This window comes from Copadichromis virginalis, linkage group LG9 (assembly GCF_057382275.1).
Source record: "Copadichromis virginalis isolate Kocher_CV1m ecotype Utaka linkage group LG9, C_Virginalis_male_GT1.1, whole genome shotgun sequence".
Taxonomy (NCBI): domain Eukaryota; kingdom Metazoa; phylum Chordata; class Actinopteri; order Cichliformes; family Cichlidae; genus Copadichromis; species Copadichromis virginalis.
In genome coordinates, this window is record NC_140626.1 from 33,219,140 (window position 1) to 33,270,352 (window position 51,213).

General features: G+C 40.8%; 3 protein-coding genes and 1 long non-coding RNA gene across 4 annotated transcripts in view; 3 read left to right on the forward strand and 1 right to left on the reverse strand.

The window, feature by feature from the left end:
• Positions 1 to 1,820: 1,820 nt before the first annotated feature.
• LOC146702332 (uncharacterized) lies at positions 1,821 to 37,470 on the forward strand. Its single transcript, XM_085468921.1, has 6 exons — positions 1,821 to 1,863; positions 14,041 to 14,945; positions 18,565 to 18,884; positions 23,069 to 23,078; positions 32,264 to 33,193; positions 36,065 to 37,470. The coding sequence occupies exons 1-6, from the start codon at positions 1,821 to 1,823 to the stop codon at positions 36,821 to 36,823; spliced, it is 2,967 nt and encodes a 988-aa protein (XP_085325047.1). The 3' UTR covers positions 36,824 to 37,470.
• Positions 15,873 to 17,801, reverse strand: LOC146702333 (E3 SUMO-protein ligase ZBED1-like). The gene is made up of 2 exons (XM_085469267.1): positions 16,356 to 17,801; positions 15,873 to 16,169 (listed from the first exon to the last, which is right to left on the reverse strand). The coding sequence occupies exons 1-2, from the start codon at positions 17,799 to 17,801 to the stop codon at positions 15,873 to 15,875; spliced, it is 1,743 nt and encodes a 580-aa protein (XP_085325393.1).
• LOC146702334 (uncharacterized) lies at positions 24,630 to 32,237 on the forward strand. The gene is made up of 5 exons (XR_014922296.1): positions 24,630 to 25,293; positions 29,451 to 29,597; positions 29,854 to 29,949; positions 30,643 to 30,812; positions 32,177 to 32,237. It is a non-coding gene; the product is annotated as an uncharacterized LOC146702334 (long non-coding RNA).
• Positions 37,471 to 48,766: 11,296 nt separating the features above from the next.
• LOC146702335 (uncharacterized) overlaps positions 48,767 to 51,213 on the forward strand; it is an 8,456-nt gene continuing 6,009 nt past the window's right edge. The window contains exon 1 of the mRNA XM_085468802.1: positions 48,767 to 49,112. The gene's annotated coding sequence lies outside the window, so the exon portion shown is untranslated. The remainder of the gene's footprint in view (positions 49,113 to 51,213) is intronic.

Below are 51,213 nucleotides of genomic sequence, written 5' to 3' on the forward strand. Positions count from 1 at the left end.
GTCGTTTAATCAACTGCCACTATTTAAAACTTAGCTTAAAGACATAATTGAATAAAAATCACAAAGAATAACATGATATCAATGTTATGTAAGCGCGTGCGGCCCTCTATGCTCGAAGCCTTTTCCCTCAATAAATCAGTCAGACATTCGCGCTGACTGTAGCTTTTAACCCTCATTAACTTGAGCACAACTCTACAATGAGCAACAAGTTGCAATATGTATAAAAATGATCATGGTTACACCTGCAAAGAAAGATTATATCATTATCCTAACACCTGTAAATAGAAGATTAATCAGAGGTTATAACAATCACAGGAACACAGATGTTAGTATAAGGTCAAAAAGCTTCAATAAATGATCATCGATGCAATGCTTGTTGCATGATTCTCATACAATAATAATGCTGATATTAAAATAACAGTAAAACACCCCCTTTTATCCCGTTTCACTTGGTACATAAACGTTTATAATTGTCTCTTTTAAATGTTATTTCCCCCTGTTCTCCCCTTACTGAGCACAGCAGGGGGATCTTAGTTTTGAATCAGCCATGAATCCAGCTCACCTGATTCATCAGTGAGCTCCACCGTCACTGGCGTCTGACAGGGTGGCGCTGCATACTCTTCCTTTAATGTCACTATTTTCAACCTGTTAATTAGAGTGCTTAAACCTGAAGTCGACTACGTCCACAACAAGTCAATACAGCTGTAAATGTGGCCAATTATCAATCTATTACCAATCAATATCAACAGATAGCTTTTATTTTATGAATGCTTTCAGTCAACCACTCACCCAGAGGATCTCCAATCCCAGGAAATTCCTTCTCCTCATTTAATGAGTCTGTCCTCCTTCCATGCCCTGATAACTGGTCCATCCAGAGCCATATGATCTCAAATATACATAAAACAAGCCAAACCACACCTTGGTCACACCAACCCTTTTCCGCCCCGAAGATGTCCAATGCCATCCTAGTATGGACTGAAAGTGGCTTTAACGCTGACTGTCCTGACAATCCATTTTATAACATTCCCTGGTCAGATCTGCCAATCTCCGCCCCAGGGTTTTAACCATTTTGCAATTTTCATTAGTTTCTATGTTTTTTCTAGTTTTGCCTCCAGATTTTCAATTTTTTACCAGTTGCAATCAGTTCTACCAATTCTTTGCTAGTTTAGTCTAGTTTTTATTTTCTGAAAATCCTTAGTTTCAGTTTAGTTTTGATTAGCGCCAGTTATAGTTTTAGTTTTGTTTTGCAAAAATTAAGTGTCACCAAATCCCAGCTCCATTATATCAATCATGCTCTTCTGCTTATCCTTGGGTATTAAGATTATTAACTCTTGCTGCACCAGGTGTTCCTAATTTTGGTTCAAGTGAATTGATAGACCTTTTGAAGGCGATTGTTTCACACATTTATTTAGATGTCCCAGTCCTGTTGTCTCGGGATGCATCACGCTGCCTTATCTGGGGTTAGCAGTTTTCTGGGGATGCGGGTTGAGTGGGGGAGCTCTTCAAGGAGGGGGAGTGTGCTCCCCCTGATGAGCTCTTCAAGATAAGCTAGGTTAGCCTTCTTGTGTGAGCTTTTCAAGTGCACTTTAAGGTTTGTGGGATTTTTAGTTTTATAAATGTCCCTCATAACCCCCTGATGACCCAGTAATTCATTTTTGCGCACTGCAGTACACATTTAGTTTCTGCTTATAGCTCTCATCCTCTACTTGCCACTCCTCTAAGTCCTGATGTTTCTTAGAGAGGACAACAGTACCTTTAACCTTATATCACATGCGTGGGGGTGTGGCCTTGCCAATTGTTTTTTTTCCCACCTTTTCAAAATGGCTGGCGTGCCCACCAGCACATTTTATGAAAGAAAGAAAGGTAAGCATGATATTTACATTTAAAATGTTTTGTTAAACTCAGATTTTTATTTTATTCAAAAATAAACATCTAGTAAATAATTTGAGGAGTCTTTAAGAATTAGGCTTATTGAGTTTCACAGAGAACATGACTAATTTATTAGTGTGTACTCTAGTGCACGTCGGGACTTTGTACTTATATTTATTTCACTTTTTCCTAGTAGACAATTCTTTAACGAAGGCAGAGAGAATTCTTAACAGGATAATTGAGCGAGATTCAAACATAGATTTTTCAGAAGATGAGAGTCATGTGAGCCAGATAGGAGAGGGTGAGAACCCAGGAGGAGCCACACAAAGATTATCAAGATGCAGTGGCAGATGTAATAGAGAAAGTCAAGGTCAAGGTAACTTTATTTATACCCAAAGGCAAGGTAAATTTGCTTTACAAAAAAATGACAGCAGGGCCCCCTGAAAACTGTCGTCCTATCTGGTCCAAAACCAACCTGTAGGAGAATCTGGAATTTTGATTTTGAGTTAAAAATAAAATATGGGTAAAATGCAGAAATGTTTTCCACTAAAGAAAAAAAAAATAAGAGTCACAATTATAGCTGAATCCATGACACCTAATTGTTTCTACAAGATCACGTCGTTGCTAAAAGTCATCAGTGATCTCAATGTGCAAACAGAACTCACAGTATCTGGAGTTCAAGCTCCTCTTGGCTGAGAAACCAGGGACAAACATGTGAACAAGACCTGAATAATACCAGTAATGAAAAGTTCTCTCCGAAAATCAAGAAAAGGAAGCCCCAATCAGATGAGAGTGTAGCAAAATATGGTTCACTCCACTTGCCTGAAATGGTTAACGGTCCAAGGCATTTCAGTTGTAGAATGGTTGGGTGAAACAGTAAAACATATGTGAGATGTGGGAAGTGCCAAATGTTCCTTTGTGTCTCCAAATAAAAATAAAAAATCACAGTACTTCCTCAGATATCATAAATGAATTGACTTTTGTGAAATAGAAAGCCCTGTGCAATCACTTGTTCCTGAACCAATGGCTTACAGCTAGTGAAGTGTCAGTGACTTCTAAGTTGGTCCCTGATCTACATTTTTATGATATTGTTATATAAATAAGTTTTAATATCCTGCTTACAAAAATTTCCGTGGAGCATTTAATTATCTTAAATAGCTCTTGAATGTTGTTAGTTTCACATTCGTGATCAATGAACTCCCCTTGTGCACTGTAGTGCACCTGTTGTAAAATTTAAATAAAATTAGTTAAAAACAATTTTGTTTTTGTAATGTATTTATTTTACCGTCCCAACACTTGATTTATCTTAAAAAGAAAAAGAAAAAAGGAAACTACTCTTCCTTTTTTCTTTTTTCTTCCTCCCTGGGTCTCAAGAGGACATTGTGTCTCTTTCCACTACCAGATTCTTGCTATATCTAAAAAACAGTCATATTCAAAGTGATCCTAAATTGGACTCTGGCGCTTTCTCCCGACTTTCCTGACATGATTCTGCGCGTGGACGGAGCAGCAACACAGATGACTCAACTTACGTACTGCCTTGACTTGACTATTGCAGGGCACGCACACATCAATGAAACTAAACACATTTTGCTATAAATCCAGTTGATTTTAGTTAGTTTTGTGAACCTTCATTACCGTTTTAATCAGTTTTCCTTCTTTGTTTTGATTTTATTTCCGTTAACGCAAATGTTTTTCCACTTCTAGTTTTCGTTATTTCATTTGTTGTCTTTAATAATAATAACCTTGCTCCGCACACTGGAATAAACATAACCAACATGATCAACATTACACTGCGTATCAATTCACCATCTTATCGATTCAAGTGCTCCATCCTTATGTGGTTTGTGACATTATGTTTATCTAAACCTCCACTTTGTCTCTAAATGTTTAAAGAATTTTTTCAAGTTCAGGGTCAAATTTTGAGAATTTGACCATAAGTGAAAGTTATGGCATTATCACCCCCTTTGGGGCTTACCTTTCCCAGTTTTGATGATATTCCTCTATTCTTTGCAAGTACCCCTTTTCGGTGGCGAGAAACTGTTGGTGTGGTCAAGCGGGTGCTGTAAAAACAAAAGCTCAAGACAGAACAGTCACCAGTCATGTACTTCATATTGATCCTCTGAGTGTAATGGTACATTTTAATTTAAACTTCTCAAAACTAAACACAATATTTTACTTATCTTACTCTTGTTCTTGTGCAGCACCACCCCTGTCGGTTCTATCTTACTTTTAAATTGCTGACTATTTCAAGAAAGCACCCAAAAGGCGGGGACCAGTGTTTATCATTACATATCTCTATTTTGCGTGTGACAAGTCTATCATTCCCCTGTTATTCATAGACCTCGGTAGAGGGTTTTTTTTGTTTTTTTTTTTTACCTCTATAAAAGTTAATTGACTCTTTACAGTGACCCACTATGGTTAATAATAACATGTTCAGTCATGAGTGAAATCAAACCTTTTCTTCACTTTAGCATTTAACATTCCCAACCATATAATATGATACATTAATCGAAACACAGCTACTAAAACACAATTTTCTTAATGCAAACATCAGTAACTCAAAATTAGCAACCAAAGGGTTAAGTCTGCAGTTCACACTCCTGTGAAGCTACAGCCTCCCCCTGAAAACTGTCATTCTTCTGTTATTACAAAACAAACCAAAGCAAGACAAAACATCCACCCTTCTTTTAGAGGCTGGGTGAATTGTTTGTGAACATCTACTAATCCTAAAGTCGGTACCGTTTTTCTCTCAGTACCAAGTCAGTTAAAACTTTTAGTCGTCAGTCCATCACAGTCCAGTCACATGCATACATCCACACACATTCATACCAGATATTGCTGATAATGGAGTCTGACACGCAACCTATTCAAGCCTCCATCACCAGCAAGATGACGTCATCATTTTAAAGGAAACAGTTCCTTGTTTGTTTGGGGTTTTTTTGGACTGGATTGACTCGCTGCAATCCTTTTAGGCTCAGGACTTCTCATTCGATCAGTGTCCCATATAAGTGAATTTCTCCCAAGCCCATTATAATCATCGAGAAAAACACTTTGCGACTGTTTTCAGTAAGAACATTTCATAGCGCTTTAAAGTTCAATCTCTCAGGCCTGGATTAAGGAGCCGATTTGTTAAATCAGGAACTCACAAAATACCAAAATATCACCACCGGTGGATCATACCTCTCAGATGTTCTTATCTCAGTGCACTGTAACGAAAGCAAAAACAAACGTAACCAATAAAACACTCATATAATAACAAATACTGGGGCCCATTGCAAACATGTCCAAGCATAAAACCATCCTTCTCTCTCTTAGAGAAGGAAAACAATCCAAACCTCAATGATAGAATCAACCTAGTGTCAAACAAAACCCAAAGATCAACCAAATATTGTGTAGGCATACAGTTACCGAAACTCCTTTTTTTGCACCGACAAAAACATGTCGGATTTACTTGATTCAATAGTGGACAGTGGTTACCAGAGGTGTGGACTCGAGTCACATGACTTGGACTCGAGTCATTAATTTTATGACTTTAGACTTGACTTGAAAAAATGTTCTAAGACTTGTGACTTGACTTGGACTTTTACACCAATGACTTGGGACTTGAATTGGACTTGAACCGGTTTACTTGAAAAGACTTGATATTTTACCCCAAATATAAAATTTAACATGCATATTATATAGAGATTGAAAATGTGACGTCATTCACGGGTAGAACCGCAAAGGATTCTGGGAACTCGTGGCAAGAGGTACTAGCGCACACAGACTTTCAATTGAAATCAGTTATACAGCGATAAAAAGAAACACAAAAATGGCAAGAAGCTGTTGTATTATTAACTGCAACAGCGGGTCGCATGACAGCCACGGGAAGCCGACGGGTAAAGAGATCGGTTGTTATCGGATTACGTCGTTGAAGAGAAATTGTTCGAGCCATGTTTCCGAAGTAACAAAGACGCGACGGATGGCCTGGATTGCAGCCATTCAAAGACCAAATATAACGTCCCAGAACACTCCAGCTCACAGGTTAGTCTGCTCCAAGCATTTACACGAAGGTCAGTGTTTTTTAGTAGTTAATACGTCATTTTTCATAAAATAATTGGTGATATAGGTTACAAGCAAGTCTGGCGCTGAACAGAAATGGTCGCGCTATGCTCCTTTGTTTATTGTGCATAAATAGTGAATTGTCCTGACACAATATTGCGTTTCGCTTCTGTTATTATGGTACATTGACAAAAACATATACTTTTATTCACAGGATAAAACAGGTTTTTTGTATCACTAATTGTCCAGTACGATTACAGCATACAATATTATTGTCACTGCTACATTTCTGTGATGCTACCAGAAATTATTTCCACTACTAATTAATTATCGTTGAGCTCAAAGGTCCTATTAATAAACGGTTAACGAATGTGTATTTATGACGACGATTTGTGAGACTGGTAAACTTATGATACGTACGATGGTCTTTACTTTCTACACGGTGCGTTTCAAGGTCCTGCACCCATCCGTCGGTAAACTGTACCTGGGCTTGTTGCAGTGACCTGAAGTTACTAAACTTCATGAGTGTATGCACTCACTCCAAGAACCGTATAATTATAAATATGCATATAAATATGCTACGATGAGATAGCTGACTTCATCTAACTAGCAAATGTTGTCCAGGCTACGTTGGTGATGCAGTTTTTTTTTATGTGTATGATATTTTTGTCATGCGATTTTAAAGCCGGTCCTACAAGCGCATCCAAGAATAACATGCAGCTTATCTCAGAACTGTCGGTGAAAATTATTCTTGGAGCTAGGTTTAATTGAGCTGCATTTTAAAGAGGTGCAATTTCACAATTTGTGTATATTTTCTAAGTTCACTATTTTGTCATGTGTTGAGAAAAACACAGATTTTAAAATTACATGGTCTAATATTTACATTTAGCATATAACTGCAACATGCTTTTTTTCGTTTTTTTGAATGACTCGAAAGGACTTGAAATTCAAAGTTTCAGACTTGTGACTTGACTCGGACTTTTACACCAGTGACTTGAGACTCGACTCTGACTTGCCTGACATTACTTGAGACTTGACTTGAGACTTGAGGATAAAGACTTGAGACTTACTTGAGACTTGCAAAACAATGACTTGGTCCCACCTCTGGTGGTTACACACAAACGCTTTGCTTTGGCAGAAATTTAAACAACTGGGTTAAATCAACACAACCTTTTCATATTTTCTCCGGAATAAAACTCACACCGTTCATTCATCATTTTCACTCTCTACCACTGCTCCTTGTTAGGCTGTGTTAAGCACAGTGAACAATTCAGTGGAGGCCTTGAGCCATAAACAGACATCACGCACACGCATTGTTTTCATTACCAAACTGCAATAGACCCTGTCCCCTAAATCAACACAAATGCCCTCTGTGTGGCATGAAATGCATTTAACCAATAAACAATCAATGGCGTCTTGTTGTTGTAACCGACTCCGTATTTAGATGTTTGTGTGCAGCATTTGTTAGTAAAGCATTCTTCATTGCATCAGCGTGTGTGTGTGTATCACTCTTCATTCTGAGTCTGTGCATGTAGATGTGTGTGTTTGTGTGGGTGTTTGTGTTCATCACTTTCCTGTTGTGGTGTTCTGGGTAAACCACGGCCTGAAGCGTGCCCTTGGATCCTGCCCTCCTCCATTTCAGTATGTTTACATCCATCGGTTCTGCTGCTCAAAGTTCTGTCCATACTGGTTCTGGCCCCAGTTGGGGCAGTCCTTTTCTCCAGTGTCCTGCATCTTCTCCTTGTTCCGCTCCTCCTTAACTTGACCCTTTTTCTTCTGTAGCTCCTTCAGGGTTTTGATACGCAGCTCAATCGTCTGGATGTCCGTGCCAAGCTCCAGTCTACGCTGCTGCTCCAGCTCTTCCTCTGTTTCTCCCAGCCAAGTCAAGATTTTTGTTCATGTCAGAGGTCCTGAGCCTGCCAGAGCTCCCAGTGCCCAATCACTCTTTAAGTCTGGGACTCTGAGCTGCTGGGATCTGCTAGTCGCCCATCAGTCACAGATATCCCATATATGAGGAGTCCGTTTCTGTGCTTGCAGAAGTGCGGCTGCTGTCCGTTTGTTGCAGGTGGAAACGGCTGACATCCAGAGGGTGTATATGAGAGTCTGCAGCAGCAACCTCCCCAGTGGAAGACCTCAGTGTTTGTTCTGTTAGTTTAACAAAGGCCTCGGGGCTCTCTCTTGTTAGATTATAATATTATTTTATGCCATGTTATACCCCTAACTAAAGATTGTGAATTATTATGTAGTTTTAGTTTGCATTATTCTCCTGAATTAGAAGAAGCTGATAACTATTGCATTCGTTAAACTGATTTGCATTACATTAGACTGCTGATTTATTGTGGATGAATGATATTGTTTTATGATGTTATAAGAAATACTGTTTGCAGAAAGTCATCGCCTTATTTGTCTGATTAGAAGAGAACAGAATATACTGGAGTTTTCTGCCCCAACTCAGCAGGAGCAGATAAACGGGGAGCCAAGGTTGTAGCTTAGGCACCGTGTGAGAGAAAGCATGTGAATGTTTAGGCTTTTATGATAAGGTGGGAGAACCAGAGGCTATAAGAGTTTGAGCAATGCTCCACCATTTTGAGATCTGAGGCTGTCTGCATACAGTGTCCATCTCCCACGCGTGTGATCATTAAAATCATCGTTTGACTTAACCCGGCCGGACCAGTGTTGTTATTGTGGTTTTTTCTCTTGTCTCAAGCATGCAATGTCTTTGAATGGCTGCAATCCAGTCGCCTCTTTGTTACTTCGGAAACATGGCTCGAACAATTTCTCTTCAACGACGTAATCCGATAACAACCGATCTCTTTACCCGTCGGCTTCCCGTGGCTGTCATGCGACCGGCTATTGCAGTTAATAATACAACAGCTTCTTGCCATTTTTTGTGTTTCTTTTTATCGCTGTATAACTGATTTAAATTGAAAGCCTGCGTGCGCTAGTACCTCTTGCCACGAGTTCCCAGAATTCTTTGCAGTTTTACCCCTGAGTGACGTCACATTTTCAATCTCTATTGCCCAGTAGAATTAAAGCATACAATATTATTGTCACTGCTACATTTCTGTGATGCGTACCAGAAATTATTTCCACTACTAATTAATTACCATTGAGCTCAAAGGTCCTATTAATATTGGTTAACGAATGTGTATTTATGCTGTCTTTTTCTTTTCTTTTTTTTCACTTAAATGACCTCGGACAAGAAAGCCTATTTTTTCTGTTGTTCAATACTGAAGGAATTTAAACTTTATATGCAGAACATTGTAGAATATTTTTAAGGTTATCTGCTATAAAAAGCCAGACCAGGAAAATCTCCTTCATGTTTTTCTGTTTTTTATTCTCAGTTACTTTCACACAAAGGCATCTGCTGTGATGTTCACAATTCTGATGAAGTCAGTACTGATAAATGATCAGAATTATAATATTTCTGACTGTCTGCGGCTAAGTTGAATCGAATCGGGACTTTGAAAATGGATTATAGAAATCAGTGATGATACCCAGCCCTAGTGAGCAGCCTAGGCACGACAGAAGTGGATGTAGCTGTAATAGGAAAAGAACTATTGCTAACTTTTCTGTTAAGGCCTGATCCTTCTGAAATTCATAGCCAGTGCTCTGACACGGTGTCATCAATCTTTGAATGCTGAAAAAGCACAGTGTATCCAGAAAAACACATTGTATTATATAAATTATTATAAAATTTGTGTGCGCCTAACTTTTGTGCCGGTACGCCTAACTTTTTAAAGTTCTAGACTAACTTCTAGACTAGACTAACTTTTTGCCATGAGCGTACCGGTACGCCTAACTTTTTAAAGTTAGGCGTACCGGTACGCCCATGGCAAAAAGTTAGTCTAGAGCCCTGTACCGTCATTAAGAAGCGGCAAAACGAATGTGTCTACGCGAGCTAATTTGCGATGTGCACCGCTGGCCCGGCCATTAATTTTTTTAATACACCTTCTCAGATAATTTCACTGCGTGTCGTGCCCAGGGCTGTACTGGGACAAAAATCGCTCTGGGCATTTTGACTACAGACCGGCCCACCAGGTATTAAAGCCATAAAGCCTTTGAATGAAAACAAACACTGTTGTGACAGTGATGTACAGTCTTGTTGGTATATGTATGATTTCTATACATTTTACATCAGATAAAAACTTTGGTTGTAAGCTTCAGATAATTATTTAATAACAGCCAGACATTTTAAATGAGAATAAGAAAGTATTTTTATGTGCCCCACTGTCCCTGTCAATGCCCTACCTGGTCCCCTGGCAAAGTCCCCTGCACAGTTACCAGCTGTTAGCTACTTAGAAAAGGATCCTGGTGTTATTTGTCTCTCAGAAACAGTTCATAACTTCAACTCATTCATGTCACCTAAAAGGTAAACCTGTTTCTCCATCACCTGTTCAGCTCTGATGATTCAGTAAGGACATCTCCTGGTTTCATCTTCATGTTTCCCTCTCACCACATATCCAAACCGACATCATGACCAGCAGCTTTACAGCTGTGGCTCCAGCAAACTTCAGCTGATGCTAGAAAGTAATATTGAATAAATTCGAACACCAGCTGATCAAGCTTAAACGTGCTGCTGTTGTTTTGCGCGACATCCGCTGGTTTCTTCTTTCTGGCGCAAAGTGGGCGATAAACAAACAAGAGAGACGATCAGCTGATCATTGATCAGTTTCATGATTGAAGTAGAAACGGGAGAGGGAGGGGGGAGAATGAGAGAAGAAGAGGCAGCTGTGCAGCGTAACGACAGAATAAATCCAGCTTTGTGTCTTCATCATTGTAGCTAAAGTCCGGGACAAACTGTGTTCCTTTCCAGCTCAAAATGATACCCATAATATTTTCTCTGAATACGTGACGATTCCATTTTTATGGGACAGTCGGCAACTCTACTAACTAACTAACCTTATGAACAAAATAAAGTTATGGTTTATTATGGTTATGCCATCAGTTAACCCTTCGTGTATCAGCTGTGACACGCATGCCCGGGGTTGCCGACCCTGTTCATAGGTATTGTTGTCACTGAGTGTAGTAATGTTTATTTGCTCTGCTTCTTCTTGTCAGGGATAAAATACATATCTATACTTTTTGTGTCCCAGCTGAGTATCAGGAGGAGAAGAGTCTGGTGGAGCAGCAGAGGAAAAGTTTCAGCCATTTGGACTCAGCTCAGCCACTACAGAGGAAACAATGACTTCAACACAGGAGGTGAGAAAAATATCACAGTTACACTGTTATTGAAACTGTGTGCACAGCTGGTTGTTAACAGCAGCTTTATATTTTCCATCCTGGGCTCCTCCACACATGCAGAATGTACGTCACAAACAAAAAACACAAAAGTTACAAGAAAATACAAAGATGATATTTTATCAGCACACATTGCAAGAACAATATCATCAGTTGAACTCTTGAATTTTTCATGAAGTAAAAGATTTTCTCCAGTGATCAATATTTCTTAAGTTATGTCATTTTCATTCCAACTCCCATTGTAACAGTCTAAGGAGCTTGGAAAGAAAAGCGTCTTGTCTTCTTTAAGTTGCTTGAAGACGTTTCGCCTTCATCCAAGAAGCTTCTTCAGTTCTAGGGTCAACTGGTGGAGAGTCCCAGATTTAAGCCCTGTGGGAGTAACCCACCGAGAGGGGCAATGGACCCCCTGATGATCCTCTGCCTAATCACATGAGCCAAGGTGTGAAAACGGGTGTGGGTCACAATCAGCCAGGGTTTCGGGTGAGTTCATTGTGAAACCTGGCCCCACCCTATCATGTGATTTCCTGAGGTCAGATGGCCCAGGATAACTAGCCCGGGTTCAAGGCTCACTAGAGCCCGTGAGAACACCGGACTCCCGGCAAATCGTTTTCAAACCCACCGCCGTCTTTCGCTACTCAGGTTAAACATGATATATAAGTCACTTAGATAACTTAAAAATATTATTGTTTGGCTTTTTTTAGTATTTTATTTGTTCCTGAGTAAATCGGTTTGGCTGAGATTAAAGTTATAGTTTTTACACAGCTGAATAAACGTCAAGCAGACAGCTGATTATCAGAAGTGTGAGGTGCTCGAGAATTTACTCTGTTGTCCTGTTACATTTTAGATAGCAAGGAGCAGACGGCTGAGTTTATTAAACTTCACCAAAAAAATCTGCAAATTTCAATCAAATTTAAAAAGCTATCATCCTGTCTTTAAGGTATGTGCTAACTAAAAATAAACACTTAAAGCTGTAAGCTAATGATAGTTATATAAGAGCAGCTGCATGCTGGTGCAATAAGCTGTACGTTTTATGTCCAATGGATGCATGATCTGATTAGTCGACTATCAAAATAATCGTTTGTGGCAGCCCTACAGCACAGCCATGTTTTTGTCTGTAGAAACCCTTGTTGCATTTGAAATATACAGTGGGGCAAATAAGTATTTAGTCAGCCACCGATTGTGCAAGTTCCCCCACCTAAAATGATGACAGAGGTCAGTAATTTGCACCAGAGGTACACTTCAACTGTGAGAGACAGAATGTGAAAAAAAAAATCCATGAATTCACATGGTAGGATTTGTAAAGAATTTATTGGTAAATCAGGGTGGAAAATAAGTATTTGGTCAATAACAAAAATACAACTCAATACTTTGTAACATAACCTTTGTTGGCAATAACAGAGGTCAAACGTTTACTATAGGTCTTTACCAGGTTTGCACACACAGTAGCTGGTATTTTGGCCCATTCCTCCATGCAGATCTTCTCGAGAGCAGTGATGTTTTGGGGCTGTCGCCGAGCAACACGGACTTTCAACTCCCGCCACAGATTTTCTATGGGGTTGAGGTCTGGAGACTGGCTAGGCCACTCCAGGACTTTCAAATGCTTCTTACGGAGCCACTCCTTTGTTGCCCGGGCGGTGTGTTTTGGATCATTGTCATGTTGGAAGACCCAGCCTCGTTTCATCTTCAAAGTTCTCACTGATGGAAGGAGGTTTTGGCTCAAAATCTCACGATACATGGCCCCATTCATTCTGTCCTTAACACGGATCAGTCGTCCGGTCCCCTTGGCAGAAAAACAGCCCCATAGCATGATGTTTCCACCCCCATGCTTCACAGTAGGTATGGTGTTCTTGGGATGCAACTCAGTATTCTTCTTCCTCCAAACACGACGAGTTGAGTTTATACCAAAAAGTTCTACTTTGGTTTCATCTGACCACATGACATTCTCCCAATCCTCTGCTGTATCATCCATGTGCTCTCTGGCAAACTTCAGACGGGCCTGGACATGCACTGGCTTCAGAAGCGGAACACGTCTGGCACTGCGGGATTTGATTCCCTGCCGTTGTAGTGTGTTACTGATGGTGACCTTTGTTACTTTGGTCCCAGCTCTCTGCAGGTCATTCACCAGGTCCCCCCGTGTGGTTCTGGGATCTTTGCTCACCGTTCTCATAATCATTTTGACCCCACGGGATGAGATCTTGCGTGGAGCCCCAGATCGAGGGAGATTATCAGTGGTCTTGTATGTCTTCCATTTTCTGATGATTGCTCCCACAGTTGATTTTTTTAACACCAAGCTGCTTGCCTATTGTAGATTCACTCTTTCCAGTCTGGTGCAGGTCTACAATACTTTTCCTGGTGTCCTTCGAAAGCTCTTTGGTCTTGGCCATGGCGGAGTTTGGAGTCTGACTGTTTGAGGCTGTGGACAGGTGTCTTTTATACAGATGATGAGTTCAAACAGGTGCCATTCATACAGGTAACGAGTGGGGGACAGAAAAGCTTCTTACAGAAGACGTTACAGGTCTGTGAGAGCCAGAGATTTTCCTTGTTTGAGGTGACCAAATACTTATTTTCCACCCTGATTTACGAATAAATTCTTTACAAATCCTACCATGTGGATTCATGGATTTTTTTTTCACATTCTGTCTCTCACAGTTGAAGTGTACCTCTGGTGCAAATTACTGACCTCTGTCATCATTTTAGGTGGGGGAACTTGCACAATCGGTGGCTGACTAAATACTTTTTTGCCCCACTGTATGGTGGTAAGGCAGATGTCTAACAGTGTGCAAATCTCATTGTAGCACATCATTGTAATGTGATACTATCGTCAGAAGGTGGTGGCAACACACCTACAACGTGTTTGTTGACTCTTTGATTCCACTAATGGAGTTTCAGTTTGTTCCACGACTGCATTTCACTCACTGACTCTGTTTGTATCTCTGTCACTGCAGGACCAACATGGAGCGAGAAGTCAGCGCTCTCAGGAGGCCGACAAACCTCACAGAAGAAAGAGAGAGAAAACATACACCTGTGACGAGTGTGGGAAGGGTTTTACCAAGGCTGGGAGCTTAAAAACACACCAACTCTTCCACAGTGGAGTTAAAGCATACAGCTGTGAGTTGTGTGGAAAGTCTTTTACCCAGACTGGAGACTTAAAAAGACACCAACTCATCCACAGTGGAGTTAAAGCGTACAGCTGTGAGTTGTGTGGAAAGTCTTTTACCCAGACTGGAAGCTTAAAAACACATCAACTCAGACACACTGGAGTTAAAGCGCACAGCTGTGATCAGTGTGGGAAGGATTTTGCCCATCCTAGAGGCTTAAAAATACACAAACTCTTCCACAGTGGAGTTAAAGCATACAGCTGTGAGTTGTGTGGAAAGTCTTTTACCCAGACTGGAGACTTAAAAAGACACCAACTCAGACACACTGGAGTTAAAGCGCACAGCTGTGATCAGTGTGGGAAGGATTTTGCCCATCCTAGAGGCTTAAAAATACACAAACTCATCCACAGTGGATTTAAACCATACAGCTGTGACTTGTGTGGAAAGTGTTTTACCTATAGTCAGTCCTTAAAATTACACCAAGTCACCCACAGTGGACTTAAAGCGTACAGCTGTGATCAGTGTGGTAAAGCTTTTGTGACATACAACGAATTAAAGCAGCACATGTTTACCCACACTGAAGAGAGACCTTATAAATGTGACCTGTGTGAAATGGCTTTTAAAGATCCACGTTCCCTGAAAGTACACCAACAGATCCACACCAGAAAGAGACTCTACAAGTGCAGTTACTGTGAGGTATGTATTTATATTTTTTACAATTTCAGTTACTGCAAGTATTATGTGAATGAAATTTTATTTCAAAGCTAAATGAGACATGAAAATGTCATGTACAGAATAGGGTGTGTATTGGTAAGAATCTGGCGATACAATATCTATCATAATACAGGGGAGATGATACGATATATTGTGATACTAAATACCAGACGATATTTGTGTTTAGGACTGAATTTAATTAGGAAAACTCACAGTAAACAGTCCAAACTGTTAAATGCTTGACATGAAACATCTAAAACAAAAACACTCTAAGTTCAAAATGAATGGAGAAATTAACATCTGCCTTATGAGAAGTCAAATAAACAAACAAAAACTACTTTACTGAAATATCAACTATTTCTTTAACATGAAAAAAGGTAAACAATGTAACATGTTGTTACTTACTAAGTACTATGATTGTAAAATACTTATCCAAAAACTGCTCTATGGAGCATCAAAACAAAGCACTTTTTATGTGACCTTAACATAAACAAATATAAATCAAAAATGAAACTGCTTGAAGAATCCATCCAAGTAAACATTAACAAACAATGTAAAGTGCTATTACAACTAAGTGTTAATAAAATAAAGTACAGCTCTGCAGTGTCCATCAATGGAACACTTTTAGTACAACCTGAAAAAACTCATCTAAATAAAAGTGCTTATGAGACTCAACCAAAATACCAAACATTCTCATATCAGAGATTTTACATGTTAGTGTTTTCTCAGTGCTTATTTTTCAATTTCCAGATCTTTGTGCAGGAATACAAGCTGGTCGACATAGTCAGCTCTCAGGACACTTCTCTGTGCATTTACTATGTCTCCTGCAGAGGAGAAAACTCTCTCTGCAGAGACACTTGTTCCAGGAATGCATAGGAAACTCCTTGCTACTTTGGATAGTTGAGGGTATTACTGTTCATGGTCCTTCCACCAACTGAGAGGATTTCCTGTGAGAGGCAAAGGGCTCTCATCTCTATACCTCTTGATCTCAGCTGCAGCAACATCATGTTCTGATTTTGGTGCAGTATTGTCACTAGTAGAGGCAAATGTAGCTCCAAGCAAGTCCACCAATGCACAGGAGGTCCTCTGTCTCTTTAGGGGTGGCCGAGGGATGGAGTCAAAGCTGTCTTTGTTATGTGGGTGATGAGCCTCCTCTGTGGCATTCTCTTCCTCCACTTGTTTGTCAGTCTCCTTATTCTTTTGCTCCTTAAAAACATTAAATTCAAATAGTATTAATGTCACAAAGTCAAAATTCAAATCCAAGATTCACCCTGTTCTGCACTAATATCTGATGACAAATGTCATCAATATACTTTTTTTTTTTTACTTTATTCACTTCAGTTGAATTTCAGTTGAATTTTTCCAAGTAAATTCATTCATTTATTTACTTACTTTTTTCCCTTCTTTATCACAGTCACTCACCACAGTGTCCAACAGTCTGGAATAGGTCTCACTGGTCTCTGCTTCAGACAGGAAGGGCAGGTCCTTAGACTGAGGATCAACAGTTGATGCCATCCATAGTGTCTCCCTCTCATTTACATATCTCTTTCCCAGATCTTCTGCTATGGCAGTCTTAATGTTCCTTACTGTCGGTGTATCATCAACACTTTCTTGTGCACCCATCACAAGCTTGGCATGAAGAGGAGCAATGATGGACAGGGTTGGCATGCCCTCCTCTGACATCACCAGGGTGGCGTCCTTCATAGGCTTGAGTGCCCTGACAACTTCTTTTGCACATGTGATGTCAGACTCACTTAATGTGAAGATTTCTTTTTCACTCTTCCTAACTTCTGCAGAAAGCAGACCTGCACAGATGGCTGGTTGCTGTTCTAAAAATCGTTCTATCATATCATAGGAGCTGTTCCATCTTGTTATTACATCCGTGATCAATCTGTGAGCAGGTAGCTGAAGGAGGCGCTGTTTCTGCTTCAACTGATTGCTGGCTGTGGTGCTGCGCCAAAAAAAGGCTGTTACACGTCGGATCCTCCCGAGAAGTCGCACCACGGATTGTATTTTCAGTGCTTTCTGTGAGGCGAGATTCAGACTGTGTGCAAAACATTGTATGTGCGTTATGCCTGCAAGTCTAGCCGCGAGAGCCATGTTTGGTGCATTATCGGTAACAACAACAAGGTCCTTTGCGTTCAATCCCCATTCAGCCACAGCATCAGTTAGTAACGCTGCAATGTGCTCACCTGTGTGACTGTCATGCATGGCTCGGGTTTGTAGTACATGAGACTGAAGGTTCCACTGGTCCGTTATGTGATGTGCTGTAACAGTTACGTACGATTCAGTGGCTCTCGAAGTCCAAGCGTCGCATGTCAAAGCAACTGTCTCTGCCGAGCTGAGAGAGTCCAGCACTGTCGCTTTGACTTCTTGGTACAACTTTAATAGAGCGATGTCCGTGATGTGTTGTCGGGAAGGAACGGTGTAATGGGGCTCCAGCGTTTTAATCATATTACGAAATCCTTTATTCTCCACAACACTCAGAGGGCGCATGTCTTTGCAAATAAAAACAAGTACTGACTGCGTTATTTTTGTTGCACGAGTTGAAGTTGCTGGTAGTTTCGAAAAGTTAACTTCTTCAATTGTCCGTTGAGCGGGATCACCTCGTTTCGTTTTAAAATTAGCATTTGGCGCTACATCGCTATGGTGTCTACACACGTGTGTTCGTAAATTCGTGGTATTACCCGAATATTTGACTCTGGCGGTGCAGATTTTACAGACTGCATAGCTCTTGTCATAGTCTTTACTGCCTTCTTTTGTCCTAAATCCAAAATAAGTCCACACATCAGCTTTGAAAGCTGCTGGGGCCGGCTGTATCCTCTCCTCTTCGGTCATCAGTTAGCTAGCACAATTGGCCACACATCCACTGTTCTACTTCGTTGGTTTTTGGCAAACTAGACGCTTCTACAGTTATCGCGAGAACTCGTTTTTCCGTAACGTAAAGGCGGTAAAAACTGCCATCTCCAAACTCCCAGACCCACTCGGCGAAGTTGTCATGCTCCCAAACACTCCCCTGTCCACCAGTCTCTCCACCAAACATTGTTTAATTTCCACCTTCTTAGAATGCAACGGAACATCCACATTGAATAAATTAGCCACTACTAACAAATCTGCTTTATTGCACCGCTCCAACTTTTCAATGGAGGGCTGTTGCGCAAAATCATCCATGTCAAACGACATCATGAGCAAAGCAAAAAAGAAAAACACAACTCTGCAGACAACTAACCACATCCAATCACTCTAGGTCCGCAAAACTCGCGCCCAATGCATAGATGGATGACACTCTCCCATTTTCCTCAACTCCCACATTGACGGTCCCCCCACCGTAAACATCAAAAGGAAACAAATTACACGAACGAAAAAGGGACGAGCCCCTAGGTTAGTATCTTGTAGCATCCAGAGGTTTAAACATCAATCTTCCCATTAAGTAGATTACCTAAAAATGAAGAGTTGTTTTCGCCCAGTAAGCTGAGCGTTATAATGTAAACAGTAAAATGTAATTGGACGTTGGCAGAGATGCTCTTTATTTAAGGCAATGTTCAGGATTAAAATGTTGAAGCAATTCCCTGACTCTCCCTGTCTTTGTGTCTTTGTTTAGAAACAGAGCGACACAGATGGATCCAGTTCTCGACCCTGTCATCACTGTGGTGGTGGGAAAGACTTTCGCTGTGACCTTTGTGGAAAAACCTTTAATCGGCAGCGGAACCTAAAATGGCACCAACGTAGACACACTGGAGACAAAATGAACTACTGCAAAGAATGTGGGAGAGGCTTCCCCACATGGAGTCAATTAAAAATACATGAACTCATTCACAGTGGAGTCAAAAAGCACGTGTGTGACCAGTGTGGGTCATCCTTCACCACTGCAAGTGAGATTAAAGTGCATAAACGAGTCCACACCGGAGAGAAACCATACAAGTGCAGACACTGTGACGGAAGCTTTTCACGGTCAGGTAGTCGTAACCTTCATGAACTTACACACATTGAAGGGAACTTCAGCTGTGACCAGTGTGACAAGAGCTTCAGGAATCTCAGTTCATACTCCGAACATAAACGATCCCACGCTGTAAATAAACAGTTTCACTGTTACCAATGTGCAAAAACATTCACTTCATTATCTGCTCTGTGCAAACATCAGCGTGATCATGCAGGACTGAAATCACTGGATCACAATGAATCTGATGGGACAGAAAGATCCTCTTCTGGTTTCAGGGTCGGACTTAAACACCTTGAGGCTCCACAGAGTTCAGATGGAGTCTCCTGTAGAGAGTGTCAGCTGATGTCACCCTTGGATCTGATGAGGTAGCTCTGCTTTCTGGACCTGCAATTAATAATCCTGCCTCTTAAATTTATGAAGTTGCAAAGTATTGTCCTCCTTCCTTTTTCTTTTAGTTTTCTGTCATTTCTTAAAGATTGTTTTGCCTGAATGTTGAATCTCTCTCTCGTGGTTTGATCAGTAAATCTCATGTGGCTGGCTGCACTTAGAGGGAACCTGCTATACTGCACATGAATTCAATTTTACATTAGATATTGTTGAATTCTTCTTTATTTTGTTGTATCCCTTTATGGATGTGTAAAGGAAATAAATGCAGACATAATGCATGGTTTACTACTGATCTAGCTAACCTATTCCACGAGCACAACATGGCATGGGCCAAAGTCAGGAGAACTAAGCTACACACTGATTGGTTGCTTTTCAAGCAGCTGTGTGATGCATACACAGTTGTCATTAGAAAGGTCAAAGCTGATCATTTTGTTGTGGAGACTTATAGGGGCTATTTCAAACAAATAGCCCCTATAAGATTTGGGTGACGATAAAATTACCTTGTACATTGTGAATGGGTTAAATGCAGAGGAACTATTTCCCTATGGGGACTAACACGCACACTTGTAATGAAACTGTTGTTTGGCTTAATGAACATTTTATGATGTCCCTGAAACTCTAAATCAGGGGAGTCAAACTCATTTTACATCACAGCTTCTGTGACCTTTAGTGGGCCAGCCCAGTGAAACTCCCCTTTCTGTCAGTAATGAAATTACATATTTAACTGCTTTTATACACAACAAATGAGAAAGAAAGAAATCTGTCAGCATGATTGTTTGGACTTGAATTGTGAGAAATAAATTTAGAATTGCAGAAAAAGTTCTGACTGTACAGTTGTTGTTTTTTTTTAACCCTATAAGATAAGATAAGATGACCTTTATTAGTCTCACAGGTGGGAAATTTGTGTTGTTACAGCAAAAGTGCAAAGTTATGTAGCAGAAATTAGAAAACACTGGAATGCAATAAAATAAAACAGAAATACAAATACTATATACAACTGAGTAGGAAAATACAACTTCGTCAGAAGAAGAATTGCACATATAGCAGTCTTATTGCACATGTGTGTGTTTGATCAGCTGCAAAAGTCTTTGTTGTGGAGTCTGACAGCAGTGGGGAGGAAAGACCTGCGAAATCTCTCCGTCCCACACCGTGGGTGCCGCAGTCTCCCACTGAAGGAGCTGCTCAGTGCTGTCAGAGTCTCCTGCATGGGGTGGGAGATGTTGTCCAGGGATGACAGCTTAGCCACCGTTCTCCTGTCACTCACCACCTCCACTGGGTCCAGAGGGCAGAACAGAGCTGGCCCTTCGGATCAGCCTGTTCAGTCTCTTCCTGTCCCCAGCAGAGATGTTGCCGCCCCAGCAGACCACACCATAGAAGATGGCTGAGGCCACCACAGAGTCATAGGTCGTTTGGAGTGGGCCCTCCACTCCAAACGACCTGAGTCTCCGCAGCAGGGAGATCCTCTATTACTCCCATTGTAGGCAATCCATCTTTTAAACCATCTATTCTACACAGTACATTTAGACTTTGGAAACCGGTAGGACTTTGCACAATCGGTAATCTATACTAGGAGGATGTTTTTGCCTCTTTCAAGCAGTTACAAGAGCTATACAAGCTACAAGGGAGCAACTTTTTTCTCAGATACCTCCAGATAGGAGACTATGTCAGGAAATGCATTTTGAGTCATTGTGAGTTTAGTTTAGTGTAGTTTTCTCTGGTCCCCTCCCCAATCAGACCAGGAGGGACATGTTTACCTGCATATTCTCCTTAACTTGCTGGTTGTCTGTGTGGTTTCCAAAAAATGATGTGGGCTTCATAGATAACTGGGAAGCTTTCTGGAGGAAACCTGGTCTTGTTATGAGAGACAGCATCCATCCCACTTTGGATGGAGCAGCTCTCATTTCTGGAAATTGATCAAATTGATCAAACCCCCCAAAATGTGACTATCCAGAGTTGGGACCAGGAAGCAGAGTTGCAGTCTTACACGCCTCTCTGTAGTTTCTCTCCTGTCACCCCCACAAAACCCCATCTCCATAGAGACTGTCAGCTCCCAAACTGTCACGTCTGGCGTGGCAGGCGTGTGGAGTAGGATAATAGGACTCAAGATGCAACTTTTGATGTAAGTGAGCTTTATTTTATAAGGTGGGTGAAAACAAACAGAAACAGCAAAAGCGAGGATGAAAACTAAGCAAAACCTAAACTGGGAAAAACTAATGAAACAAACCTGAAACCAAAAACAGAGATGCTGCTTCAGAAGCACTGTGTCGAGCATTGATTTGTTTGGCCGGAGTCACGTGATCAGTGACATCTGAAGCTTCATTTAGAACATAAGTGATTCAGTGGTTTATAAGGAAGTGAATCATTCATAAGATTTGTGGAGTGTTTTGATAGTGAGAGATAGCAAACCACTGGTCATTCCACTGAGAGAAACTGAGTCAGGGGAGGTTTTGTCATGTGTGGGAGTGTTTTATCTGAAAACGTGAAAAACTTGAAAATGTCAGAAAACAGCTTTTCATAATGTAAATATTATTACAGTATATAACTTTAGAAACACTTCCATTTGACTTGAATTTAATATTATAAAAAATGTAAACTTAAAATGTTATTCTAAAATGTGCAGCAATTTAATTGGTTTATTCTTTTTAGGCGATAGTCTGTGGGACCAAGGAAGGCCTTATACCTGCATCTCTACCAACTTGCAATTTCTGGGCACTTCAGCCTCTTCTGTTTCAAGCAAGAGGATTTTCTCTAAGGCAGGAAAAGAAACAGACTCGGTCATCGTACAGTGAAGCAAATTCTCTTATGAAATCAAAATGAAAAAGGGTTACCTTAAATGGATCATGTTTTTACTTTGCAAGTTCATAAGTAGGGCTGGGTTTCGATTATCGATTTTACGATTAAAATCGATTCTAGCTTGGATAAAGTGATTTTTAAATATACATTTATTTTGCCTGAAACGCTAGAATCTCCACACATAGGACTCAGTTCTGCTTCTACGTGTGAGGACGGCAAGATGGCGAACTAAGCAGCTGTCCTTATCTTAGCTCTGGTGCAAGGTACCTTTTAGCCCTCCTTTTTTGATGATTTGTTCCCTCAAAAATCTTACGCCGACTTCACAAAGATGCCAAAAAACCAGAAGAAGGACAAAGGGGAAAGCAAGTCTTCCCAGAACGATAAAATACAAGATTTGGCTTCAGCTGCGGATGATCACAACTACTGCCTCTCAGACATGGAGTTTGAAAGTGGCGACGGGAAAAAAAGAAATCTGGAGGAAATTAATGACTTGCTTCTCTCGACTCTGTCTAAAGGTGACCATCCGAGAAAGATTGCTAATCCCAGTCCCACAGCGAGCGACATACTGGCAGCTATTCAAGCTCTCCACATGCGATTTGATAAACAAGATGACAAAATGGCGGACATTAACAACAAATTATCGGAGAATGCCTCGTTGATTGCCAGTCGTGCTGAGTCCATTGAATTCAATGCAACTGAAGTCCGTGAAGTCCGTCCCTAAACAGGAAAGTAAACTAAGTTTTTATTTTTTTATATATATTCAAGTTTGATATTTTTAATATTTTGAACTCTATTTTTATTTATCTTTAATGCTACGCACGTGTTTATCCTTTGTGTCGTTGAATGTTAGAGGTTTCAGGGAAAAGGTTAAAAGAAAAGCAATGTTGTAAACAATGAAACAAAAGTTAACTAAAATAAATTACAGGTTGCAATAAAATAAACCACTAAACAAACCATCTTTATGGTGTAATTATTTCATGTATAGTTGTTTGTTTGTTTGTTTGTTTGTTTGTTTGTTTGTTTGTTTGTTTGTTTGTTTTACTGTGTAATAATATTCAACACTGCTATCAATACATTTTTCAAAAAACATCTGTGCAAAATGGGTTTAAAAACAAAAACAACTGTGGGATACTGTTCTTCCGTGATTTGAACCAGGGAAACAAATTGTGGCAGGATCAGCCTGATATTATTTGTATCCCACTGTAACTTAACTGTATAAAGAGCTAATATCACCAAAATGTCATTATAAGAAGTGTTTGTGAAATAAAAATAAAGAATGTGGGATACTGTTTGTCCCACAATTGGACAGCCAGTGCGTGCTCCCTACACAGGGGAAATAAATTCTGTTAGTGATACATACTATGGCACCACCATGGTATGTATAACTTATAGTCAGACTAAAGCCAGACTTTCAGATCCTCCCTGTCTGGAGGTAACGCTCCCTGATTCCTAAATGTACTCTTTTTCCAGTGGATTAAGGTTTGTTGCAGGTTACACAGGGATAAGGGTATCCAGGTTTTTCTTTCAGCAACTTCAACTGGGTGACCATGGCTCAGGGGGTTTGGGAAGCGTATCTGTAACCGGAAGGTCGCCAGTTTGAACCCGGGCTCTCTGTCCTGGTCGTTGTGTCCTTGGGCAAGATACTTTACCCTACCGCCTACTGGTGTTGGCCAGAGGGGCTGATGGCGCGATATGGCAGCCTCGCTTCTGTCAGTCTGCCCCAGGCTACAACCGATGTTTTTCTGGGTTTGGCGCATGTTGCTGTATGCCTTACAAAATCTCTAAGTCTAAATCTTGTGTGTGATTGTTCTAACATAAACAGCTCCATCAGTTTCCCTGACTCTGTGGTTGCCTTCGGTGTGCAGCACTGCTACAAATTGCTAACTGTTTTGGCAACTACAGGTTGTCCACTGTTGCCGAGTATTATATGGCCATGGAGGTAGCTACAACTGCTTGGAGGTTGAGGTTGCTCTAGAAATTGTATCGATACAGTGGCATTTATAAATGCACACTAGCTCCTACTATGCTTCCATCAGTCTGAAAGAATATTTGTCATTTAGAACAACTCAAGAGTCAACCTGCTCCCCAGTTGGTTGTATTCTGGTTATAAATCTATAGAACAGGAAGGTTACTGAGTGCAAATGTAATAGTTAATTAGTTAAGGAATTTCTTTTAAGTATGACTTTCTCTCTATGTAGACAGCAACAGATATGTGATTTGAATAATTAGAAACATATTGCATGTAATTACCAACCTGAAGGAATGAGGATGAGGATATAGATGTATTGGCAAGACAGTCATTCAAATCATAATCTCTTGATTTGCAGATACATTGAACAAAGCTGAAGTTAAGTATTATAATTATACAGAGTCCCAAGAATGTGGCAGGATAACTGGAATATCAGCATTCATAAAACATTCAGAAATATGGTCACTGGAAGAGAGTGGGTAGGTACCAGAGAGAAGAAACAGACAAGTACCAAACGGCAATGTGTGCTAACTAGAGGTCAGCGATCTGTCGGCTTCAGCCCCGACGGCGGGTCCGTGTCCATGTGAGAAAGGGGACATTTTACTGATTCTGATGCATCGGCGGGTCCGCGCTTTATGTTTACGTCTTTGTGCAGAATCCGTGTTCCTGCTCTCATTTACTGTTTTAGCTGTTTGGTGGTTGTTGAAATTTTGTGAGGTTTAAACTGAGATTCTGGCTTTTCGGGCAAAATAAATTTATATTTAAAAAATCAATTCAGGATTTTAATGAATCGATATGACATTATCCAAGCAAGAATCGATTTCAATCGATAAATCGATAATCAAAACCTACCCTTAGTGCTTACTGCAAAGAAATTGAATCTGTTAAGCATGCACTGTTAGAATGCCAGGCACATGTCCAGGAGAGGAAGACGTTAATGGCAAATTTTGAGAAGCTAAAGATATTTTACATTAGAAAAACAGCCAGAAAAACTGTCTCAGGTCTGTGGTCAGCTGTTGAAATTTGTGATTAGAATGGATGCGTTTTTTTCCAGTTCCTGATCCACATTCCAGTCCAGTAGGTGGCGGTAATGCACTTTTGCAAAATGCCATTACACTTAAAAGAAGACTAAGAAGAAGAGTAAGGCTATCCCACTAGCATTGTTTTTATCGATAGTTGTGTCAGTCTGCTGACTTCGGCTCCATCACGGAGGTTCTCTCTGTTTGTGGGCTCATCTAAAGGTAAGTGTTTAGTAGGGATGGAAACTGAGATCATTTAGTCTAATTCCTTGGAATTGTTAGTCTGCCCGTCTACCCCCTGTCTTTTCTTACACTCGCGCTGTATTCAGCTGTTTTCAGTTCGTGTGTTGAAAAATGGTGGCGCAGTCTACAGCGTGGACATTGGCATTACTAGTTGTTATTGAACTAAAGAACGAGAGCGCGATGGTAGACGGGAAACGTCCTCCAGGATAGAAACAACACATAACGCTGCTAACACAACTTTAGCTCTTTGCAAGCATTTGCACAGACGGCATGCTAACGCTCAGCTAGCATAGAACTCACAGCGAAAGCTGAGTGAATAGAGATTAACAGACCACGTGACTTTCGTGCATTGCATTGTAGTTACGAGTGGTATTGCATTTCCAGCACCAGTAATCATTAATTCTGCGGTTTTAATGTCTACTTGGATTTTATTTGCCCCAAAATCAGTCATCTACAACACGACGGAGAACACGGCAGGTCCGTACAAAGGCAGACTTGACGAAAAGGCAAAACAAAGAACGAGGAAAAATCAAAGGAGTGAAAGGGTCAGACCCATACAAGCATACAGAGTGGAGTAAGGACGTTAGCCTGCTGCCCAGCTTTCATCACGCACATATTTATTATTATATGGTCCTAAGTGTGAGTGCATACACTCACAAAATGTTTAGTGACTTCAGATCCCTGCAACAAGCCCAGGTCCAGTTTACTTTGGTGATTTGGACTATTCCATTTCACAGCTGTTGTTACATTTTTGTCCTTTATCTCCTGTACAGGCCAACGCAATCTAATTGTTGTTTCAGGTTGTAGTGTTACACAACATTTTCAGATCTAATAGAAATAAAATTTAATCGTAATTCATTCAGTTATTATCTTTGTTTATAACTGGCATTATTGTTTCATTCTATTATAGAATCTTATAAGAAAGAGGCAAAATTGTATTCAATGGTGCTTTATTAGCTGCTTCGGTGAAAAACAAATCAACAATGCAACAAAAAAAACAACTTACTGGAAAACAGTTATTCATCACTTGCTTGCTTCAGTACAACACTTGGGCACATATATGCAGGACTTTTCATGGCTGTTTTGATATCGCTCTCTCTCTTAACCGATCAAATCTGGCTATGGTAGCAGCTTTAAACTCGGTCTGACCCAGGTTGATAGAGGGCGCCAGTCTGGATCGCATTCCTGCATTTTTTAGGCTGGTTTTCCTACAAAACACAACAAACATTAGCCCGCAAAGCCACAGTGAAAGTAGCATAGCCCAACAAATTCAATTCAAATGAAGACTTATTTGTAACCTACATCAACAATTATGTTATGATAAATTACGTAATAACTACAACAGAAGACTTACCTTTGTGGAAATGCTTGGAGTGTTCTGGGACGTTATATTTGGTCTTCGAATGGCTGCAATCCAGGCCATCCGTCAGCTCTTTGTTACTTCGGAAACGTGGCTTGAACAATCTCTTCCACGACCGAATCCGATAAAAAACGATCACTTTACCCGTTTCTACCTGTTCATATTTCTACAGTATAATCTACGTAACTTTGAAGTCTCCTTGAGCGGATTTTCATCTTTGCTATCTGCCTATCGCCTTTGTGTTCATACCTAAATACTAGGAGAAATATCAAATGTGTCTTCAGCAGTGTTGGGGAGTAACGGAATACATGTACCGCCGTTATGTATTTAAAATACAAAATATGAGTAACTGTATTCTGTTACAGTTACCGTTTAAAAAGGTGGTATTTAGAATACAGTTACTTTGTTGAAATAAATGGATTACACGGCGGTACTTTCCTGTTTCATATTGTCGCGGGTCAGGCCTGTTTGGGTTTTGTTTGACAGCTACGTGCTGTTGTTCCAGGCGGCAGCGTTACGGTTGCCATGGTTACAGGGCGACGCTCTCTCTCTCTCTGCGACTGTGTGTTTCCTGGGTGAGAGAGCGCCTTTTTGTTGTTGTTGTTATGCTAAGCTAATAGGCAGAATGCTACAGGCAGAGGCAAAGAATGTAGCATCATAGGCAGTGTAGTCCGTGCTGCAGGGAGAATGGACTGCCATACACGTTATGGGTCTGTGAGCAAGAGGAGGGAGAAAAAGGAAAGTCATAAAGTACAAGCTGTCATCGAGCAGAAACGGGAGCTGGAAGCATGTAAATATAATAATAACCACTGCAGCCAAAAAGAGAGTCTGATGAGCCCAGTTGTAAGTAAGCTATTAAGACTCGACTGTACGCTGTGTTCGTGTTTTCCTCCGAAAACAATAAGTTCCATTGGAGCAGCCTTTCAACGCCTCTCTCTGTCTCTCGCAAGAAAAGTTGACCCACACAACAAAGTAAAGCTATTTTTCGGCTACGAGCCCGACACGAACCCGACGTATTAGCCAGAGGTCCCTTTACTACAGTTCGGAGCCGCGGACCTTCAGTAACAGTAATAAATCACACAGCAATAGTACATTCACATAGTTGTAAAAAGCATGATAATATATTAAGCAATCCAAAGTATTCAGAATATGTTTCTGTCATTGAGTAACGTAATGGAATACATTTTAAGAGTAACCTTCCCAACACTGGTCTTCACACACAGTTAACACACACAGTTTTTTGACAAGTAATGTGTTGCGTGGCATATTCACATATATGTATGACTGCTGAAAATGCTCACCATTGAAAATAGATATAACTTAAATAAATGTAATTATTAATCCCTGAGGAAACACATAATATCCTTAGAATAGGGCACTGGAGGTCGTGACCTAATTTCTCAATGGTGCAACCAAAAAAAATCTTGCGTCACGCTGGTGCGATTAGCCGTTCAAGAAAGGAAAAAAACCCAGTCTGAAAGTCTCTGTGTGGTTAACAACAGACACACATTATGCCCATATCATGGTCTAAACCAATCAGAGATAGTCAAGGGTGGGACCTCTTTTATTGACTGTGTTCCAGATATTCCTGTAGGTGCAGGCGGAGAGAGGGAGGTGAGTGGCCTAGGCCTGATAGAAGTAGATGTAGCTGTGGGTAATGAGAAAATCTTTTAAGAAAGATTAATAAATTTGTCATGAAGTTGAGGCCTGATCCATCCGAAATTCATAGCCAGTGCTCTGACAGTGAGCCATCAACCTCTGAGGTTATGTTTAACACTGTTTCGGAGACAGCATTAGATAATGAGCCACATATGATCGACTCCGAGCCAGAGCCCGCTGACAGTAAAAGTGGGGCAAGTGTATACAATTCAAAGAGAGTGGCTTGACCAGTTTCACTGGCTAAGATACAGTAAAGCCAGTCAGTCTGCCCCAGGGCAGCTGTGGCTACAACTGTAGCTCGCCTTCACCAGTGTATGAATGTGGGAGTAAATGAATAGTGGTATTGTAAAGCGCTTTGAGGGGTCCCGAAATGCGCTATATAAATGCAATCCATTATTATTATTATTATTATTATTATTATTGTTATTAAAGCTGACAACATGATGCGCAGCATTTACTGTGGTGCAATGGTGGTTTTTGATACGGGAGACATGGGCCATACCACAGAGTGGCATCGTGGGCATCAGCAGAAAAAGATGCTTGCACCCATGCTGCCCCGACATCATAACAGCTCAAATGTGCAGTTGATGTGATAGTGACGGGCTGCTGAACCAATCAACTGGAATTCTTTTGGAACACCAAAAATACTTTGGCTCACGTGGTTTCATGGAATTATGTAAAATAGTGTCGTGGAGTGTCATAATGCTATTAAAATCCTCACATATTTGAAACTGTAAAAGACAGACATAGCTTTGATTCAAGAGATACATCTTGATGAGGTGGAATCATTAAAGTTGAAAAGAGACTGGGTGTCCCAAGTTTACCTTAGTGCATTTTCCAGTAGGAAAAGAGGCGTGGTTATATTGATTAGAAGAAATTTGGATTTTCAAGTACTCAATCATTATACGGATCTGGAGAGTAGATGGGTGGTCTTGGATGCATGTCTACAGGGGCAGAAAGTGACATTGGTCAACATATATGCCCCCAATTCTCCTCAACCACAATTTTTTCATGAAGTGTGTAGCACAGTGCGGAATATTGGAAATATAAATATTGTAATTGGTGGGGATTTTAACCAGGTCAGGGATGTGTTTTTTGATTAATCCTCTCGTCTTAGACCAAATAAGCACCCTGTAGATGCTGCTTTGGACGTTGTGTCAGAGGAGCTGAGCCTGGCGGATATACGAAGACTTCTGTATCCTCAAGAAAGAGACTATACTTTCTTTTCCCATCCTCACTTTACTTTCTGGTGTCTCGCTCTCTGGTGAGTCAAATTGTCGGGTCCTCCATTGGTAATATTTCAGTAACTGATCATGCTCCCATTGAAAGTTTTGTCCTTGGGATAAACTAGTCTGTTTTGTTTCGCTTAATGCATCTTATTCCCGAAAAGTAGGATAGTTGTTTCTGGGGTTTCACCTTAAAGCTTCATAATTATTGTTGTCACTGAGCAGTGTACTGTTTATTTGCTCTGCTTCTATTTGTCAGGGATAAATTACATATCTATACATTTTATGTCCCAGCTAAATAACAAGTCTGGTGGAGAAGCAGAGGAACAATTTCAGCCCTTTGGATTCAGCTCAGCCACTAGAGAGGAAACAATGACTTCAACACAAAAGGTGAGAAAAATGATCACAGTTACACTGTTGCTGAAGTTGTGTGCACAGCTGGTTGTTAACAGCAGCTTTATCTTTTCCATCCTGGGCTCCTCTATACACACAGAATCTACATTCACAAACAAAAACCTTAGAAGTTACAAGAAAATACAAAGACCATATTTTATCAGCACTTGCTTACTTAGCACTTAGGCCGAGCAATAAGGCGGTAGACGATGAATAAGGCCCCCAAAGTGGAAGCGCCTTTCACCAACAACATCAGCTAGAGGGTGGGTGCCTGCTCTTTGTGAGACCTCTTCGTTCATCTTCTGGTCCCAATAGGAAATTCTCATGATTCACCGCAGACCACGTTGTTGAAGCATATTCAGGCTTCGAGTGATCGCATTTGTTGAGTGCCAGTCGGAAGATGATAGAGTTAAATAGTTTGATCTTGAGCCTAGCATTCAGGGAGGTCAATTTCCAAATAGGTTGGAGACATCAGAGAACACCGGCCGCCTTCTCTGCTTTGATGTTGACATCTCGATCAGAGATCCCGTCATTTGAGATGATGCTGACCAGATACATGAAATTCTCCACCTCTTCAGCACGTTGTTGGTTGATCATGACAGGAACTAGTGCATGTGCATAGCCAACTCGGAGTACCTTGGTCTTCTTGGCACTGATTCTTAAACCTACTTTCATGGTCTCCCTCTGCAGAGCTGCAGTTGACTCTTGGAGGTCTTACTGAGCCGAGCCCAACAGGGTGATGTTGCCTGGAAAAAAGTCCAAGTCGATGAGATTACGCCCTTTTTTCCAGGGGACACCGATACTAGCTTGGTCAGCTGATCGTCGCATGATGAAGTCACTTGATAAAAGGAAGAGGAAAGGTGATAGTACGCATGCCAGTATTAATAATAATAATAATAATGGATTGGATTTATATAGCGCTTTTCAAGGCACCCAAAGCACTTTACCATGCCACTATTCATCTCAAAGAAATCTTCTCAGCCATCAGCCGTCTGGATGCAGCAGCGGGAGTTGGCATAGAGACCATGAAGGGCATATACAAACTGCTGGGGGACTCCATAGTGACGTAGGATAGCCTTCTTGAAATCGATGGAATTGATAGAACTCTTCCTTTGGTATTCCAATGTTTGTTCAATGATCGTGCGGAGAGTGAAGATTTGCTCGACACAGGACCGGCCACTCCAGCCTGCTCATCGTCCACTGCGCATCATGAAATTTCCCCTTGTGGGACTACTAAAGGTATATCAATCCCAATTCGAAAGAACGAGGCAAAGTAACTTCCCGGGTACTGACAGTAGCGTGATGCCCCACCAGTTGTTACATTCTCCCAAATCGCCTTTCTTCGGAAGTTTGATGACGCCTTTGGTCTCATCAGGTACACGCGATGTTGACCAGCTGGCGTTTAGGAGTCATGTAAGAGCGAATTCCAGCTGGGGTCCACCGTGCTTCAACATTTCGGGGAGGGCCTCATCCAAGCCAGGGGCCTTTCCACTCTTGAGGACTCAGATCATTGTCTTGACTTCGGTAACACAGATTTGTCCGATATCGACTGGAAAAAGCTCCATGGAGGGTGCCAGGTCTTCGTCCACCTGGTCCTGAACCGACTTCGCCAAACTACATTCATCAATGGGGTCCCATGAATGGTGGGAGGTACGAGTCGTATTCATGTTAAAGCTGGGCCAATTTACCAGTTTGTAACGGAGTCTGTACATTCCATATTCCATAACGGGTAGTTTCTTCTGGGTCGAAATTTGATCGACCATCGAGCAGGTAACGACCTGAGGGCTTTCCTCCACTGCTGTCATCAAGGGTTGCCGATCATCTTCGCCCTGGTTCAATCGATGATGAGATTTGTTTGCTCTTTCCGTAGCAATCGAGGTTTTAAAAGGCGGGGTTGCTAACCCCATGCCCAACCCTCCTCCTTTCTCATATGGCCTTGGGACCAGCAATGGCAGAGTTTTTATCAGCACACAATATCATCAGCTAACTCACAATTTTTCATACAGTCATTTTCTCCAGTGATCAGTACTTCTTTTATTATGTCATTTTCCTTACAACTCCCATTGTAGCACTTCTTTGTAATGTGATATTATCTCCAGAATGTGGTGATAACAGACCTACAACGTGTTTGTTGACGTCTTTGATTCCACTAATGGAGTCAGTTTCAGTTTGTTCCACGACTGCATTTTAATCACTGCCTCTGTTTGTATCTCTGTCACTGCAGGACCAACATGGAGCGAGAAGTCAGCGCTCTCAGGAGGCCGACAAACCTCACCGAAAAAAGGGGCAGAAAAAATACACCTGTGATGAGTGTGGGAAGTATTTTACCCATCTTGGAAACTTTAAAACACACCAACTCGTCCACAGTGGAGTTAAAGCATACAGCTGTGACTTGTGTGGAAAGTCTTTTGCCCAGGCTGGAACCTTGAAAAAACACAAAGTCATCCACAGTGGAGTTAAAGCATACTGCTGTGATGAGTGTGGAAAGTCTTTTACCCAGCCTAGTCACTTAAATGCACACCAACTCACCCACAGTGGAGTTAAAGCACACAGATGTAACTTGTGTGGAAAGTATTTTACCCAGGCTGGAACCTTAAGAATACACCAACTCATCCACAGTGGAGTTAAAGCACACAGATGTACCTTGTGTGGAAAGTATTTTACCCGGGCTGGAACCTTAAGAAAACACCAACTCGTCCACAGTGGATTTAAAGCACACTACTGTGACTTGTGTGGAAAATCTTTTTCTCAGGCTGACAACTTAAAAACACACCAACTGATCCACAGTGGAGTTAAACCATACATTTGTGACTTGTGTGGAAAATCTTTTGCCCATCCTAGAAGCTTAAAAATGCATCAACTGATCCACACTGGAGTTAAAGCACACAGCTGTGATCAGTGTGGTAAAACGTTTGCTCGCAGTTGCAACTTACGACGTCATCAAGATACCCACTCTGGAATTAAGGCGAATAGCTGTGACAAGTGTGGTAAAACCTTTAGTAGTATAAGTTACCTAAAAAGACACCTGCGGATTCACACTGGACAGGATGTTTACTGCTGTGATCAGTGTGAGAAAGTCTTTACAACAGCCACACAGTTACATCACCACACATTTACCCACACTGAAGAGAGACCTTATAAATGTGACCTGTGTGAGAAGACTTTTAAAGCACCACATTCTCTGAAAGGGCACCAGCAGATCCACACCAGAAGGAAACTCTATAAGTGCAGTTACTGTGAGGTATGTATTTATATTTTTATCTTGTATTTTAAGCCTGACTGTTTGGAACAACTCTGCTCTTTAAATTTGTTTTAGCATGTTAAGTTATTCTACTGCAGTTAAAGTTAGTGTTGTGAGGTTCATCAGATTTTAGTTTCAGTTATTATTTTTTTCTTCCATGATCATAAAAACACTAAATAATTACTTTTCTACCCTTTCTTCCAAATTTATGACTGCTACAATCTGGTCAGTGTTAGATGACTTATTATGTTCTTTACTAACTAAAAACAATTATTTTTGCTTCAAATTGGGAGTGAGACCGATTGTATTGGAACTTTTCATATGTACTTGTGAAGAATATGATGTAACTTGTTGTTTAGATATGATTGTTTGTATATTAAATGAACTACCGTATTTTCACGACCATAAGACGCACTGTACTAAAAGGCGCAGTCTCAGTTATGTGTGCCATTACTGTATTTAACACACACATAAGGCGCACTGGATCATAGGGCGCATACAGTGGGGCAAAAAAGTATTTAGTCAGCCACTGATTGTGCAAGTTCCCCCACCTAAAATGATGACAGAGGTCAGTAATTTGCACCAGAGCTACACTTCAACTGTGAGAGACAGAATGTGAAAAAAAAAATCCATGAATCCACATGGTAGGATTTGTAAAGAATTTATTCGTAAATCAGGGTGGAAAATAAGTATTTGGTCAATAACAAAAATACAACTCAATACTTTGTAACATAACCTTTGTTGGCAATAACAGAGGTCAAACGTTTACTATAGGTCTTTACCAGGTTTGCACACACAGTAGCTGGTATTTTGGCCCATTCCTCCATGCAGATCTTCTCGAGAGCAGTGATGTTTTGGGGCTGTCGCCGAGCAACACGGACTTTCAACTCCCGCCACAGATTTTCTATGGGGTTGAGGTCTGGAGACTGGCTAGGCCACTCCAGGACTTTCAAATGCTTCTTACGGAGCCACTCCTTTGTTGCCCGGGCGGTGTGTTTTGGATCATTGTCATGTTGGAAGACCCAGCCTCGTTTCATCTTCAAAGTTCTCACTGATGGAAGGAGGTTTTGGCTCAAAATCTCACGATACATGGCCCCATTCATTCTGTCCTTAACACGGATCAGTCGTCCTGTCCCCTTGGCAGAAAAACAGCCCCATAGCATGATGTTTCCACCCCCATGCTTCACAGTAGGTATGGTGTTCTTGGGATGCAACTCAGTATTCTTCGTCCTCCAAACACGACGAGTTGAGTTTATACCAAAAAGTTCTACTTTGGTTTCATCTGACCACATGACATTCTCCCAATCCTCTGCTGTATCATCCATGTGCTCTCTGGCAAACTTCAGACGGGCCTGGACATGCACTGGCTTCAGCAGCGGAACACGTCTGGCACTGCAGGATTTGATTCCCTGCCGTTGTAGTGTGTTACTGATGGTGACCTTTGTTACTTTGGTCCCAGCTCTCTGCAGGTCATTCACCAGGTCCCCCCGTGTGGTTCTGGGATCTTTGCTCACCGTTCTCATGATCATTTTGACCCCACGGGATGAGATCTTGCGTGGAGCCCCAGATCGAGGGAGATTATCAGTGGTCTTGTATGTCTTCCATTTTCTGATGATTGCTCCCACAGTTGATTTTTTCACACCAAGCTGCTTGCCTATTGTAGATTCACTCTTCCCAGTCTGGTGCAGGTCTACAATACTTTTCCTGGTGTCCTTCGAAAGCTCTTTGGTCTTGGCCATGGCGGAGTTTGGAGTCTGACTGTTTGAGGCTGTGGACAGGTGTCTTTTATACAGATGATGAGTTCAAACAGGTGCCATTCATACAGGTAACGAGTGGGGGACAGAAAAGCTTCTTACAGAAGACGTTACAGGTCTGTGAGAGCCAGAGATTTTCCTTGTTTGAGGTGACCAAATACTTATTTTCCACCCTAATTTACAAATAAATTCTTTACAAATCCTACCATGTGAATTCATGGATTTTTTTTTTCACATTCTGTCTCTCACAGTTGAAGTGTACCTCTGGTGCAAATTAAATTACTGACCTCTGTCATCATTTTAGGTGGGGGACTTGCACAATCGGTGGCTGACTAAATACTTTTTTGCCCCACTGTACAAGTACCGTATGCGTATTTAAAAATAAAGCAGGAGCAAACCTGAGTTCGGTACCTTACTCACATTTCTATTACCGGTAATCGTCATCATCAACAACACACAAGCATACAAGTGTGCGTATTTAAAATAAAGCAGGAGCAAAACTGAGTTTGGTACTCACATTTTTATCATCAATCAAACCCATCGAAGTCCTCATCTGTGTCTGAATTGAACAGCTGCGCTAAATCTACATCAAACATGCCAGGTTCACTTTCTTCACTGTCAGAGTCACTTTCCGTGCCGTGCGGCTCCTCGGAAATGATGCCGGCTTTTGCGAAAGCTCGAACAACAGTGCCAGCAGACATGTTAGCCCAAGCATCTACAATCCATTGGCAAATTGTGGCGTAACTCGCCCGGCGCTGCCTTCCACTCTTAGTGAAACTGTGGTCTCCATCGGTCATCCATCGCTCCCAGGCCGCTCGCAGCCTTACTTTGAACGGGCGGTTCACACCGATGTCCAGAGGTTGGAGTTCCTTTGTCAGGCCTCCCGGAATGACAGCAAGCTCACAGTTCCTTTGTTTCACAAGTTTTTTCACATCGGCTGTGAGATGGGCACGCATAGAGTCACAGATTAAGAGCGATGGTGATGCGTGGAAAAAACCACCTGGTCTCCTTACATGTAACTGGATGTTGGCAGAGATGCTCTTTATTTCAGGCAATGTTCAGGATAAAAATGTTAAAGGAGTTCCCCGACTTACACTGTGTTTGTGTCTTTGTTTAGAAGCAGAGCGGCACAGATGGATCCAGTTCTCAACCCTGTCGTCACTGTGGTGGTGGGAAAGACTTTCGCTGTGACCTTTGTGGAAATACTTTCAGTAATCGACAGAATCTAAATCGACATCGACGTAGACACACTGGAGACAAAATGAACTACTGCAAAGAATGCGGGAGAGGCTTCACCACATTAAGTGATTTAAAATGCCATGAACTCTTCCATAGTGGGGTTAAAAAGCATGTCTGTGACCAGTGTGGGTCATCCTTCACCACTGCAAGTGACCTTAAAAAGCATAAACGAATCCACACAGGAGAGACACCATACAAGTGCAGACACTGTGACAGAAGCTTTTCATATTCAGCTAGTCGTAACCAACATGAACGTACACACATGAAAGAGATATTTAGCTGTGACCAGTGTGACAAGAGCTTCAAGAATTTCACTTCATACTCCAAACACAAACGATCCCACGCTGCAAATAAACAGTTTCACTGTTACCAATGTGCAAAATCATTCACTTCATTATCTGCTCTGCGCAAACATCAGCGTGATCATGCAGGACTGAAATCACTGGATCACAATGAATCTGACGAGACAGAAAGATCCTCTTCTGGTTTCAGGGTCAGACTTAAACACCTTGAGATCAGGCTCCACAGAGTTCAGCTGGAGTCTCCTGTAAAGAGTGCAGCTGATGTCACACTTGGATCTGATGAGGTAGCTCTGCTTTCTGGACCTGCAGTGAATGTTAAATTAATGAAGCTGTAAGTATAGATATGTACATGAAGTTTATTTTCACTTGAGGGAATTTTAATGTTCTAAGTTTTCATCCCTGATACATTTTAATATTTCTTCCCTTAGGAAACCGTAGTGTTTAGTAGTTGTACCTTTTGCTACATTATAGAAGTTATAGGAATGTGTTTTACCAAAATTGTATCAAAACTACCCATTTGGATATATACATCAGTTCTTTTTCATTTTGATTTTCTTCCTCTTTTCCAAATACTACTTGCTTTTTCTATGTATTCATTTTATGTATTACTTCAGTTACATTTTAATCGTTTTTCATATTTATTCTTCTGCTTTGGTAATCCCTGCTCTTAAATCCTTTTCTTTCAAAGCCTCAAATAATTTCACACCAGTTGCTCTGAAAGCTTCCAAAATGAACTAAATCTATCAACCGGCTTTCAAACAATAACTACTATGACTTTGTGCTTGAAGTCCGCATGTTGTTATTGGGTTTTTTTAAGTTAATGCATTTTAATCCACATGTTCTGCCGCTGTTTTTCCTGTAGATTTGAAGTTTGTATTATAAAATCCTGATACTGTTAAAGCATTAGTTATATTTGATGAATTATGTGTAAAGTTCTTATTAAACAGTTTGGTGTCAAAATAAAGAACTTGTCTCACAACAAGTACTTTGAGCCATGATTTCAGATTCAAACAATTTTTCTTTCTATTTGTATTAGGATTTTTCTCATAGTAATAGAGACAAAAGAAAAAGAATATGGGAACTAAAACCTTGCTCAGGCAATACAAAATTCAGAGGCACATACAAAGGAACAGGGAAATTGAAAATATCTGAAAGCACCTTAGCAACATCAAACCCAATCTTTTGAATTTTCACACAGGACCAAAGACGATGCATAAAGTCCCTCCTCCACATTACACTTCCAGCACAATGGGGAAGAGTTTACATCGATTTTACTTTTTAAAGCGGGTGTTATGTGCAATTTTTTACTGAATCGATTGAGTCCAGTTACAGGCAGATATCTTGGAGGCACAGACCCAAATCTTCTGCCAGTCTTAAACAGTTATAGATGTCCTAGGTGTCTTTCCTGAGCCTGTTTTACAGCCAGGAAGTAAGGGGCTGAACCGGAGTTAAGGACTTTATTAAATGAGCTATTGGACTTCCCAGACTGCAGGGAGGACAAAGCATCCACCACTGCAGACCTAGTAGGGTCCATCATTAGAGTGGTGTCATTAATTATAAAGTGCCTCAGTTGCAGATATCTAGAAAATTCCACATTCTGAAGGCCGAAACATCGTTGCAGCTGCTGAAAGGAGAGCAGAGTCCGGCTTCTAAACAAATCACCCAGGTTAACCAGCCCTCCAGGCAAGAAGTAAGGATCGTTCATAACAGGAGCCAAGGAGGACGTCAAATGGGCCCAGTCTGCCAAAGCACAGATCTCCAGGCCTTGACAGAGCACAGGTCAGGGGTCAGCAACCTTTATGATGATCAGTGCAAACAAGAACTTGATAACAACAAATCAACTGTACAACAGAAAATGCAAATGCTATTTATGGTCTCCTCACAGCAATGATAGGAAACATAAACTGGGCCAATATGGCATTTTTGTTAATACAGGGATACACATGTTAATGTGATCTCTGGTCTCCCACTCAGAGACACAAGTCTCCAAGTGTCCAGCATTCAGACGGCTACCTGAGGACACTTCGTCTGAGAGAAAATCTGCTCACACAGACATGTAGAGCCAAATGCTGTCAATGAGGCCTCTGCAATGTTCTGAAGACAGTTAAACTTGTCAGGTAGTGACGTCCAGCAGGTGAAAAGGCAGCTCCATGAACACGCACAGCTGTGGATTCCAGCTGCGTTCGTTGTTCTGCAAACTTTGACCCCCACAGAGTCGAGCTTTTCAGTTCAATCAGCTGCATTTCGATGTCCAGCCAGTTAAAGCGAGACAAATCCAGCTGCTCATTAAAGCTTTCTGCTTTGATCAGAGAAGAAAACATTGGTCCATACACCTGAAAGTCACGAAAACACATTGCCAATTCTGTCTGGAGTCTACGGATGTATTTGTGTATTTCCGTGGTGCTGATGTTGAGCGGAAAGCTCCTGAAGCATTTGAAGTGTCGGAATGTGGAAATTTCAACATTGAAAAAACTGCCAGCTAACAACGTCCCTCTACGGTGGTTTTTTTTTTTAGCTAATACTACTACTACTACTAATAATAATAATACATTTTATTTAAAAGGCGCCTTTCAAGACACCCAAGGACAGTTTACAATAGGGAAATGGTAAATGGCCTGAATTCGTATAGCGCTTTACTAGTCCCTAAGGACCCCAAAGCACTTTACACATTCAGTCATCCACCCATTCACACACATTCACACACTGGTGATGGCAGCTACATTGTAGCCACAGCCACCCTGGTGCGCACTGACAGAGGCGAGGCTGCCAGACACTGGCGCCACCGGGCCTTCTGACCACCACCAGTAGGCAACAGGTGAAGTGTCTTGCCCAAGGACACAACGACCGAGACTGTCGGAGCCGGGGTTCAAACCGGCAACCTCCTGATTACAAGAGAAACTGCCAACTCTTGAGCCACGATGGCCCCTAATAGGATAAAACACATAATGGAAAAATGACAAAATGAAGAAAAATAAACTACTTCGCATATTTCACCTATTGCAGGTTATTTTTAGAACGTAACTCCTGTGATAAACGAGGGACCGCTGTATTATTAATAGTAGTCTGGGACATCTAATTGATTAACATCAACATTGATTATTGTGCACTATTATTTTTTTCCAAGGTGAGCAAAAATATAAAACTCTCTCTCAGCTTGTCCGTTGCCAAAAATGGCCCTCCTTTTGTGTATGTTCACAAAATGCTGTAAAATGTATATTTATTAAAACATTTATCTACTTTTACTGACTTGACACTTTAAATTATCACCAGTCCATTTCATCAAAACCAAAGTTTTTTCTACATTCTTTTTACTCTTTAAATGCCAGTTAGGCTATATATTACCAGGAACTTTTCAGATAAAAAGGTGATGAAGTCCTAATGGTTTCATAAATCTTCCTATTTCTTTTTTTCATATAAGCATCAGGGACAAGTCTGTCTTGCAGTTGGTGAGGTCACTAATGTGCGCCCTATTTCTTCCAGGATCACTCTTCATTTGTAGGTTTTAGTGGACTCCTACTACTGTGAAGTGGTTTTCATGGGACAAAGGCTTGTATTCCAAGATCTGGGAGACTGTAGAGATGAGCAGTGATGCCCTTCCTACCATCTTTCCAGAAAAATAAGTGATCTGGAAGCTGTTAGGCTTACTTACAGCAGCAGCACTTTCTGCACCTGCATAAACTCCAGGACACATTTGCTAACAGTGTTTGTTGCTGTATGTTTCATTCATTCATTCATTTATTTATTCATTTTCAGGCACAACAAATACCTATATTGAACATAAAATACACAAAACAAAAAACAAAACTTGCCTGAAAAAGGAGTGGGACGAAGAAAACTTATTAAATCCCACCCCTATACTCACTCATCAACAAAAAAAAACAATAAACTTCCCGCAGCTACGCCCATCATTGCATACAGACCCATCAACAGCCCCGGGCAGATACAAGCATCTAAGCGGCAGCTCGCAACCAACAATTAGAGCCTTCATAACTGAATACAGAATATATAAATTATAAATTGCATTACCACAGGTAACAGGCAGTAATAACTACAAGTAACAGACACACATACATATACATACATATATATCTACACACACAAGTACATATATGTAGATACATACGCACACTTTATTTTTTATTTATTTTTTTTGGAATCCATACCAGCAATGGTAAGAGGACAGACATTACAGAGCACACTAAAACCCATCATTGAGTATACTGTGACCAGACCAACTGTTTGTAGAGGAATTTAAATCTATGAATATTTTTGCATTGTTTCAATTGTAAACTCAGACTGTTCCAGATTTTCACACCACATACAGACACACAAAAGCCTTTACGGGTTGTTCGAGTTCTGGGTAATTTGAATTCTCCAAAGCCTCTCACATTATAAACCTTTTCTCGAATTTCAAATCTAGTTTGTAAATTTGCCGGTAAAAGTTTAGTAAAAGCTTTATACAAAATTATGGATGTATTGTAATTAACCAGATCCTGGAATTTAAGTAACTTTGCCTGAAGAAAGAATTTGTGAGTATGATCTAGATAACCAGCCTTGTGAATAATACGCAGTGCTCGTTTCTGTACTGTGACTAATGGATTAGTTGTATTTTTATATGTATTTCCCCACACTTCCACACAATATGTAAGATATGGAAGAACCAGGGTACAGTACAGAGTACGAAGTGCATCTTTATCAAGGAATTGTTTCACTTTGTTCAAAACTGCGAGGCTTCTGGAAATTTTGGTTTTTATGTGTCTGACGTGGGGTTTCCATGAAATTTTGTTATCAATTATAACTCCCAAAAATTTGTTTTCACTCACATTATCAATTGGTACACCTTCAATGATAATTGGTAACTCTATATTATATTTTAAATTACCAAAAAACATTGCTTTAGTTTTATTTATATTTAATGATAATTTATTTATGTCCATCCATTTTTTTATTAATTTTAGCTCCCTGTTTACGGTCATTACAAGATCAGTATAATCATCGCTACTGAAAAATATGTTGGTGTCATCTGCGAACAGTATGAGTTTAAGTACTTGAGAAACATCAAAAATATCATTTATGTATACATTGAAAAGTTTTGGTCCCAACACTGACCCTTGGGGAACACCACATGTAATACCAAGTTTCTCTGAATGGTAATGCCCTATGCTAACATATTGTTCCCGACCTGTTAGGTAACTTTTTAACCAGTTACCAGCTTTCCCTCGAATACCATATCTTTCCAATTTATCCAGTAAAATTGAGTGATTGATTGTGTCGAAGGCCTTTTTGAGATCAACAAAAATACCAACTGCATATTTATTTTTATCCAGTGTATCAGTAATTTCTTCTACTGCCTCAATTATCACCATTGAAGTGGTTCTTTGCGTTCTGAAACCATACTGACCAACATTTATTATTTGATGTTTTTCAAGGAATTTTTCTAATCTTGAATTAAAAAGTTTTTCTAGAATTTTTGAGAATTGAGGCAGTAGAGAAATAGGCCTATAATTGGTAAAACTGTGTTTGTCATTACTTTTATATAGTGGTATTACTTTCGCAATTTTCATTTTTTTTGGAAAACAACCGGACTGAAATGATAAATTACAGATATATGTTAAGGGACTAGCAATATTCAGAATAACCTGTTTAACTACAGACATATTTATGTCATGATAATCCATTGAAGACTTACTTTTACATTTTAATGTGATATTTATTACTTCTTGCTCATTTGTAGCTGAGAGGAACAGTGAAAAGGGATTTGATTTTATATTACTGATATTTTCATTTTTATGACACGGGATGTCCGCTGCTAGTTCAGGGCCAACATTTATGAAGAATTTATTGAACCCATCGACAATATTACTCATGTTGTGATTTTCACCATTTGCATCAGTAAAATATTCAGGATATGATGTTCCAGAAGATCCTTGTTTAATTAAGTTGTTTAACACATCCCAAGTTCCTTTTATATTGTTTTTATTTTCACATAATCTTCTTCTATAATAAAGTTGTTTGCTCGTTCTTATAATATCAGTCAATTTATTTCTATATGCTTTATATCTTTGTTCCACTTCTTTTGTTTTTACTTTGATAAACTGTTTATACAGATTGTTTTTCTTTTTGCAAGCATTAATAATTCCTTTTGTGAGCCAAGGACTTTTTATCTTTTTTTTCTTTGTCATGTGTTCGTTTACAGGACAATGTTTATTGTACCACATAGTAAAAATATCTAGAAAATTATCATAAGCCTTGTCCACATCTGACTCTTCATACACCGAACTCCAATCTTGTTGTGCTAAATCGAAATTGAAGGCATGAATTGCTTCTTCATTTATTGTTCGCTTTGCTATCATGATCTTGGTATCTATTTTTTTTAAATCACAGTCACACAAAGTAAAAACTGGTAAGTGGTCAGTTATATCACAGACAAGCAGACCACTATTAATTTGGAAATCCATGACATTAGTAAAAATGTTGTCAATAATAGTGGCGCTATGTGAAGTTATTCTGCTTGGCTTTGTTATTGTTGGATATAGTGATAAGCTGTACATTGTGTCAGTAAAGTCATCAATGGCTTTTAACCTTGTTGGATTTAGCAAATCAATGTTAAAATCACCACAGATAAATAGTAATTTTTGGTTCACCGAAGCAAACGTTTTTTCTATCCATTCATTAAAAGTGTCAATACTTGAACTGGGTGTCCGATATATACAACTTATTATAACATTTCTCTTTTTTTCATTCATAATCTCAATAGTCAAACATTCCAAAATTCCATCAATAGCCATAGACATAGTTGTTACAACATTATATTTTATAGAGTTATGAACATATATAGCAACCCCGCCGCCCGCCTTATTTAATCTATTCATGTATTTTAAATCATATCCATTCAAACAAAAATCTATTCCTTTATCGACATTGAACCAAGTTTCAGTGATGGTTATAACACTAAAGGGGCGAGAAAATTGTTGCAAATAGTCCTTAATGAAATCAAAATTAGAGTACATACTTCTGCTGTTAAAGTGAATTAATGAGAGCTTCCCGTCTAGGTTAATTTCTTTTTCATATTGTTCCTGAGTGAAATAATTACAATTTTTAACAAAAGCAGAGAGAAAGTTACTTTCAGAATCTATTTCTGGATCTATTATATTATGCTCCTTATATTCACAATCTAGATCAATTACTTTCTGTTGAAGAATTGATTTCAACGTGTCCATGTCATTTCCTGGTGTAATTGATACATTGGTGTCAGTTATACTTGTCCAGATCCTCCATGTTCCTCACTATCAGTACTTTTGCCTCTTCTGGTGTCCCGTTTAGCTTAATGAAAATCTTACAGTTTGTTACCCATGTATGTTGTATTTTACCGTTCTTCTTCAGTTGCCTTGCCTTCCTCACGATGTCTGCGTTTTTTCGTGTCAGATGCTCATTAATGAAAACGTCCGTGCCTTTCAGTTTGCGTCCTTGTTTCAGCAGTGCGACCTTGTTCTTCCGATTGACAAATCTCATAATGATGGCCGGCAGTCTGTCACTCCTCCTGGGCAGTGAGTGACATGCTTCTATGTGCTCCAGGTCCATCTCTATCCCCTTGCTTTGGAGGAAGGACGCCACCTGTTGCTCTACCGAGCGGGTCTCCTCGTCGCTGGGCTCCCCGACATTCCCGGCCACCGCGCGCGCGTACGAGCGCGGCTTGATTTTAATACCGCTGATGACCACGTCGTTCGTACGGGTGTACTGCTCCAGCTCATCCACCCGCCGCTCGAGATCCATGATCCGTCTGTCCTTCTCGGCATTTTGGAGGCGTAGCTGTTTTACCTCCTCCAGAAGCCCCAGAAGCAGCGCCTGCTGTGCCCTGACTGCGGCCACGTCTCCGCACAGCGCTCCGAGGGAGGTTTTAATGTCCTCAACCTCCTCTGGTGTTGGGCCTTTCTTGGGTGGCATACTGAAGCGAGAGCACGAGGCGGCCACCACGAGGGACCCGGAAGCGGAATTTCTGATGATGGCGCCTGGCTAGGCCTGCTGGCTGATGGTGGAGCCTGGCTGTGGCCTGCTGGCTGATGGTGGAGCCTGGCTGTGGCCTGCTGGCTGATGGTGGAGCCTGGCTGGGTCTGCTGGATGTGGCCTGCTGGCTGATGGTGGAGCCTGGCTGTGGCCTACTGGCTGATGGTGGAGCCTGGCTGTGGCCTGCTGGCTGATGGTGGAGCCTGGCTGTGGCCTGCTGAGCCTGGCTGTGGCCTGCTGGCTGATGGTGGAGCCTGGCTGTGGCCTGCTGGCTGATGGTGGAGCCTGGCTGGGTCTGCTGGCTGTGGCCTGCTGGCTGATGGTGGAGCCTGGCTGTGGCCTGCTGGCTGATGGTGGAGCCTGGCTGGGTCTGCTGGTGTTAAAGGGGAGTTTTTCCTTTCCACTGCTCATAGAAGTCAACTGGTAGTTGTGGTTTTCTCTGTTCTCTCTGTAGGGTCTTTACCTTACAGCAGGGGTGGGAGAACTCCAGCGAGCAGGGGTGGGAGAACTCCAGCTTTGAATTTTTTTTTAGAGTTGATATTTTGGCTATGGTGTCTTGTTATGAAATCTACAAGAGTCAAAGTGTTTTTAGCAGGTGCTTCACAGCTAAGTTTGACTGGGAAACTCAAAGCTCAATAGTCTGTATCAACAGAAATTCACTGCAGCCTGTGTAATATTTCATGCATCATAATTTATTCCAGTCCATCTTGCAAATACATATTTGCGTTGTAATGTCATGCACAGACACACACAACTATTAGATCCTTAAGATCAAACCTGTGTCATTCTTTTGGTCCACTGCAGTGTAGTAGTCAAAAAAAAGAAGTGAAGTGGCCACAAATGGCCAGGATAGAGCCCAGAGGGTTAATGCGTAAAATGTATAAAATATTATTGATTACAGGGTAATACATTAATGTTAATAGCAAGTTACAAGTATAAACAATGCTGTTACATTTACACTTAAAATTTTTACTATGAGTATGGACATAAAAAAGTGAACAACATTTTATAATAAGCTTAATTGGAATTCTGTACACTGAAAAAGCAACAACACATAAAAACACAAACAAACAGCCAGTGCCTTCATCTGTCCATGAAATGTCAAACATCACATTGACCCGTAGTCCCTGCTCGTCAGCACATTTAAAAAGAGCTCCATGTCCTCTGCAAACTGAAAAACAAAGAGGAAGAAGTCCCTCTACACAAAAACACTGCAGATGACAGGCCAGGAAAACACCTATTGATCTGTTTGAATGCCTCCTCATCATGTGAGCCTTGAAGTTTTTTTTAAAAAGACTAAGATCACAGTGAGGGAATTTCATTTTCATGGACTTTCCACAAGCCACAGTTTCATTCAGCACAGAGGGAGCACATGAATGTTCTACTGAAGATTCAGAAAATGGTTTAGATGCTGGAGACAAGACATCGAGAGGGAGATGGGGCTCCACGGAGAGTTCAGTGGGGAGCAGTCCTGAATGCTGACATGACAATAATTGCCTTGCCATATCCCCACGCTGTATGACTGTCATGTTACAGACAGGGCAGTGAAAGTGCACCGGCATATCATTTTGTCTGTAAGAGAGAGAAAAACAACATGTAATTTAAATGTAGTTGTATAGAATGCAATCAGTTTATCTAACAATCAGATTGTACATATTAACAAAAACATCCAAGCCATCCTCAATAATGAAAGCAAAATGGTGTGGATCACAAGAGCTGTCAGGAAATGTGGTGAACAGGAAAAAAAAAATTAATGAAAACACGCTTTTTTCTCTCACTGATGAATGACCTGAACTGTACAATGTGAAAAGCAACTTTAAAGTCAACAAAGAGACTGCAGAAGTGCTGAAAAGAAGTGCATATTTATAACTTTAACTATGAGGTATATTTAATACCAACATACCTTTGAAAGGCAAAGCATTTTTACTGTGTCCATTTATATGCTCCTCGATCTTTGCCCTGACAGCAGGGCTGAGAGTGGGGCACAGAGGGCAGTGAAAGAGTCTTCTGCAACATGTTGTGCATTCCTGCAATTCTGGCTTGGAGGCAGAATGGAATAGAGAATATTAGTATTTATAAATGTATACATCTCTTTGTGACGATCTTTACAATGTTGATGCAGGTGGAATGAGAGACATAAATAAAGTGCAATATGCAGTAAACGGAACAACGTGCATTGATGTTACAGATAGTGAAAAGCAGTGAAGTGAATTTGTTCATAACAAGCAAAAATCAAATACGTTTGAAACTGACCACTAAATGCTAACCAGAGGTGTCAAAAGTGCACATTCCTTACTAAAGTTTAGATACCTCGGGGTAGTGATGGCCCGCTTGAAGCTGACGCTCCGGTGCGTGTGTCAAAAAAATCAACACACTGCTTCAGAAGCTCTGTGTCGAAGCTTGATTCGTTTGGCCAGAGTCACGTGATCAGCGACGTCCGAAACTTCATTTAGAACCTAACTGCTTCGGTATCTGATTCAATGGTTTATAAGGAAGTGAGTCATTCGCGGGATTTGTGGTGTTGTGATGGTGACAGATAGCGAACCACTGATCATTCCACTGAGAGATTTGAAGCCAGCGAGGAAGAGAGGAGGTTCTGTTGTGTGGGAGAATTTTGAGTTGATTTTGGTCAGTTGGGTGGGTTTTCCAGCTTTGTGTTCTTGTTGTTTGCTTTTGTTTTGTGCGTGTTTATTTTATCTTATAATGGGAAAACGGTGGCACGGTGGTTAGCACTGTTGCCGCACAGCAAGAAGGTCCTGAGTTCAATTCCAACATCAGGCCAGGGTCTTTCTGTGTGGAGTTTGCATGTTCTCTCCGTGTTTGCGTGGGTTCCCTCCGGGTACTCCGGCTTCCTCCCACCGTCCAAAGACATGCAGCTCGTGGGGATAGGTTAATTGGATAATCCAAATTGCCACTAGGTGTGAATGGTTGTCTGTCCCTGTGTGTTGGCCCTGCGATAGACTGGCGACCTGTCCAGGGTGTACCCCGCCTCTTGCCCTATGACAGCTGGGATAGGCTCCAGCGCCCCCCGTGACCCTGAAAAGGATAAGTGGAAGCGAATGGATGGATGGGAAAAAACTTAATGTCAAAAAAAATCTGCTTTCATAATATAAATATAATTAAGTAACTTTAGAAAAACTTCCACTTGATTCTTTACATTTAATGTTGTAAAAATATATATTTTATTGTTTAACTAATCTGAAAATGTTAGTCTGCCAAATGTGCAGCAATTTAATGTATTTATTCTCTTTAGCTGAGTTTGTGGGGCCCAGGTAGACTGTATAACTGCATCTCTACCAGTTTCTCTGCACTCCAGCCTCTTCTGTTCCACGTGAAGGGATTTTCCTTAATGCAGGAGAAATTATCTCCACGAAAAGGAACAGTTTCGGCCATCGCACAGTGGAACAAATTCTCTTCTTAAATAAAAATGAAAAAGGGTTACCTTAAATGCATCATGCTTTTAATTTGCAAGTTCATAAGCACTTTCCCTTTCACAATCAATTCTACCCCCAGGTCAGAAATATGTATAGGAAAATTTCCCCAATATAATATTATTTATAAATACACCCATCTAGCTCTTGCACAAGTGCATGGAGGCGGGACCTCACAGCAGAAGCATACTCCAGAATGTGTTGTACATTATTATATGTATATTATATGTAATGTGGTATTTTTCAATTATTGTATTTACCAACATCAAGAAGTCACAAGCAAAGAAAGACCACACCATGGTGCATATTTAAACAAGGAGAGTTTACTGGTCGAAATTATTTATTAAACAAATAAACCGCATTTTTTTAACCCCCAAAAATACACGTTCAAAGCAACACAACAGTGGCCCAATATCAGACAGAATTCCACTCTGTAGAGTGAGTGGGCAATCATAATGAAGCAGTTGGTTTTATTTTGTGGATTCAAGCTGCTCTTCATATTTTTGGCCACCAGATGTCACCAGAGAGGACTGTGTTGAAAAGCTCCGAGTAATGAACCGTTTTTCAATACAAGCTACAGAAAGCTTCATTTGGCCATCACTACCTCGGGGGTCTGACCGTTGTTGTAACGCTAACAAAGTGTAAGCAAACTAGATGATTCCTAGAATTATATCATTATTAACGGCAAATTTATACATGAAAGACTCTGTGCCAACCTTTACGATCCACTTGCAAGGTTAAGGATCCATGCAGGAACGAGACAAGAAATAATAATAAAAAAAGAACATATTTCTGCCGACTTTGGAGGTCACGTGTTTCCGGTTAGTGTGGTCACGTGTTTCCGGTTAGTGTGGAGGTCACCTGTGTCCGGTTACTGCGGAGGTCCCAATATGGCGCTCCCCAGCGGGTGCAACCAGACCCTCCCCCCGGTCGCGCGGAAAGAGCTGCTTTTCATGAAACGGGAGTAAAGTAGTGAACTTAGAGGAGAGAAACGAACTAAAGTATCGATCATAAACCACTATCAACGTCCTGATCGATATCTGCATCGATCTGCCCACCCTTGTCTCCTGGATCGTAGCTGAGATCAGCGTGAACCACGTGGGTCTCTGCTCCCTGATCTGTTTCCTGTGTTTGGAAAGAGTTGCAGCTTCATCGCGGAGTTTCTCTCGGTTTGTGGGCTCATCTAAAGGTAAGCACCGAGCTAACTTTACTGTGAGTTCAGTTCATGTTGAGTTTAGCTCCTGAATGAGGTCTTCTGCTGCTCTCCTCGGTGTCTGTTCACAGTTTATTGTGAACACGTTGAGAGAAGAGTGAGAGAGTGTTTGGAGAAAAACACCAACTAACCATTAGCTCAGCATGCTGGGAGAAGTTGAGCGTTTGCTCGCGTTTTGCTCGATTATTTCTTGCTGTGACTCGGGGGCGTTTTTAGCCCATTTTTGAATCACAGGACCCCCAAAGATTCACAGTACTTTATAAAAAGCATATAGTATTTGGTTGAGACGTAATATTTTAAAAACAAAAGTATAGACCCCCCCCCCCAAAAAAAAAAGGTCTGTTCCAGCTCGCCTCTCCCCTACTCTGGCTCTGTTGTCCTTTCTGCCAGAGCGATGGTGGCTGAGACGCAGCAGAGCGGAGGTGTGAGTGCCTGCCTTAAACCAGGACATATTAGCTGCATTTAACCTTCAGTTATGTAGGAGTCAGACCGTGTTTCCTTTTTAGCTGAAAAACATTACACCAGGTAACCTGCAGTGTTGAGAGCGTGTTTTCCGATGTTTGCTACTCTACAGTCCGTCCTACTCTGTAGTAAAATCAGCGACATTTGACCGTCCTGTTGCTCCCATTGGAATTTATGTAGCCTATTTAAAATCTACAACTTAAAATTGTTGTTACCACTGTCCTGTTTGAAATGGAACGAGAGAAGCTGGTTATTTTGTCATATGTGCATGTGCCGATATTAAACCCAGCAGCCACATTCAGGTAAAAGTGTAAGATCAAATGATCCGTCAATAAAGGATAATGTTGGATCAGTGTTTCAATATTTATATCTTTTATTAGATGTACATGTGGTTTGGTTATTTGCCTTTTGGTTGAAAGTACACAGTATATAATGATGTACCACGTGATCGCTTGCAAAACAGCTACGTTAGCGTTAGGGCTGTCTGATATAACGATATATATCGGATGACGATTTAAAAACGTCTATCCTTTCATTTTACGCTATCGTTTGTTTCCTGCTGTTGCAAAAAAATAAAAAATAAACCTTAGACTCAAACGTTAGAACAGGCTTTTCCCCGCAGCAGGCTGTGTAATAAATACTCACAAAGAAAACGGCGTCCGTTACAACTTATGTCTAAAAATGTATCGTTTCATGCATCGGTTAAAACACTCGACTCCAGCTACACGACACCCAGCAGGAAACATTTCACACAAGTCGAGCTGCCCGAGATTCACAGAATTTATGGAAAATTTTACATTTTTGTGATTTATATCGTTATCGGACGATAGATGTCTTATATCGGGAGATGAGATTTTGGTCACATCACACAGCCCTAGTTAGCATAACATTAGCTAAAGGATGAACGCTAACTTTTTTCCACTCGATTAAAGGTAACGTGATGGTTTCTGGTGGTTAAGGACAAATGCAATCGCATGCCAGGATGCTCTAAACAGACCAAACTTCAGTCAGGAGAACAACTGAGATCATTCATCCACAATACGAGGTTAGTTATTAATATACTGCAACAACATGGGAATAGAGCAGCTGCCAGAGAATTCAACATTAATGAATTAATGTTAAAGAAGTGGAGGAAGCGCAGTTTTTGGCTTTCCTCATATTCCAAAAGTGCTTCGTCTCTTTGCTGTGACTCGCCCGCCATAATTTGCAGACGATGTTGTTTGCAGCAGCTGCAATGCCTCCGACCAAAACAGGCGGAGCTTGTTGACACCAACAACATGTGCTATTGCGATAGAGTGATATAGTCAAAATCTCTACCGTTGGCCAAATTTATATCGTCTCTACCGTATACCGTTTATACCGCCCACCCCTACTTATGATTTAATAAAGATATTTACAGACTTTGAAATGACTGAAAGATTTATTAGGGTTTGTTTTGAGTTTTGTTCAAAAGGGAATAACTTCATATAAAAAAAAAATCACATATGCTGGACATCTTAAACAATTTTTTTAATAAAGCAGCACAGCAGAAAAAAATCAGGGCTAACCCTTCACTCTATCATGTGGCTCGGTGCTGTCCCCGTTAAAGAGCCAAGGACCTTCTTTCCACTTCCTC

Bases quoted from the DNA above. Each gene is read 5' to 3' on its own strand.
- LOC146702332 (XM_085468921.1), top strand. From the start codon at position 1,821: ATGGCTGGCGTGCCCACCAGCACATTTTATGAAAGAAAGAAAG. The intron at 1,864-14,040 runs GTAAGCATGATA...ATGGAGTTTCAG, and splicing joins ATTTTATGAAAGAAAGAAAG to TTTGTTCCACGACTGCATTT. The intron at 33,194-36,064 runs GTATGTATTTAT...GTCTTTGTTTAG, and splicing joins ATAAGTGCAGTTACTGTGAG to AAGCAGAGCGGCACAGATGG.
- LOC146702333 (XM_085469267.1), bottom strand. From the start codon at position 17,801: ATGACCGAAGAGGAGAGGATACAGCCGGCCCCAGCAGCTTTCAAAGCT. The intron at 16,170-16,355 runs GTAAGTAAATAA...AATGTTTTTAAG, and splicing joins GTGATAAAGAAGGGAAAAAA to GAGCAAAAGAATAAGGAGAC.